Source organism: Triticum aestivum, chromosome 5B, assembly GCF_018294505.1.
Source record: "Triticum aestivum cultivar Chinese Spring chromosome 5B, IWGSC CS RefSeq v2.1, whole genome shotgun sequence".
NCBI classification, from domain to species: Eukaryota; Viridiplantae; Streptophyta; class Magnoliopsida; order Poales; family Poaceae; genus Triticum; species Triticum aestivum.
The window spans coordinates 62,389,936-62,462,024 of NC_057807.1; the positions used below are offsets into that span (position 1 = coordinate 62,389,936).

Consider the following 72,089-nt stretch of genomic DNA (forward strand, 5'->3'; position numbering starts at 1 on the left):
CTCATTCGTCCTCTCGCCATTCTATTATCCCGGAGTGTTGAAGACATCTCAGAAGATTTGTGTTTGCATTCAATTATTTCGAGGTTGTCACCTCATTCAAATCTTTCAATCGTTCTGGTGCATCATTTCTCTCTCAAACAATCCTTTCCAACGGTGTTTCTTTTCAGTGGGCCCTAACCCACGGGTCTTTTCCCAGGATCTTACCTGACTCTTCTAATTGCCCGGAGTTATTCTCAAATTATTTTCGAAATTTGACGTAAGTATGAATTTCATCAGTCAGATGTTTTTCCAAGATCGATTCCAAATCATCTTCATTGTTGGTTCAACTTTCCCTCTTTTCATTCTCCCGGAGTATCTCAACAAATTTTGTTGGTCTTTCTCGTCGTCATTCTCATCATGTGAAGATCGAAGAAGAGTTTTCCTCTAAATCTTGTCCGTTCTCCCGCAGATTCGTGGTGCTAGTTCGATGTTATCCAATCTAATTGTTTCCAGTCATGCAAATTCTTTTCTTCCATCCGGAGTATTTCAGGAGTTGCTTTCTCTCTCGTTCATCCGGAGGCCATCTTTTTGGAAGATTTCTTCGTTCTAAGTTTTCAGCTTCGTTCATCTCAATATTCTTCCGGTGCTTCGTTCAAGCATTCGTCGATCAGTTCGCGATCTCTTCGTTCTCTTGTCTCTATTTTCCCTCAAGTATCTTCGTGGTTTCTAAATTCTTTCCGGCGATTCGTTCTCTTCTCTTCGTTCATTTTCATTTCTTACGATGGCTCGTTCAAATTCTTCTTCTTCTTATCATATCAATTCATTCGTTTCTTTTCAATCCTACCGGTGGCTCATGAAGACTTTCCCAAATTTGGCGCTATATCTCCCCTTAATCTTTGCCCAACGTGAATAAGTCATATGCAAATCCATTGCTTCGCATCAATTTAATCCATGAAGGATAAGCATAACATAATTCTTATTCTCATTTCATCGTGGTCAAGTTGATTAATTCTTTTCTTCCGAGATCGTTCATGATGAATAATCTCTTGGCTCTAAGTTGTTCATTGTTTTCCCTCCCGGAGTTCCAAGCTTCTCGCTTGTTCCATCGCGAAGCTCCTTCTGAATCATCGGAAGACTTTTATCCTACTCCTTCCATCCTTCAATTTTATCTCGTCATTCTTTTGTTACCGGAGTTTTTCACGGTGGCTCGTCATGATTTAATTCATTCTTCAAATGTTCATCAAGATTATTTTGGAGGAGCTCAAGTATCTTCTTATTCTTGTTTCGCGAGGTGCAATTAATTCTTCGTATTCTTTTGAAGTGGAGTTTTGCATTTCTTCGTTCTTCTCAGCTATTCAATCTTTTCCGCTTGTGGTCGGTTATCACCTCATAATTTTTGGGATGCTATCCATAAGTCCACGACAAGCTTACTCTTTTCGTTGTTGATTTTCTCAATAACCCCGTTCAATCCTTTCTTCTGAGGTTGCTTTCTATTCCATTCGCGGCACAAGTTGTCATTTTCTTCTCCGTCCTTTTCATACAACTCTTTCAATTCTTTCCGGAGGTTTTGTGTCATGTCTTCATCAAGTATCGTTCCATCTTCTCAAGCTCATGCTCTATTCTTTTGTTGTTCAGCCTCTCTCTTTTGTCCTTATTTCACCTCATCTTTTTTAACTCCCGTCTCGGTTCTAAGATCTCGGGACGAGATCTCTTGTTAGTGGAGGAGAGTTGTAACGCCCCGGATCTGATGCGCCAGGTGTCCGCCAGTTATTCGTCAGCGTTGCCATGTCATGTGCTTGCGTGTCTCTCTTTGCCATGTCATCTTATGCATTTCATATCATGTCATCATGTGCATTTCATTTTGCATACGTGTTCGTCTCATGCATCCAAGCATTTTCCCCGTTGTCCGTTTTGCAATCCGTCACTCCTATGTCCTCCGGCGCCCTCTTTTGCTTCTTTTCGTGTGCGGGTGTTAAACGTTCTCGGAATGGACCGAGGCTTGCCAAGCAGCCTTGGTATACCACCGGTAGACCGCCTGTCAAGTTTTGTTGCATTCGGAGTCCGTTTGATAGCCCAACCGTTAAATGTATAGCGGTACCGTTGTCGGTACCTTCGTCGGATGTTTCGGTCTTCGAAACTGCCGCCGGGCCTCTCTTTCTCTTCTCTTCTCTCAGCCCAACCCCTCTTCTCAGCCCACCTGCAGCCCACCTAAATTCCCCCTCTGTCTGGAGCCGTCCGATCGTGATCGAAGGGTCCGAAACGGAGCAAAACCCCCCAAACCCTAGCCACTTACCCTATATATACACCCCTTCCTTCCAAAAATGGGCATCCCTAGCCCCTCACCTACCCCTAGTCGCCTCCCCACCGCAGCCATCTTCCTCCTCCTCGTTTTCAGTGCCGGCCGACCCTGCTCCGCCACTTGTCGCTGCCCCTACGGCCAGCCGCCGCCAGCCACCACCAGTGCCACCTCCCCCGACCAACCCAGCGGCGCCACGTCGCCACCTGACCGCGCCCGCATCCAATCCCCTCGCGCCACGCGTCTCAGGCCTCCTCCTCCACCGCGCGGCCAGCCTGAGCCCGCGCACGGCCCGCTGAGCCCATCGGGGCCCGCCCCGAGCTCGCGTGCGCCCGCTCATCAGCGCCTCCAGCCCCGCCGCCACGGGCGACCGCGCCGGCCGCCCCTCGCGCCACCGCCTCGATGCTACGCCGCCTCCGCGTCGCCGGCAACCTCCTTCGGTGCCCCAGGTCGCGCTGCCCGCTGCCGTCGCCTCTCTTCCTCTCCTTCTCTCTCCCTGACCCTCTCTTTTTCCCTCCCCAGCACCGCCATGGGAGCAGCAGCAGCTCACCGTCGGAGCTCCGCCCGTCGCCATGCCTCCGATCGCCGCTCGCCACGTCTTTTGCCGGATTCGGGATCTCCACCCCCGGATCTCCCCATTCCGGCCGGTCCCGGCCCTGGACGCCTCGCCGGAGTGCGTGCGCCGCCGCCTCGGTTCCCGTGCAAAAGTCAACCCCCAGATCCGAGGTCCATTTTTCTGCTAAGTCCCAAAGTTGCTACATAATGTGCTCATGTTTGTCATGCCATAACTCCCTGCATACTGCTCCGTTTTGCGTGCATGATATATCGAAATGTTCATCAGCAGATGCTCTTCCTTTTGTTCCATTGCATCATGTTCATTTGAGTCCATCTTGATGCCCTAATTATCATTGCAAAACTGCTATATGATGTTAACTGCTGTCTGTTATCAGAACATGATCATTTGTTATTTTTGTATCTTTATGTGTGATTTTCTTTTGAGCATGATGTCTACTTGTGTTATGAGCTATGCCATGCCATCTTTGCTGTGGTGCAACCCAATCTTCATGAAATGCCATGTATTGTTTGTTTCAAGCTTGCAAAGTAGCCTCCGTGATGTTGCTGATTTCAGAGACTTAGAATTTCACTAAGTCTTTGTCTGCTGTTATTTATATGCCATGTATTCATGTTGCTATAGTGAGACCAATGCCTCTTTTGAGGATGATCAGTAAGGATGTTTTGTAGATATGGTTATGATCTATCCATCCATGCCTCTGTTTGTATTTATGGAGCACCCTAGCTTGACTCAATCGAGCTCTACTTTTGCTATAAAATGTTCCTGGCAGATTGTTAACATGTTTAGCAATTTTGCCAAGGTTGTTATAGTTGATCCTTGCATGCTATGTTGTTGTTCTTGCCATGTATAGCTTCTATGCCATGTCTAGTTGCTGGTTGTATGCTTAGATTGTCATGCAATGCCTTGTAGTGAGTGCACATGCTTGCAATTATATTTTATGTTTTTGCTATGTTCACATGCTTGCAATTGTATTTTATGGTCCCTTTTGGCTTATGGTCAGTAAGGGACTTTTGTCATATGCTTTGAGTAGATTCATGCCATGCTCTAGTTTGACATGATAGCTTGCTGTAACATGTTGTTTCATAGCTCTGAACATGTTAACCTGATGTTAATTCTGCCATTTCCTGTGAAACTGCTAAGTCTGTGAACCTGATATTATTTGCAATCTTGCTATGTACGTTTGGGCATGTTCTAGTAGTTTCTGGAGATAGCTCAGTGTTCATGTTTTGTCATGCTTGACCTGTACATCATTTCCATGCCTTTTGTTATCATGTTTTGGTCCTGTAGCTTGTTGTTTTGGTGCTTGCTACATGCCTACTTGCTGTTTTGGACAGATTGTTGTTATGACTTGTATAGGGTGTATGTGTTGAACCGTTGCTCCGTTTTGAGCATGCTCTATATGAAACTTGCTTAGAATTGCATGTAGTTTCATATTATCATGTTGCTTCCTTGATTTGAGGTGTTTGCTTGATGTTTGTATGCATTTTGCATCAATGCCATGTTTATCTTGTTTTGCTCATATCTTCTAGACCGTAGCTCCGAATCTAATGAACTTTATATGTAACTTGACTACAATTTCGTGTATATCTTGTTGGTGCATCTTAACTTGCTGTTTAACAACTTGAACATAAGGTTTATTCAGATCTGGACCAATTTCGAAATTTGCATATGGGGACTTACCGGAATTGTCATATGTTGTTTCCGGCCTCATTTAAACTTGTTTGGTTGTGTTGCTCTTGTATGCATCATCTCTTGTCATGAGTAGCTTCATGTAGCCTTGTCATGCATCATACTTGGTTGTGCATCATGCCTTGTTCATGTGTGGTGTGTTTACCTTGTTGTGTGCTTCTTCTCGATAGTTCCCGTTTCGTTGCGATCGTGAGGATTCGTTCGTCTACGCTTGGTTCGTCTTCGTGGCTTCATCTTCTTCATGGATTCACTCTTCTTCCTAGCGGGATTTTAGGCAAGATGACCGTCACCTTGGATCTCATTACTATCATTGCTATGCTAGTTGCTTCGTTCTATCGCTATGCTGCGTTACCTACCACTTGCTGCTCAAGCCTCCCAAATTGCATGATAGCCCCTAACCTTTGTCACCCTTCCTAGCAAACCGTTGTTTGGCTATGTTACCGCTTTGCTCAGCCCCTCTTATAGCGTTGCTAGTTGCAGGTGAAGATGAAGATTGCTCCATGTTGGATTATGTTTATTGTTGGGATATCACAATATCTCTTATATTATTAATGCATCTATATACTTGGTAAAGGGTGGAAGGCTCGGCCTTATGCCTGGTGTTTTGTTCCACTCTTGCCGCCCTAGTTTCCGTCATATCGGTATTATGTTCCCGGATTTTGCGTCCCTAACGCGGTCGGGTGATTTATGGGACCCCCTTGACAGTTCGCTTTGAATAAGACTCCTCCAGCAAGGCCCAACTTTGCTTTTTCCATTTGCCTCACCGCCACCTACTTTTCCCTTGGGAGTAATTAACCCAAGGGTCATCTTTATTTAGCCCCCCGGGCCAATGCTTGTCTAAGTGTTGGTCCAAACTAGAGCACCGTGCGGGACCGTCCCTTGGCAACTTGGGTTATGTTGGTACCTGTACGCTTAGCTTATCCGGTCATGGCCTAAGACGAGATACGCGCGGCTACTATCAGGGTGTCGGCACGCCGGGAGGTCTTGCTGGACTTGTTTTATTACTGTTGAAATGTCTTGTAGCCGGGATTCCGAGACTGATCGGGTCTTCCCGGGGAGAAGGAATATCCTGAAGGAAATATGCCCTAGAGGCAATAATAAAGTTATTATTTATTTCCTTACATATCATGATAAATGTTTATTATTCATGCTAGAATTGTATTAACCGGAAACATAATACATGTGTGAATACATAGACAAACAGAGTGTCACTAGTATGCCTCTACTTGACTAGCTTGTTAATCAAAGATGGTTAAGTTTCCTAACCATAGACAAAGGAGTTGTCATTTGATTAACAAGGTCACATCATTTGTTGAATGATCTGATTGACATGACCCATTCCACTAGCTTAGCACCCGATCGTTTAGTATGTTGCTATTGCTTTTATCCATGACTTATACATGTTCCTATGACTATGAGATTATGCAACTCCCGTTTACCGTAGGAACACTTTGTGTGCTACCAAACGTCACAACGTAACTGGGTGATTATAAAGGTGCTCTACAGGTGTCTCCGAAAGTATTTGTTGGGTTGGCGTATTTCAAGATTAGGATTTGTCACTCCGAATGTCGGAGAGGTATCTCAGGGCCTTCTCGGTAATGCACATCACATAAGCCTTGCAAGCATTGCAACCAATGAGTTAGTTGCGAGATGATGTATTACGGAACGAGTAAAGAGACTTGCCGGTAACGAGATTGAACTAGGTATTGGATGCCGACGATCGAATCTCGGGCAAGTAACATACCGATGACAAAGGGAACAACGTATGTTGTTATGCGGTCTGACCGATAAAGATCTTCGTAGAATGTGTAGGAGCCAATATGGGCATCCAGGTCCCGCTATTGGTTATTGACCAGAGAATTGTCTCAGTCATGTCTACACTGTTCTCGAACCGTAGGGTCCGCACGCTTAAGGTTACGATGACAGTTATTATGAGTTTATGCATTTTGATGTACCGAAGTTAGTTCGGAGTCCCGGATGAGATCACAGACATGACAAGGAGTCTCGGAATGGTCGAGACGTAAAGATTGATATATTGGACGACTATGTTCGGACATCGGAATGGTTCCGAGTGGTTTCGGATAAAACCGGAGTGCCGGAGGGGTTACCGGAACCCCCGGGGAAGTAATGGGCCTTATTGGGCCAGAGGGGAGAGAGAGGGCTGCGCCAGGAGGAGGCGCCCCCCCCCCCCATGAGGAGTCCGAATTGGACAAGGAGGGGGGGCGCGGCCCCCCTTTCCCTCTCCCTCTCCCTCTCTTTCCTTCCCCCTTCTCTCTTCCTAGTTGGACTAGGAAAGGGGAGTCCTACTCCCACTAGGAGGAGGACTCCCCCTCCCTTTGGCGCGCCCCTACACGGCCGGCCGGCCTCCCCCTTGCTCCTTTATATACGGGGGCAGGGGGGCACCCCAAGACACAGAAGTTGATCCTTGAGATCGTTCCTCAGCCGTGTGCGGTGCCCCCCTCCACCATATTCCACCTCGGTCATATTGTCGCGGTGCTTAGGCGAAGCCCTGCGTCGGTAGTTCATCAAGATCGTCACCACGCCGTCGTGCTGACGAAACTCTTCTCCGAGAGCTTTGCTGGATCGGAGCCCCGGAGAACGTCATCGAACCGTATGTGTGTCAAGAACTCGGAGGCGCCGGAGTAACGGCGCTTGGATCAGTCGAATCGGGAGGAGGACGTACGACTACTTCCTCTACGTTGTGTCAACGCTTCCGCTTCGGTCTACGAGGGTACGTAGACAACACTCTCCCCTCTCGTTGCTATGCATCACCATGATCTTGCGTGTGCGTAGGAAATTTTTTGAAATTACTACGTTCCCCAACAGTGGCATCAGAGCCTGGTTTTTATGGTTTGATTTTTTGCACGAGTAGAACACAAGTGAGTTGTGGATGATACAAGTCATACTGCCTACCAGCATGTCATACTTTGGTTCGGCGGTATTGTTGGATGAAGCGGCCCGGACCGACATTACGTGTACGCTCACGCGAGACTGGTTCTACCGCCGTCACTACTAGAAAAAGGGCTATAGATAGGATTGATTCTAATGGCGCACCATGGAAGCAGTGTGCCACTACTATATACTAATGGCGCACCTGTTGGCGATACGCCATTAGTGTGGAAGACACTAATGGCGCACCAGAAACGGGGTGCGCCACTAGTGTAAAATATATTATTTTTCCATTTTTCCATACATACTAATGGCGCATCAGACAGGTAGTGCGCCATTACTAGTTCTAACTAGTAATCGCACACCACACAGAGAGTGCGCCATTACTGTAAATTCCCCCCTCCATCTCGATCTCGATCCCCCTCCATATCTCGATCGCTATCCCCCTTCATCTCGATCTCGTTCCCACCCGCACGCTCTCCCGCTAGCTCCGCCACCGCCGACGACCCACCGCACCCTCCCCCGCTCCACCGCCGCCGACGAGCACCCCCCCCCCCGCCCCCCCGCACCCTCCCCCGCTCCACCGCCGCTGACGAGCACCCCCCCGCACCCTCTCCCGCTAGCTCCACCGCCGCCGACGACCCACACCGCACCCTCCCCCGCTCCACCGCCCCCGACGACCCAACCGCACCCTCCCCGGCTCCACCGCCGCCGCCGATGATATTTTCAAATAACAAATTTGATGATATTTTTTAAAAAATTATTTATTGTTTTTATAAAAAATTATTACCGTTTCATATTCATATTCATTTTCTAAAAAATAATAATAATAAAGTGTAGACTACAATTGTTGTTAAAAAACACTTATTACTGTTTTTATAAAAAAATATTACTGTTTTATATTCATATTCATATTCATTTTTTTAAAAAAAATTCTTACTTATGGCGCACGGGTGGCTGGTGCGCCATTGCTATGAAAAAAAACATTCTAATGGCGCACCGCCTGGGGGTGCGCCATTAGTAATCTAACCCCATCCACACCGCGCCGCACCTTCCCCCTCCCTCTCGCCAGATTGATTCGTCCCTCTCCCTCCACCGCGCCGCTCCACCGCGTCGCCGCCGCCCACGCGCCCCCGCCGCCTCCCTCTCCCCTTCCTCCCCCTCGAGCGCCGCCTCCCCCCGAGCCCCGCCCCCCCCCCTCGAAACCCTAGAAACCCCGCGCCCCCCACGTCGGCCCCTGCCCTGCGCCGCCTCTACCACAGTCCGGGCACGGGGTGCAAGACGACGACCACGGCCGCCGGCCTTCCCACGACCAACCGAGGCGCCCAGGAGGACCGCTGCCGCCGCCGACCCCGACCCCTCCGGCGACCGGCCGCGCCCGCCCAGGTACCTCTCCTCCTTCCTCCTTCCTCCCTCTCCACCCTTCCTCCCCATTCCCTCCCTCCCTCCCCTCGACCGTGGTACAGGTCGTCGGCATACTGCGCCGGTGTGTAGCCACCGAGTGAATACCCACCTCCTCTGCACTCAAAAAAAGGTGAATCAGTCGGGGAGGTTGGCGACAGGTTGGCGCCATCGGGGGAGGCGGACCAGTGGAAGAAGTCGAGCGCGGCGCGCCAGTCGTTGGTGTAGAGCGAGAGCGTCTCCAGCACCGCTGCTGCGTCGAGAGGGGCGGGCGGCGCAGGGGCGGGGGTGGGGAGCGTGGAGAAGGGGAGGGCGAGGAGGCGGCGGTGCACCAGGGAGAGCATCCCGCGAGCAGAGATGAGGGTGGTGATGCGTCGATGCTCTGAATCCTGATGCCTAAACCTCTTCTCCCCTGACCTGCGACTTTTATTTAATACAAATCGTCTAATTAGTCACATTTCTAAGAATTCTTTATGAGAAACATTTCTAAGCATTTGCATCAGCACCCAACCAGAAGATATCAACCCATTAATTCATTTGTAAGCTACAAAACCATAAATTGCAGTAACATTTTGCCAAATTCAGGCTAAGTACTGTGAGAGTGGGACAGGTTTAGGAAGATTTCAGATGACAGAGAAGTAACAAAACCGAGACATTATACATTTGCATCTTCTATAGTGAACTTTTACAAGCATAATCTTTGTGAAGCAGTCTTTGAATTTTGTACACAATCTACAGGTCAACAACGTAAGTACAGGCGATTTTACGTGTAAGTTTCTTGTTAGTCAGCATCATCGACACCGAAATCTGGTTCCGGAGGCTTTGGCAGTCTCACGATGGTGGGCACTGCCTTGTTCCTAAGCCGATGAACTCCCCGGAGGGCATTGGCCGCGAACCGAGACGCGTAGATGGTACTAGGAGTGCTGGTACTAGGAGTGACAAAATGCTGATTTTCGGAGTGACAAAATTTCAGGCGTCTGTTGTTTTGACAGAGATATTCGGTGTTTATTCAGCCACACTGGGTGTCCTGTGATCTCTTTGCATTGCAGCAACAGCACGACACCCTGAATCACCCATATCCTGGGAGTAGAATTCCTTATTCTGTTTATTATGGATGAGAACCTTAATTGTACTCCACGTCGAGTATATGGCTTTTTAGTTACTCCTGTATGACAGATTGGTAGTTGCCTTGCAAGACATTCAGTTATCATGACTGAGCAATACGCTAACTGATGCTGAGCAACTCAGTTTCTTGCGTGTTTTCCTCTGTTTCTTTTGTTTCGATAGAAAAAAAGATTGTTCTATTTCCTCCTGATGATCCAATTGGTATCACACTTGTTTTAGTAAGTGTATAAAAAAGATATCATCAAACAAATCCTATAGTTATTGTCTCTGTTCATGCTTATCTCATTTGGATTACTTAGTTATTTAGTTTATTATTACTTGGGAAAAGTACTATGAGAAAAAAATGATTATCTGCATTGCATTGTTAAATGTTGTACTTGGGCACAATACCTTTTCATCCATCATTTACCTAGTGGCACAAAGCTCCATCAGAAACAGAATCAAAGCAGTGTAGTGGCATGGCCATTGACCTGTGGCTGGCATCTAGACACCACACACATACATACAGAGGCACATTGACTATTACTATGGCAAGTACTGTGTCAAGTACTCCATGTGTTTTTGTTTGCAGTTTATCATGAAATTGCAGGTACCCCGAGAGGCCCTTGAGATTGCCGGAATGTCGATTAACTTCCGTTCCGGCAAAATCGGGTACTCCATATGTCCTATTTTTAGCAAAGGTCATGCTGAAATTCCTGTGTGTGTGTGGTTGCTTGTTTTTACTGTAGTTGTGGCTGCCTTCTTCTTGTATCATAAGAATATCTCTTTTGCTGCTTATCAGAGATGGCGGGAAGCAGCCACCGCCGCTCTACGACACCGCAGTACGAGTTGGATGCTTCTGAGTTCTTCACTATCATACTTGGGACTTCAGTATCATCCATGACGCAGGTATATAAAATGAGAGATCTCCCCTAGCTTCACCCATCTTATTATGATATCTGTTGTTTGCCTACATCACTCATTGTCCCAAACTGCAGAGGCTGCCTGACAGTTTTAAGAAAATGCTGATGGGTGAAGATCCGCCAAATAATGTGAAGGTGCGACAGGCCGGCAGCGGGTTTCGCAGGCTGTGGGATGTGGAGTTGATGATCAAGGAGGGCCACATGTACTTGTCTCGTGGGTGGGAGAAGTTCTATCGTGCCTATGACCTGCGGCTGGGGTACTTCCTTCTCTTCAGGTACGACGACGACGCCACCACGCTCATCGTGAAGGTGTTCAACACGACTATGTGTCGCATGCGCTACGCTGAAGATTATGATGCCGGTACGTTCTGCCTCTTCTTATTCCTCTACATTTGGCTTTGTCTCACATTGATTGTTAACGGTCATTGTTGCATTTGGACAGGTAATGGGAGCAGCAGCAGCGACAATGGCTACAGCCAAAGCAGCAGCGACCATGGCGGTAGCGAAAGCAGCAGCGACCATGGCTGTAGCGAAAGCAGCAGCGATTCTGGCAGCAGCATAGACAACAAGAAGGATGATCCGGACTGGAGTGCGGGAGAAGAGGAGCAGAGTGGGGATGAGGAGCTGCAGGATGACCTAGCGCTGGTGGTGGCTGACCAAGGGCAAGAGGTGGAGGTGGCTGAGGATGACCTAGTGATGGTCGTGCCTGAAGGTGGCCTCGCGATGGTGGTGGTGCCTGACAATGACCACGCACTGGTGGTGGCGCCGGCGATCCCACAGCTGGGCGACATGACCGCGCCAATTCAGGTAGAAGACTACATCCCACTGCCTCCACCGCCTCCACCGCCTCGCCGCTCTTGCCGCATCAGGCTGAGGAAGGAGAAGGAGAAGAACAATGCATGAGAACTGAACGGTGTTGGATGAACAATGTGAAACTTTTGTAATATGTAACGATGGAACTATGTGTTGGCTATGTATGTATATATGATGGAACTTGTGTGTTGGCTATCTATGCATATATGATGGAACTTGTATGTTCGCTATGATTGTTATATGGATGCTTGTTGTATATATATGTGTTGGATATCTCATAGGTGAAATAGTGACCTGAGATTAAGAAAAAAAAATTTAAAAAATTGTTACTAATGGCGCATTACAGTACGGTGCGCCATTAGTATAGCAGACACTAGTGGCGCACCGAGGGAAAAACTAATGGCGCACTGCCTGGTGCGCCATTAGTATACCAGATACTAATGGCGCACCAGTGATGCGCCATTAGTAAAAAATTCTAGTGGCGTGCTAGTAATGGCACACCAGTGATGCGCCATTAGTAGGCAAAACTGGTGCGCCATTAGTAGTCCTTTTCCTAGTAGTGCGTGCTTTGCACACAGGTGGCTGGCGGGTGTCAGTTTCTCCAACTTTAGTTGAACCAAGTATGGCTACGCCCGGTCCTTGAGAAGGTTAAAACGGAGTCTATTTGACAAACTATCATTGTGGTTTTGATGCGTAGGTGAGATTGGTTCTTGCTTCAGCCCGTAGCAGCCACGTAAAATTTGCAACAAAGAAAGTAGAGGACGTCTAACTTGTTTTTGCAGGGCATGTTGTGATGTGATATGGTCAAGACATGATGCTAAATTTTATTGTATGAGATGATCATGTTTTGTAACCGAGTTATTGGCAACCGGCAGGAGCCGTATGGTTGTCGCTTTATTGTATGCAATGCAATCGCCCTGTAATGCTTTACTTTATCACTAAGCGGTAGCGATAGTCGTAGAAGCATAAGATTGGCGAGACGACAACGATGCTACGATGGAGATCAAGGTGTCGCGCCGGTGACGATGGTGATCATGATGGTGCTACGGAGATGGAGATCACAAGCACAAGATGATGATGACCATATCATATCACTTATATTGATTGCATGTGATGTTTATATTTTTATGCATCTTATCTTGCTTTGATTGACGGTAGCATTATAAGATGATCTCTCACTAAATTATCAAGAAGTGTTCTCCCCGAGTATGCACCGTTGCCAAAGTTCGTCATGCCCAGACACCACGTGATGATCGGGTGTGATAAGCTCTACGTCCATCTACAACGGGTGCAAGCCAGTTTTTGCACACGCAGAATACTCGGGTTATACTTGACGAGCCTAGCATATGCAGATATGGCCTCGGAACACGGAGACCGAAAGGTCAAGCGTGAATCATATAGTAGATATGATCAACATAATGATGTTCACCATTGAGAACTAATCCATTTCACGTGATGATCGGTTATGGTTTAGTTTGATTTGGATCACGTGATCACTTAGAAGATTAGAGGGATGTCTATCTAAGTGGGAGTTCTTAAGTAATATGATTAATTGAACTTAAATTTATCATGAACTTAGTCCCTGATAGTATCTTGCTTGTTTATGTTGATTGTAGATAGATGGCTCGTGCTGTTGTTCCGTTGAATTTTAATGCGTTCCTTGAGAAAGCAAAGTTGAAAGATGATGGTAGGAATTACACGGACTGGGTCCGTAACTTGAGGATTATCCTCATTGCTGCTCAGAAAAATTACGTCCTGGAAGCACCGCTGGGTGCCAGGCCTGCTGCTGGAGCAACGCCAGATGTTATGAACGTCTGGCAGAGCAAAGCTGATGACTACTCGATAGTTCAGTGTGCCATGCTTTACGGCTTAGAACCGGGACTTCAACGACGTTTTGAAAACCATGGAGCATATGAGATGTTCCAGGAGTTGAAGTTGATATTCCAACAGAATGCCCGGATTGAGAGATATGAAGTCTCCAATAAGTTCTATAGTCACAACATAACTGGGTGATTATAAAGGTGCTCTACAGGTGTCTCCGGAAGTATTTGTTGGGTTGGCGTATTTCAAGATTAGGATTTGTCACTCCGAATGTCGGAGAGGTATCTCAGGGCCTTCTCGGTAATGCACATCACATAAGCCTTGCAAGCATTGCAACCAATGAGTTAGTTGCGAGACGATGTATTACGGAACGAGTAAAGAGACTTGCCGGTAACGAGATTGAACTAGGTATTGGATGCCGACGATCGAATCTCGGGCAAGTAACATACTGATGACAAAGGGAACAACGTATGTTGTTATGCGGTCTGACCGATAAAGATCTTCGTAGAATGTGTAGGAGCCAATATGGGCATCCAGGTCCCGCTATTGGTTATTGACCAGAGAATTGTCTCAGTCATGTCTACACTGTTCTCGAACCGTAGGGTCCGCACGCTTAAGGTTACGATGACAGTTATTATGAGTTTATGCATTTTGATGTACCGAAGTTAGTTCGGAGTCCCAGATGAGATCACGGACATGACGAGGAGTCTCAGAATGGTCGAGACGTAAAGATTGATATATTGGACGACTATGTTCAGACATCAGAATGGTTCCGAGTGGTTTCGGATAAAACCGGAGTGCCGGAGGGGTTACCGGAACCCCCGGGGAAGTAATGGGCCTTATTGGGCCAGAGGGGAGAGAGAGGGCTGCGCCAGGAGGAGGCGCCCCCCCCCCCCATGAGGAGTCCGAATTGGACAAGGAGGGGGGGCGCGGCCCCCCTTTCCCTCTCCCTCTCCCTCTCTTTCCTTCCCCCTTCTCTCTTCCTAGTTGGACTAGGAAAGGGGAGTCCTACTCCCACTAGGAGGAGGACTCCCCCTCCCTTTGGCGCGCCCCTACACGGCCGGCCGGCCTCCCCCTTGCTCCTTTATATACGGGGGCAGGGGGGCACCCCAAGACACACAAGTTGATCCTTGAGATCGTTCCTCAGCCGTGTGCGGTGCCCCCCTCCACCATATTCCACCTCGGTCATATTGTCGCGGTGCTTAGGCGAAGCCCTGCGTCGGTAGTTCATCAAGATCGTCACCACGCCGTCGTGCTGACGAAACTCTTCTCCGAGAGCTTTGCTGGATCGGAGCCCCGGAGAACGTCATCGAACCGTACGTGTGTCAAGAACTCGGAGGCGCCGGAGTAACGGCGCTTGGATCAGTCGAATCGGGAGGAGGACGTACGACTACTTCCTCTACGTTGTGTCAACGCTTCCGCTTCGGTCTACGAGGGTACGTAGACAACACTCTCCCCTCTCGTTGCTATGCATCACCATGATCTTGCGTGTGCGTAGGAATTTTTTTGAAATTACTACGTTCCCCAACATATCCTTCGTTGAACGCGAGAGCTTATCATGGGCTAAGTTGGGACACCCCTGCAGGGTTTGAACTTTCGAAAGCCGTGCCCGCGGTTATGTGGCAGATGGGAATTTGTTAATGTCCGGTTGTAGTAAACTTGAAGTAAACTCTTCTAAAATACACCAACCGTGTGCGTAACCGTGAGTGTCTCTTTTCGGGGTTGATCGAGAGGAGAACACGGTTTCTGGGTTATGTCTGACGTAGGTAGGAGTTCAGGACCACTTCTTGATCATTACTAGTTGACGACCGTTCCTTTGATTCTCTTCTCGCTCTCATTTGCGTATGTTAGCCACCATACATGCTTAGTCGCTGCTGCAACCTCACCACTTTACCCCTTCCTTACCCATTAAGCTTTGCTAGTCTTGATACCCATGGTAATGGGATTGCTGAGTCCTCGTGGCTCACAGATTACTACACCACCAGTTGTAGGTACAGGTTATGCTATGCTCATGACGCGAGAGCGGTGTTACTTGTGTTGGAGTTTTTCTTCTTCTTCGATCAGGGGATAGGTTCCAGTCGGCAGCCTGGGCTAGCAGGGTGGATGTCGTTGAGTTGTTGTTTATGTTTCATCCGTAGTCGGATGTTGTTCTTGTGTATGTTGTATTGATGTTGTATTCATGTGGCATTGTATGTATTGGATGTATCCCCTCTATTTATGTAATGTTGATGTAATGATATCCACCTTGCAAAAATGTTTCAATATGCGGTTCTATCCTTGGTGGGGCCTTCGAGTCTCTTTAGGATAGTATCGTATATTGGGCGTGACACAGAACCTCAAGTGTCCTCCTCGGATGAAGAATAAGAGGCCGTGACAGAGGTAATATAATGGACCACAACTTCCTTCATGATACATTGTTGTTTACATAACCAAAACCTTACTAATTTACATGGTTTATGTAATCAGGAGCAGAACATGCAAACTGAGGGTTTATTACAGCAACAACCACCTACTTATGAGGCTGAGGTCATCATCACAACATTAATGCAAGAGGTATATGATTATTTTCATAATTTTCATTATTTCCATCTAATTCATTATTATCATCTAATTACTTTTCCTAAATTGTTATAGACAAATGTTGCAAGCCAGATCATTGATTCAGGCCCTTTACCTCCATCTTCATTTATTGAGCAAAATGTCCCAAGCCAACCCCCTGTTCAGCCAACAACTGCAACTGCATGGGAAAATGTTCATAGAAAAAGAGAAGTGCTTGCACTGGCTAAACTTAGACTTGCAGCTGAAAAGAGAGAGATTGCAGATCAAGCAAAGTTTGATGCAGCTTTAAACAAGCTCAGAGAGGAATAGCAAAAGATTTTGCAAGCTCCAGAGAGAAGGAAACAAGAGGCTGCAGCAAAAAAATTAGAGATGAAGAGAAAAAGAAAGATGTGCTGAGAGAAAAACAGTTGGCAGTGGAAGAAAAAAGAAAAGAAATTGAAGAAAGGAAGAGAAAAAAGTTGGCTCAGCAGCAGGAGAAGAAGGCACTTGCACATGCCAAAAGGAGTGCACTTCAAGCCAAAAAGATGCAAGCAGAGGAAGAAAAAAAGATGAAGGCAGCAGAAAAGAAAAGAATTGCAGATGAAAAGAGAAAGCAAGCTGAAATGGTACAAACAGCAGAATAAATGGAATTTCTTATGTGGCAAGTGGATGAGCAAAATAGAATTACAGGCTGCAAAGATTATCTTGCTCAAGGGGAGAATTCAAGGCAATAGGCCTGGGAGAATCCAAATGTACAGCAAGATACTTTTAGGACACAACTTTGGGAAGAGAGAAAGAAGCAAGCCGAAGAATGGAATAGGGCACAAGTTGAGCAAGCAGAAAAACAAACCATGGATGAAAATGTCATGCTGGCAAGTGAAAGCAAATTCAGGATCAATTTCAACCTAATCAGAGCCATTTGGAGCAGCCACATCAGCCAAAGAGACCTTACTTCACTCAGGCCAGGGCAGGTTTTAAGAAACCAAGAAAAAGTAGCATGTTTGATGTATTTAGGGAGGAGAGGAGATAAGCATATGAGCAATTAAGTGGTGTATGTTTTCTTTTGAACTGTAGCAACTCCTTTATTTACTTTCATGAACATGTTAAATGTTAGTCATGAACAGCGACCGATCAGGCCAAGGGACGGACCATGTTATGTTCAAGATTATGCACTGAACCTTGACAACCTAAATGCTTTTGTGACAATACTCCTTTATGTTCAACTGATGCTAGCAATGCACCTGATATGTCCAACTTTTTTTCATTCCTCCTCTTTGTAGTGCACCTGTTATGTATGAAATTAACTGAAGTAGATGCACAAGATGATGCACCACAGTGCACTCATACTATCGTACTGGAATAAGTTCACATATTTTGGACAGCATTTAGGAGCTCACAACTGGCGACATAATAACATAGGTAATTAAGTTCAACTTCATTAGCAGATCATAACTCACCATGGTAGCAGTGCACACAACTTCTCAGCTAAAGCATAGATAAAAACCCAGTTATAGCTAACAAAACAACACAACACAAGCGTACATTCTGGTTTGGCAAATGAACATACACTTGCCACTGGTTATTCAGATAACATCACAACATAAGCATACAACTAGGCCAATGTACAAACAACAGACCACTAGCATAGCTAACAGCACAGCATCCGCTTCATCATCTTGTCCGAGCGCTGCAGCATCATCCCCAGCATGCGATGGAGGACCGCCGAGGACCAAACGTCAGGTGACACAGGTCTCCGGCCGGAGGCACGACTCAGCGCGCATGCAACCACACCTCCTACTGCCGATTGGGCTAATTTTTTTAAAATAATACGTTTCTTTTATTAAATGTCAGAAATATTACGCCGTAATTATATTTTTTAAAAATATTACCCAGTCGGCCTACTGCTGACCAACTAGATCCAGTCGGCCCACTGCCGGCCGATTGGATCCAGTCGGCCCACTGTCGGCCGATTGTCACCCAGTCTGCTTCCTCTAGGCCGACAGGTGCATGCACCAATTTATCTGTTAAATAGGTATTTGGTAATTTTGAAGAAGTATTTGAAAAAATGTTGATCATGCGTATAAAAATGTTAATCAAGCATTTGGAAAAAAAGTTGAACAAGTATTTGAAAAATGTTAAACAAATATTTGAAAACTGTTGAATAGGTATTTGAAAAATGTAGAAGAAGTATTTAAAAAAATATTGATCATGTATATAAAAATGTTGAACAATTATTTGAATAATGTTGAACAAATATTTGAAAACTGTTGAATAGGTATTTGAAAAATGTTGAAGAAGTATTTTAAAAAAATATTGATCATGTATATAAAAATGTTATTCAAGCATTTGGAAAAAAATGTTGAACAAGTATTTAAAAAATGTTGAACAAATATTTGAAAACTGTTGAATTGTATTTAAAAAATGTTGAAGAAGTATTTAAAAAATATTGATCATGTATAAAAATGTTAATCAAGCATTTGCAAAACAAATTGAACAAGTATTTGAAAAAAATGTTAAACAAGTATTTAAAAAAAATAGTGATCATGTATATGAAAATGTTGAACAAGTATTTGTAAAAATGTTGATCGTATTTTCAAATACTTGTTCAAATTTGTTTAAATACTTGTTTAACATTTTTTAAATACTTGTTCAACATATTTTCAAATACTTGTTAAACATTTTTATATACATGATCAACATTTTTACAAATACTTGTTTTACATTTTTATATACGTGATTAATATTTTTTCAAATACTTGTTGAACATTTTTTCAAATACTTGTTCCACATTTTTTTCAAATGCTTGATTAACATTTTTATATACACGATCACATTTTTAAAAATACTTCTTCAACATTTTTCAAATACCTATTCAATAATTTCAAATATTTGTTCAACATTTTTCAAATACTTGTTCAATATTTTTTTAAATGTTTGATTAACATTTTTTAATTCATGGTTAACATTTTTTCAAATACTTCTTCAACATTTTTTAAATACCTATTCAACAGATAAATGGGTGCATGCACCTGTCGGGCTACAGGAAGCAGACTGGGTGCCAATAGGCCAGCAGTGGGCGGACTGGGGCCAATCGGCCAGCAGTGGGCCGACTGGATCCAATCAGCCAGCAGTGGGCCGACTGGGGGCCAATCAGCCAGCAGTGGGCCGACTGGGGGCCAATCGCCAGCAGTAGGCCGACTGGATCCAATCGGCCAACAGCAGGCCGACTGGGTAATATTTTTTTAAAATATAATTACGGCATAATATTTATGAAATTTAATAAAAGAAATGTATTATATAAAAAAAATTAGCGCCGATTGGAGCGTCGGCGCCGCGTGTGCGACTCCCAACCTCGTCGTGGCTAACAGGGGGCCGGACGCTTCCACCGATTGGAGCGCCGACGCCGGGGGTGCCACCGAGCCACACCTCCGGTTGCTGCCAATCGGAGCGCCGGCGACGACGCGGCTGCGACGCCTAACCTCGCCGCGGGCATTCTCCACTACCACCGAGCTTCTGCCTGCGCCGGCAATGGAGCTCTCTGTCATGCTACGGTTGGTCATTGAGAGGAGAGGATTTGGGACTGGGGAGCTCGCCGCCCGTCGTGGGTTAGGGTCTTAGGGATTCAAGGGGAGGGAATGGGGAATTTTATTGGTCGTTCCTCCCGCAGGGGGCCGAAATCACATATTTGACCTGTGGGCCAAATCAAATCACAAATTGACCTTGTTCCGAAAAATTTTCACTCTGCTGACCCTTTAGTGTGGCGCCCGACACCTAGGCGCCGCACACAACTATGCAGCGCCCTTCCTTTAGGCGTCACACATCCTGCCAGCGTGGTGGCCCTGGTCCAGTTGCGGCCCCACAGACAACAGTGCAGCGCCCAAGGGATAGGCGCCACACTATGAAAGTGCAGCGCCTATCACTTGGGCGCTGCACTGTGACTTATAGCGCATCTGCCCAGCGACCAGGCAGTTGTTCCTCCTCTCCCCTCTCTGGACAGAGAGCAGCGGCGGCGCCCCCATCGAATCCCCCCCCACATTCCTCTCAGATCTGAGGATTTGATCCGTGGATTCGATCTCCAATCCATCCTACTAGGTAAACTCCTCCGTTCCCTTTCTTTTCGTCCGTAAATTTGTTGCAATTTTAGAGATTTGTTCAAGATTTGATGGAACCCTTGATTTGGTTGATTTGCTTGATTTAGGATGTGTAGTCATAGTGATAGTCATAGTGATGGTACCTTAGTGTTGTTGTTTAGTTCACAGTATATGGTTCTTGTTAGTGAAACCTAGAGTGTTTAGTTTTTTTAGATATACATGAGATGCCTATTTATATAGATAATATGAGATGTTGTTTTTTGTAGACATATAAGAGATGTTTGTTTAGATATATATATTAGATGTTGAGTTTATTTGAAATATTAGATGTTGAGTTTATTAGAAGACATATGACATATTCATTGTGTGAGAAGGAGATGTTGAAATTCTTGTAATTGAACACATATTAGATGTTTAGTGTAAACCGATATTTGAGATGAAGATGAACTCATATATGTTTATTGTTTTAACTTACTAAGGATGGTTTGGCTTCTCGACGATGTCTACGACACGAAACATCGGGCCTACATGATGCGCGAGAAGGAGATGGTAATAACGAGTAATCTAAATATTTTGCAAATTTGCCTTAAGTTGAAATTTACATGCCCTAAGATTTTTCATTACTTGTTTTTTGCAGAAGCTTGAACCTTTGAAGATTCGGTATCACGGGGTCTCTGGTCCTGCCATGCCTTACGATGAGCGGTACACACCGTACATCAAGCAGGCAGGACTATTCCCGTGGATTCAGTTGGTCAGGCGGTCCACGCCGAATCTGAACGCTCCACTGGTGTCCGCTCTTGCTGATCGGTGGAGGACGGAGACGCATAGTTTCCATCTTCGGACTGGGGAGATGACCGTGACGCTCGAGGATGTCTCGTTGATCACCGGTCTTGCTATCGATGGGAGGCCTCTCTGTATGAGCACCGATTCTGATGGGTGGCGCGAGCAGATGATTGCTCTTATCGGTATTGCTCCTACCGAGGCTGAGGCTGATGTAGAGGAGGGAGAAGAGAAGAAGAAGAGGGAAAGGAAAGCTGCCGGAGTTGCTTTTATGTGGATTCAAAATCACTTTGCGACGTGCCCTCCGGATGCCACTGATGATGTGATCCAGACACATGCTCGTGTCTACATGTGGTATGTTGTGTCGAGGACTTTGTTTCCTGACTCCACTGGCAAGAACGCTCCATGGATGTGGCTGAAGGCGTTGACCGTCTTCGATAGCAAATGGAGCTGGGGTACAGCTACTCTTGCCTATTTGTACAGACAGGTAGTTGGTTTGTTTTGTGATCAACTCATTCTTCATTAGCAATGCAAGCTTGCTGTTAAGTTAACATTATTTTTCTTTCATATGCAGCTGGACTATGCGTGTCTGCGGATCACAGATAGTGCAGGCATTGGTGGTAATATGCTTCTACTTTCTGTATGGAGCTGGGAGCGTCTGCCTGTTGGACGCCCGAAGAGCGTCAGGTTTAATCCTTGGTATCAAGATGAAGATGACGAATTACAGCTCCCCACTTGGGCTTACAAGTGGGATGTGGTTTCCGAGATGACGAACGATGTCAATCTCATGTACCAGAAGTACGTTGCCGAGTTGGACACGATTACGCCTGAGCAGGTAACGAGGTCATTACTTCAGTCATTTCTCATGTTTGCCTGCAAACAAGTCACCAATTTTGCATTGTTGCCCTATTTCATAGGTGGAATGGCAGCCATATGGCGCCGATGATAGACTTGGGTACACCCCGGAGTTTACCATCAACCCGATGTGCTTGCGGGATAGGGATCTCTGGCTTATGCGGTGCCCACTGATATGCAACTGGGCTGTTGAGTTTCATTTTCCACATCGCGTGTTTCGTCAGTTCGGTCTGTTCCAGCCTCACCCGCCAGAATGGGTGGATACGGACAAGGCACTTCATAGGTAAGAGAGGGTATTGACTAAGCATCTTCACTCCTCCTTGATTTTGCTAATGTTTGGTATTGTACCATGCAGGTTGGATAGGAGAAAGCAGCGCAAGATAAAGGACTGGGACAAGCATCATGCTTCGTATGTCACCCGCTTTCAGCTTTGCGTGGAGCAAGCTCGTAGCACTGCACGTGCCCAGCTTCATGAGCATAACCCAGTTGCGTTTGATAACTACATACGATGGCTTCTTGAAAATACTCGAGTTGAGATATGCCCGCCGGCATATAATGAGGATATTCTTGAAGAACCCATAAACTTTGAGGATCTATCAAAGGGGAAGTACAACATAGATGTCAAGTTAGGGCAAGGAGTCCCTACTGTTCCGGTGATTAACTATGTGGTAAAGTGTTCCTTCTTTATTTTCCCGTTGGCCGTATTACACATGTTTGAATGGCTAACGTGTTCATTATTTCTCATCCGCAGCGCACCGAGATCAAGAAAGCTGCTGATGAGAGCCAGAATATTTTGGAGAACACACCGGTTGCAAAAGGCAATGATGATGGTTCACTACGAGCATTCCTCAAGGTACAAATCGCATTCACTATGAGAGGTAGTCTATGTTGCGGTTTTTGATATCTTCCACACTTGTTCATGTTACAGCGTCAGGCCAGGAAGTTAAGGCGGTTATCGAATCTTCTCGGTTGCCGTGATCCCGAATATGATGAACCATCTGCCTCTAGGTCTGGTACACCATCAGACCCCTCATCTCACCATCAGGGGGACGATGTCAGTTCCTCATATGCTTATATGGATGATGAGGGTGCGGTCACCCAAGAGGTATGACTAATCCTTTAGATGTGATTCTCACTTGATTACGAAGTCGGTCTTCACCATATTGTTTGATTGTGATAGGGTGATGACCTTGATGATGACATGACTTTGGCGGGTGCTCAACTTCGGTCCCCATATGTGTTCAAGCCTAGGCAGCCCAGACGCCGGTACACGCCCAACGACTTTGACAACAGAGGCAACCCAAAGGTGGTCGTAGGGCCCTCGCGGATGGCTAGCTTGGATCATGAGGCGGAGGCGGAGGCGGAGGCGGAGGCGGAGGCGGAGGCGGAAGTGCAGGAAGAGGAGGCTCGTCCACCCAGGAGGAAGAAGATTGCCTGCAAGCGTGGCACCAGGAACACGCGCGGAAGGCATTAGTGTTTGCTACTATGGAAGTGCTCTCTTTGTAGCCGTTTCGTTAGGTTGATGAACTCTTACTATTGTGGTACTTGTGTTTGCGACCTAGTAGTAACGTTGAATTGTCCTAAATGATGTGATGTTCAAGTTATTACTTGTGTTTACTTGTCTTTGTTCAGTATTTGTCCTGAATGATGTTGTCTTTGTTCAGTTGAATTGTGTAGTATTTGTATTTGCCAAAATGGAATCTGTTTCTGCAGTTTGGCAGTTAACAACACTGCAGCGCCTGACAGTCAGACGCTGCACTGTACCGTGCAGCGCCCCACGCCTAGGCGCTGCACATCACAGTGCAGCGCCCTACCCATGGGCGCTGCTTAAGTGGCCATGGCTACCCATAGGACCCCAGAAGGCTTTGACACTGACGATCCACGAAAATTACAAGTCACAGTGCAGCACCCCAGAACAAGGCGCTGCACATTACAGTGTGACTCCCATCCTTTAGGCGCTGCATAGAACAGTGTAGCGCCTCTTCTCTGGGCGCTGCACTGCTGTTTACTATAAAAACAGAATTGAGAGCACATTCATTTCACCGGAACATCATAATACGTACAATGACTTCATCATCACAGAAATTTGAACAAACAAAAATTTTATGCCGATGAGTTCATCACTTACGACAATTGAACAAGTTACTACGACATGGTTCAACAAGTGGAACACAGCCTGTGCAGCGCCCAAGCGATAGGCGCTGCACTTTCACAGTGTGGCGCCTATCCCTTGGGCGCTGCACTGCTGTCTGTGGGGCCGCAACTGGACCAGGGCCGCCACGCTGGCAGGATGTGCGACGCCTAAAGGAAGGGCGCTGCATAATTGTGTGCGGCGCCTAGGTGTCGGGCGCCACACTAAAGGGTCAGCAGAGTGAAATTTTTTCGGAACAAGGTCAATTTGTGATTTGATTTGGTCCACAGGTCAAATATGTGATTTCTGCCCCCGCAGGGGGCCCCGCATGGTGAGAACAATTCTTTATTTTCTTGTTGGTTCCTTCTTTATTATTTATTTCAAGTTTGGTGCGGCTCGACCAGCCAACGTGGCGCCCTTCCCGGCCAGGTCCATAGCGTTATCTGTACATAGGACCATTTTGAAGCGTATCTACGTATTGGAGGAGCGTAACGGAGCAGTCGACGAGTATCAGTACCTTGCTGTTACGTGCCGGATAGTATAGGTACCTGTGTGCGCAACGGGCATGTAACGTGTCTGTAACCGAGAGCTGGATCTCTGAAACTTCAAGTTTTCTGGTCAGTAGCCTCATGGCTGATTGCCCAGCAAACACTTTTGTTTGAATAAAGCTCGAAGTTCTCTGAAAAAAAATAGTATAGGTACCGTAGTTGTAATTATCTCAAAACAGAATGCCAAAAAAGCACCGTGACCGAATTTTCCATTGCCTCGATTTAATCGCGATTCCTGCCGGCACACCCCCTGTCACATCCCCACCGCCGAGGAGTTCGAAGGCGATGCCTCGGAAATCGTCCAAGGCCGCCGCCAACGCACTCCAACGCCTCAACCTCGACGCCGAGGATGCTCCCGTAGAGACGCTGCCGGCGAAAGCTTCTTCGTCCGGGACCGCCGCGGTGGGTGGGGGCCAGGAGGAAGAGTGCTTGAGAAGGCTGCACGAGCTGGTGGGGTTTGGTCGGGAGAGAGTGGAGTTGACTGAGGAGGAGGTGCGCGCCAACGATCAGAGGCAGGAGGACGAGGTGATCTGCCGCGTTGTTGCGATTCGTGTTTTCTTTTTTGCAGTAGATCTGGGAATTAAGCTTGAAGGAGGGGATCAGGGTAGGACGGAGGAGGGAGGGAGAGGGAGAGAGTTAATTACAGAGAAGGTTCAAAGCACCGCACCCGCAGTAGATCTGGATATTGCGAGTAGCTTCGTTGCCTCTGTCATGCATATGAGGATAAAGTTGTGAACTTTATGATTCTTTTTTTGTCCCGCTGCTAATTCTTGAGGGCCAAGTGTTATTATCACTTATCTTAGTTTGATAGCCCAGATATGTTTTTACTTGGGCATGTGTTTCACTCATCTTAGTTTGATAGCCCAGATGTGTTATCACACTGAGAGCTCTTAATTCTTAATTTGCCGTTATCTTGGTCAGATATGTGCCCTGGAAGCGATTTTTGGTGACAATCTAGTCATGTTCAGTAGAAAGGAGGGCCAGCGATCTTTCCAGGTATATCTCTCTCTCACCATCAATCTTCAGGTCACATTCTTTCTTATCCGTAAGGGCATCTGTTGCTGTCATTACAGGTTCATGTGCATATTGAGATCCCAGATGGTACAAATGTATCGGCCAGGCTCAGTTCTGGTGCTGGGACACCAAATTACAAGCAAGCACATGATCATGATGGTGATGCCAGTGATGAGCTGTTTTACAAGTTTAGGGTTGATCATTTACCTCCGATCCTGTTATCATGCCTCCTGCCTTTGTCGTACCCTAGCCATCAACCACCTTTTTTCACTATATCCACCGAATGGCTGGACAGAGTGATGATTTCGTCATTATGTGAGATGCTGGATATGACCTGGGAAGAGCAACAGGGCATGGAAGTAATATATCAGTGGGTGCAACGGCTCCAAAGCTCTTCCCTTTCTTACTTAGGGTTTGGCGATGAGATAGTTTTAAGCAAGCATGATCAAACATATGCTGAAGATGGTGGGGATAAGCGTGCTTTAACACACAATGCTCCACCTGATGTTACAATTCCAAGGATTATTAGATACAATGATGATAAGCATCATGAAGCCTTTTTGTATGCTATCCATTACTGCATGATTTGTTTTAGCGAGTTTCCAGGTAACACCTTCTTCCATTTTCATAGAACTGTTTGCACAAGTGTTGTACTAGAAGTCTTCTGCTATGTTATACTTACCACATTTGATGTGTGTTGTCCTTATTGTTCTACGGTTCAGGTTTCAAAAAGAAAGTGTGTTGTCCTTGCTCCCAGTGGAACTATCTTTATGAAGTGCAGTTTAGTTCCCAAATATTCCCTATTTTTTAACAGAAATAACAACAACGTAGTTATATAGATGCCATGCTATAGGTTCTCATTTTGAGATAGCAATTCATTAGTCCTTGTGAGTCCTTCTGAGTGAGATTGTTTTATTTGTAAACATTTATACTTCAGAAACATGGTACCGAGGAGTCCAACCTTTATGTTTTCCATTTACATTTCTTAATCCTTGTTATTTCAATTTCACTTATATTTCCGAGTCTAAAGTCTAAATTATTGCTTCATCAGGTGTCGATTTCATCAAACTTCCATGCCATCATTTCTTTTGCCAGAAATGCATGCAAACATATTGCAAAATGCATGTGAAGGAAGGAACTGTAGTGAAGTTGTTGTGTCCTGATACAAAATGTGGAGTCGTTGTTCCTCCTAATATATTGAAAAGGCTGCTAGGGGAGGACGAGTTTGAACGTTGGGAAACATTGCTCTTCAGAGAACTCTTGACGCAATGGTTGATGTAGTTTATTGTCCGAGATGTCAAACTGCTTGCTTGGAAGATGCAGGTGATGAAGCCTTGTGTCCAAGTTGTTTATTCAGCTTTTGCGCACTTTGTAGAGAGCGGCGTCATGTTGGGGTGCAATGTTTATCTCCAGAAGAAAAACTTCATATTTTGGAGGTAGGTCTATCCCACTCTTTTGCAATAATATGTTTATGATATGTCTTTTACTTCAGAGGTTGTACGGGTCGTTCACCGGAGGTCGGTGGAGATGGCAAGGCGCCGTGGTCGGCGTTGGTTGGTAGCAGTGGTTGCATAATCAGAGAACTAGATTAGGTGTGGATAGCGTATAGAGAAACTGACGTTATGGCTATGGTGGCTTATAAAGCCAAACAACGGATAGGTGTCCTAGGGGGACACGGACTCATAACAGACCAGACTTGACCTAATCTTCTATTGACGTCTAGACCGACTCAGACCTGGACCTCTTTTTCTCATGGTTTCCTTACTGCAGGGGTCAAGCTAGACCCTTTTGTGGTCTGCGCTGATAGGGTATCCCCAAATGCAGGCCCGGAACACTTCTCCCCTCCTCATGAAGCGGCTCGTCCTCGAGCTGGAACTCAGGGAAGCTACTCCTTGAATTTGCCATGTCGTCTCATTTAACTTCACTTGGAGGCAACACTTGCCAAGTGACCAACACCTCCTATTTGTCACGACGTAGGCGCGCTTTGTCTACCTTTGTTGGAGTGGGCACTACTTTGTGGTGCTCTATACTACCTCCTTTGGCGGGTTTCCATGGAAATACCTGAGAAGTCCAACATGAAATACATCATGGATATGATTAGTCGAAGGTAGCTAAAGGCTATGAAATTCACGATGCCAATTCTTTCTGGTATTTGAAATGGGCCATAGTATCATGGTGTGAGCTTGGCATGTGCGTGAACAACAAGGTTAGCTACTTGGCCATGTTATTGTTGGAGCAAAACCCAATCACCCACTTGAAATTCGAGTTCTTTACGGCCATGGCACACGGAGAACAAGCCGAAGTGAGTCTCCCGTTGGCACACGGTCCACTTGTGGGATGGCACGAACAATGTGTATCATTGACCACGTTTTCCTAATTTGTAACTCAAATTAAAGGATTTGAATGTAATGAAAAAAAGTTGTGGAACTTTTAGCGGAACAAGTAGTGTGTTCTTTAACTTATTGTCCCCATCTAACACAATCAAGTTTCAGAGCTAACGGCTAACATCGGATACCAGGATGATGTGTGGAAGTGCAATCATGCCCTTACATCATATTTTGATGTTGATGACAATATACATGTAGGGGACTAACTATGTTTATCAAGTAAATCTCAGGTGTTAAGTCCTCAGATAACAAATGTGTGTGGATCATGGACGTATGGAATTGATACGACTCAAGGAAGAAGAAACATTAGATCAACAACTCTTATCTTTGTTTATTCTTGAGTATAGGATCCCACACTATTAAGAGGGGATCGATAGGGTTAGCGAAAGACATGCTCAAGTCATTGCAATTCCCTCCGTTTTTTCTACCTTGCCACATCTCCTAAAAATAACCATCTCATTTAGAACAATGGTGGGGTCAATAAGTTTCACATACTCTTTCCCTCTATCTTAAAAAGTGTGTTATGTTGGGGGGCGCCAGATGTCCGGGGCTCTGCCGGAAATCCGGCTCACACAACACAGAGGAGGTTTCTCTCTTGGTCCAAGGCAGCCGGATGTCCGGGCCCTTTCGTAGTGCCGAATGTCTGGGGGTATCCCAGATTTTTGGCTGGTTCTATCTAGAGAGCTTCACCTTCTATGGCCGGATGTCCGGCACTTCGTCGGATGTCCGGGTGCACCCCGGAAATCTGACCTACTACTTCCAGGAACTTAACCCCTCTGGTATCTGCGCACGCCGGATGTCTGGCCCACTGCCGGCTATCCGGGGCCTTTCTGTTGCGCCGGATGTCCGGGTCTTGCCCTAGATGTCCGACTCCTCTGTTTCTCCTCTATACTCCGTTTTTTCACAGGTCCGTCTCACTGTGTTGGATGTCCGACCTAACATAGGCACTTACACCACAACGGCCATATTTGCTCCACCACTATATATAGCCTTCTTCCTCCACGGGAAAAGGTTGACCATTCCCCTTGAGCACCCCCAAGAACACATTTCACTCTCTCTCTCAATCTCATACACCAAATCCTAGATCCCAAAGGGATTTGAGAGCGTTTGTGAGAAGTTGCCCAATCAAGTGATAGATCCACTCTTTCCCCTTTCTTCTCACCAAAGGAATTCGTGATTTGAGCAAGTCTTAAGCTTTTCCCCATCATTCTTATTACTCTTGGAGGTTGGAGACTCCTAGGCGGTAGGAGTTTTTCGGAGAGGAATCGATCATTGTGATTACCCCTGGAAAGTTTGTGAGGGTTTGGAGACCACCCCAAGGTCTACCACTAGTGGTTGACAATCGCCTTCGTGGTGATATCTCAAAGAGAGAATAGGGTGAGCCTTCGTGGCGTTGGTGTGCAGTCGTGGTAACATCCACCTCTCTAAACGGTGACGTAACTTCCCTCCAAGGAAGTGAATATCGGCATACATCCTCGTCTCTCGGAGTTGCGGTTATTCCTAACCCTAGCTCCCTATGTGTGGTTACTTGTCTCTTAGTCTTTACTTGAATTATATTGTGCTTGTTTATTCACGTACTTGTTCACCTTGCTTAACTCTTGTATCACCTTTGTAATTGTTAGGCTCACTTTCATATTCAACATTATAGCCTAAAATTGCTAAGTAAGAATTAAAATTTGTAATTGTACCTATTCACCCCCCCCCCCCGCGCGCCGATCCATCTCGATCCTTTCAATGTGCCTTTACTTTGGAGGTTGTATGGGTAGTTCACCATGTTGAAGTGTATATGTGGATTGCCTAGCCCTTTCCATCAGTTTGGACTTTTTGATTGCGTTGGCTAGTGCATGAAACTTAACATGGTATTAGGGCCTTATGTCTTGAGTTCAAGTCTTGGCTTTCGCAATTTGTCGGAAAAATGGTGTTGCCCCCTCTGTCCATCTATAGGCCTCTTGAGCCATACCTTGGAGGCTATTCATGTGTTGATTTCCCGTGTCACACGTAAGAGGGGGTGTTGAAGTGTACATCTGGATTGCCTAGCCTTCCTATCAGTTTAGACTTCTGGTTGTGTTGACCAGTGCATGAAGCTTAACACACCAGAGGCCGAAGTCGATGGAGACAGGAAGGCACTGGTTTGCAGCATTGGTTGGGGAATCAGAGAATTAGATTAGGTCGTGATAACATATAGAGAAGATAAGTTCTATTATTGCATGCTCTTACATTACTCCTCTGGGGGCTTATAAACCCAAACAAGGAGTCTTGGCAAGACACAAACTCGACATAATCTTCTGTTAACTTCTAAACTGATTCCAACCTGGACTTCTTTGTATCGTGGTTTCCTTGTGCTGCAGGGGTCAAGCCAGACCCTTCCTTACATGGTCTACGCTGATAGGGTGCCCCCAGTGTGGGTCCATAGTACATTAATTATGTCCAAACATTACTGAAAATCCATCTCTATTAGAGCATCTCCAATAGGTGCCCTAAAATAGGGCAGGACCACTTTTTACCTCATCGAGGGGGCAAAAACAGTGCTCCAATAGGTGTCCTATATGCAAAACAAACTCTAAATTTTCAACACCTGCAAAATACAACACCAAGTGTTGTGAATTTGCAACACTTGGGGCGGCTGGAACAAAACAATTTTGCAGTGGTGTGAAGCCCAACTGTCGCTTGGAAACTTCGTTTCCTCTCGATCCCCTCTCTGGTGGCTCGGCAACCGGCGATTTTGACAGCTAGTGCCTGCCCATGCTGCTGCTCAATAGTGCCCTCCACCGCTAGCCATCCCTGCCGCTCGTCAAGCTCCTCCTACGCGCGGCGGGACTCAATCCCGTAGGCTCCAGCCGTCACCAGCCATGGGAGCATGCGGAAACAAGATGTAGGACCCCAACCCAGTAGGATTGAGACCACCGATTGTACATGCAACAACGATCCCATGATCGTTGCATCCCTGTGTACAACAAACTGATATCACAAGTACACTTTCATTACAACACGTTAAAGTCTTACAGAGATAGGACCATTATGGTCAAGTCTCATGTAAAAGCCACTTGGGTGGATACACCAAATAAACACTGGAGCGGAAACTCGAAAGATAACTTGAGACCATGTCAGAAGCCTTGACCCTATTGGCATTCTGATTGGGAAACATCCTATATCTTAGGATGTACTCGCAAGCAACTTATGATGCAGTTGTGTAATAAACATGCATGACTTAACAAGTGGAAGTTTCCGCACTCCGGTTTATTAAAGGATCAAGAACTAATTACTAGCATATGTATGACCTATATCTTAGGAAACTGTATGCATCTTATCCTATGATGTCTTTTGGTTACAAACATCAGCATAAATAGAGTTATGAACATATCCCAGCTAAATCATTTCCAAATCTTGCTCTCCAACTTACCTGAACCCAAACTAAGGTATATAAGTCGAGTTTTATGGGCATAGTCTAAGCATGGTCATCCAACTGACCTTGACAATGGACACGACTATTCAAATAATACTTTGCAGAGGTTGTGCACTGGACTCACAAGATTCGGACACTTATGGAGCCACCACTCGTCATACATCAAGGTGCCCGAGCTATAAGCATCTGAACAACCCCCCCCCCCCCCTCATACGACACTAACATGAATAACATGCACCACTTAAATCTAATTCTTTTTGAAAACAACCTAGTAGTTCATTAATCTCTATTACCATCTCTTGTCCATCATAACAAGAGTTTTCCCAGGTCTACCATGGGCATTAGTGGCGACCAGTGGGGTTTTATAAACATTTGTGTTTATCAGGATCATCACCCCAAACCCTTGCTAATATGATATGTAGTGCATGCTATGGTTAATCATGGCTAACAAATTAATACTTCATATTTAAGTAGAGTGACCAGGGGGAGTTGGTTATGTGAATGCCAATATAGGGTTCCTAACAAGTGCATATAGGGCACCAAGATCATCTATATAAGCATAACTATCAACCAAGCAACATGGCATGATCATCACTAGCATGGATATGAACTCATGCATCATTTTTGGTTCATCATGAGCAAGTGGGTGTTGCTTGCCTGGCTCAACAAACTCTCCGAAGTCTTGTGGTCCTTCATCGGTTCCCCTAAATCTAACACGAAATCTACACGTTGTATCCATAGGGGCTAATAAGCAGTTTTTATTCAAGGCAGAACATAGAAGTGCTCATAAAAATATGGAACCACTCCTGTTAAATAGGTTGGGACCAGAGAAGAATATCAGACATTTATTCTGGATTTAGTGCCATGGAAAATATTTTAAGGATTTCTAAAGATGGGTTTAATATGAAGAAAATGAAGTTGTTAAATGACGGTAGATGAAAGTCTCCTCGAGAAAAGAGTAGATTATCCCATTAAATAGGTTATGAATTTAGACGCATGTAGAAATTTGAATCACTAAATTTGGAGTTCAAATGAATTGCCTAGAATTATTTGAAATTCACCGGTTAAATGAAACTGATGGCACTGGGGATCGACATGAGGGTCGAGGGTGATCCACTGGCGGCAAGGGCAAGGAAACAAGGGCTTTGCACAGTGGATATTAAGCACATGAGAAGAACAATGCTCCATGATCAGTGTTTCTTGGCTGGTGGTGGATGAACATGATTTCCAAATATTGGTTTTCCATGAAAATAGTGGTCTTATATATAGTAGATCCTAGGTATATTTTAATCAGCGTGTCGAAAAGCGGAGGCGGAGCTGCGACAGTGCGGTCGCCCCAAATCCCTCTCGTGCACATGTTGCTCAGAGTGCTCCGGGATGGAGGCCGGCCGCGTCCTGGCCGCCGCACGCCTGGTCCGGCGCCCATGCTCATGCCTGGTCCAGCGCGCTGCCTGCATCACATGCTCACATCCTCACCGCTTGCACATGCTCACGCCTGGTCCGGCGCGTTGCCTGCATCACAGCTGCTCACCGCGTGCTTGAGGCCGGCGCCGACGTCCGTCGACGCGGAGCCCTAGCTGATAGAGGCACTGTACTTGTACTTGTGCCTTGTAGGTGTTTGATGATATCTGTAGAAGAAAGATTTGGTGTGGCCTTGGAGGTGTGGTGCCTTATTTTAGGGCATCTATTGGAGTTGGTGTTTTTTTACTGTTGTAAAAAGCACTTTGTGCTGTTGCAAAATTTGCTCCAACCACTTTTTGGTGCCCTATTATAGGGCACCCATTGGAGATGTTCTTAGGTCACTTACCTCAAGTCCTTAGTGGGCCAAGGTTGGCAATGTTAGGAATATACAACTTGTATTCCCATGAAGCCATAGGCCAGTATAGATGTAGGATATGCAGAAAACCCCTTATATAACGGGGTAAATACACAAGGCTACATGGCTATATAAATAGTACTCAACAACCCCCCCCCCTCAAACTCATGGTGGATAAACAACACTAAGTTTGAAGAAATAGAAGCCATGCTGCGCTCTAGTCTGGGCCTTCGTAAAGAAATCCGCCAACTGTAACTCGGAAGGCACATACTGAAGAGCAATAACCTGATCCTGCACACCAGCGTGCACATAGAAAGCATCAACACCAATATGCTTGGTGAGCTCATGCTTCACAGGATCACGCGCAATGCTAACAGCACCTGTATTGCTAGACAATAGCAGGGTAGGTGTAGTGACAGAAACACCAAAATCCTCAAGTAACTGCCGTAACCAAGTCACCTTCACCGTCAAAAGAGCCATAGCTCGCAACTCAGCCTCTGCACTCGAACGGGAAATTGCAGTCTGTTTCTTCGTCTTCCAGGCAATGAGAGAACCACCAAGAACACAGTAAGCAGAAAGTGGACGGCGATCTAAGGGATCACTAGCCCATGTAGCATCCGAATAGGCTTGAAGCTATAAGGAACTGGAGCGAGGAAAGAACAGATGGTGAGAGATCGTGCCCCGAAGATATTGGAGAACACGAAGAAGGTGACTATAGTGAACCGAAGTGGGATCAGAGCATTGTTGAGGAAATCGTTAACTGGTAGCTGCTCGGTTGGCTGGCGAGTAGGGGATTAATAGGCTAATCGGCAAGTTAATCGGCCATTTAATCAATTACTCGGGTGATTAATCGGTTAATCGGCTACTCGATGACCCTACGAGTAGGGATTAATCGGCAAGTTAACTGGTTAATCGGATGAATTCTTGAACAGGGGATCAGAGACAAACTGACCCAGAATATGGACCGGATAAGAGATATCCGGAGAGTGACATCTAGATAGACAAGACACCCAACAAGATGATGATAACACGTCGAATCGGACAAGGGGTCACCATCAGTATCACGGAGGTGAACATTGAGCTCCATGGGAGTTTCAACAATGAGCTCATCAGTAAGGGCAGCACGAGCAAGAAGGTTCTGGATATACTTTTTCTGGGAAATAAAAAAGCCATCAGAGGTAGAAGAGACTTTGATCCCAAGAAAGTAGCGAAGAGGGCCAAGATCAGATATAAGAAACTGCTCACTAAGATGGGCCTTCACAAAGGCAATATACTCGGGGTAGTCGCCAGTGATGATCATGTCATCGACATAGAGAAGAAGAGTCCGACCATGAGCTGAAAGGTGGAGAAACATCACTGGATTATGAGCACTCGCTGAAAAACCAGCGACAATCACCACAGAGGAAAAACGCTCAAACCAGGCGTGAGGGGCTTGCTTAAGGCCATAGAGAGAGCGACAAAGATGGCAGACCATGCCATCAGGAACATAATACCCATGTGTGGCCTGCATGTAAACCCCCTCACGCAGCTCACCATTAAGAAAGGCATTCTTAACATCAAGTTGAGACAGACCAGTGACGAATAGAGGCCACAACAAGAAATGTGCGAATAGTTGTCATATGGGCACAGGAGCAAAAGTCTCATTGTAATCACGACCATGCTCCTGCTAAAAGCCGCGAGCCACAAGACGAGCTTTGTAGCACTCAAGAGAACCATCGGAGCGAGTCTTAACCTTGTAGACCCACTTACAAGTGATTGGACGAACACCGGGAGGATGAGAAACAAGGTCCCACGCATCAGTGCGCTCAAGAGCAACAAGCTCCTCTACCATCGCAAACTGCCATTCGGGATGAACAACAACTTGACGATAAGAAGTCGGCTCAAGAACAGAAGCACCAACGCTTGGAAAACCAAGGCGATAAACATGCGAAAGCGGATGAGGACGCAAGCCATAAGTAGGCAGAGAGGAGGAAGATGTCACATCAGAAGTAGATGGCTCATCAGTAGATGCATCCACAACACGTGACGACGGGTATAAAAGTGAGATTATGACGGAAGAATGCCAGGAGGAATCACCGGGATAGACTCAGGTGATGGAGACGGAGAAGTTACCGGGGATGAAGGTGCAGAATCATGTGACAAGCGAGGTGAGGAAACCACCGGAGATGGCGATGTCGGATGTGCAATAGTCGGAGAAGCAAGGACAGTAGGACGAACGGAAAGGGGTCAACGGGAGTGATAGGCGTGTCAGGAAAAGTGAGGAAAGAGATCCTCCAATGAAAAGGTCGAGGAAGATGGACGCGGGTAGAAGGGATGAGACTCATCAAAAGACACATCCTGAGAAATACGCATCCGACGACCGACAGGATCCCAACAACGATAGCCCTTATGCTCATCACTATAGCCTAAGAAGACACTTGACAGACTGAGCGAACAGTTTGGTGCGTTGACGAGGGGCAAGAAGAACATAGCAAACACAACCAAACAAATGAAGCGTTGAGTAATCGTGAGAGCGGTCAAAGAGACACTCGAAAGGAGCGCCACCTTGCAGAGCAGTGCACGGCTGAAGGTTGATGAGATAGGTGGAAGCGGAGACAGCCTCACCCAAAAGTGAGGCGCAAGTGAGGCAACGATCTCAAGGTGACGATGCTTGCGCTCAGCCATGCCATTTTGAGCATGAGCACCAGGACAAGAAAACTGAGCAAGAGTGCTAGAGTGCCTTGCTCAGCAAGAACTCCACGCAACATCTTGGAGATATACTCTCCAGTAGAGTCAGTCAGCACGAAACACACGAATAGGCGTAGAGAACTGAGCGTGGACCATGGTAGCAAAATGCTTATAGATAGATAAGACCTCACTACGAGAAGACATGAAATATATTCAGGTGTGGCGAGAGAAATCATCTATAAAGATAATATAGTAGCGATGACCCCGTTTCGAGGCAAATGGAGCTGGACCCCAGACATCAGAGTGAACAAGGTCGAAAGGACGATGAGATACAGTGTCATGTCGCTATGAGGATAAGGTAACTGGACCTGTTTACCAAGCCGACAACCCTGGCAGTCTAAAGACACACCGCCGGAGACGGATCCAAGAAGACCACGTCGAACTAAGAATGAGAGACGAGAGCCACACAAGTGACCAAGGCGATGATGCCATTGTTGAAAAGAACTAGTAGACAAGGCAACTGAGGGGGAGAGACTCGCGGCAGTGGCAGCGGAGGGAAGGTGAGGCCAGTCATGCTTCGAGAGGCCCTGAGAGTCACGGTGCCGGGGGCCAGCACCAAGGAGAGCACCAGTATGACGGTCTAGAACAGACACCGAGTCAAAGTCGACCAGAGTCAACAATCTAACCACCGGACATGAGCTGCATGGTAAGTCGAGGAACATGAGCAACATCAGGAACATGAAAGGACGAAGTGTTAAGAATGCCTCGACCATTAACTGGGAGAGAGGTACCGCCAGTAGTAAAAACATGAACAGGAGAATTAAGAGGTTGAATAGAGGACAAAGTTGATGAATTATGAGTCATATGAAAAGATGCTCCAGTATCAAGAATCCACGGAGATGTACCTGCCTGTGTAGATGGTGGTCTCACAATGCCAAAAGAATCAACAGCAGAACCTGTCGACGGAGCTCGCAGGCATCGAAGTCGCACAATCTCCTGCTCGGTCAGGGGCTCAACTGAAGAGGTCGGTGTAGATGCACCCAACAATAGAGTCAAAGGCCACCAGCAGGGCGCGAAGTCGCGCAATCTCCTCCTCAATGAAGTACATAGCTGAAGTAGTCGAGGCAGTAGCACCGGCAGAGGAGTGACCACCACCACCTCTGGAAGCCGCTAAATGTGGCGGTGTAGCATGACCAGTATTGTCCGCAAAGGCTGGTGGAGGAGACGAGGCCGTATGCAGACAAGCATCAAGCGCCAAGGGAAGACGCGTTTGTGAGGCGCAGTCGATGGAGCCATATGCACCGGCTGTTGTCGGGGAAGAGTGACATTCACCCGTGAAAGTCACGAGAGGAGTCGGTGTAGAGCAACAATCACCATGTGCAGCATAGGAGGAGCCGCATAAAAGCGACCAGCACAACTTGCGAAAGACGCCGAAGGGGATGGTGTCACAGACGAATGAGCATCAAGCATCGAGGAACGACGCATATGCGAGACGGGAGTAGTGAAGAAAACACCGTCAGTAGTCAGCGGGTAGCAAGGGACATGCGGACCCAATGAAAACATCTCTCTCTTTCTCTCTCTCTCTCTCTCTCTCTCTCTCTCTCTCTCTCTCTTTACCAGACTATTCAGCTGACCAACCGACTCAGACGACGGCAGATCAATTCGCAGCTGGAAACCAGGCCGACTCGATCTGCGGCGGCTCAACTTGGAGTGCGAGACAGCGGCCGGCTCAACTGAACAGGTGAAGACCATGCGGTCCAGCGGACCCAAGCTGGACGGGAGGCGGGGAATCCCAATCTAATCACGCAGCACTGGAGAAGCCGCACCAGGGGGCGACTTGGACGGGATCAGCAGCAGGGGCATTGGCCTAAACAGCAGCAGGTACATGGACGGGATCCTGCAGCAGCACACCAACGTGGGATGTCACGGGAGGCAGCAGCCTTCACGAGAACCGCGGGGAGTTGACCAGCGGGGCTGGATCCAACAGGCAGCGGGGAGTGGATATCTGCGAATCTGGGAGGCCGGCTGATGGCTGCGTCCCTGCACGGATGGAAGAGACCAGCGGGAGGAGCAGGATTCTTGCAAACGTGCGCGAGCAGAGCAGTAGCAGCAGTTGGAGCACCGACACTGGATTGGAAGCGGCAATCGGCCGGAGAAAGTAGCACCGGTGGCCGACACAAGAATCGGATCGGAATAGCAGAAAACCCCCTTATACAACGGGGTAAATACACAAGGCTACATGGCTATATAAATAGTACTCTAACAGGCAAATCATGTCTTGCAGTCCGTGAGCGTGAACTGATAGAGAATGTTTGGAAACACTAGCAGGAAGGTTTTCAAATGTAACTGTGCAGTAATCCACCATACTTACACATACTATAAAGCCTTGGAATCAATACCTCCTGGACGGAGGGGATGGTTTACCTTGTCCCAATCAATCCTTGACTTGAAACTTTAATTCTGTCCCTCCTGCCCTTACATCACTGGTTTCCATTCTAGGGCAGTAAAAATACCGTAAAATATACTCCCTCCATTTCTAGATATAGGGTGTATTAGTTTTTTTAGAAGTCAAACCTGAGTATCTTTGACCAAGATTTCTGAAAAATTATCAACATCTGATATACTAAATATATAAAATGTAAAAATGTATTTCAAGCTTAATCTAGCAATAATGATTTAGTATTGTAAATGCTGATAACATTTTCTAGAAACTTAGTCAAAGATAGTCATGTTTGACTTTTTAAAAACTAATACACCTTATAAGAAGGAACGGCGGGAGTATTAGTTTAACCCATTCCAACAAATGGTGAGATACAAGTTCGTGCGAAGAAATTGCTGATTTACTTGATCCTGTCCAATGGCCAGACCTGGTGCATGTTGATTGGATCATTTGTTTCCATTAGGGCAGTAAAGAGTACCTGAATTTTTATTACTCCCTCCGATCCAAATTAATTGACGCTAGTTTAGTACAAAGTTGTACCAAATTAATTGACGCTAGTTTAGTACAAAGTTAGTACAACTTTGTACTAGAATAGCGTCAATTAATATGGATCGGAGGGAAATTGCTGAGTTACTAGATCCTGGCCAATGGTGATTGGAGGCTGTGGTAAGACATGGATGATGTCTACAGGAAGAAGATAGGCCTCAGATGCATTGAGAGGATCTGAGGATGGAGAGTTACTAGAGCGATTTGCTTTCTGATATGGATCTGAATATCAGTCTCCTGAATCTAAGAGGTTACCTGATGTTCTTGTAGGCTTTTAATTTGATAGATAACTATGCCTTCTAAGGTGTCGACGTATTTTACTGTGATAATACTGAATGCCCTTGGATCATAGAAGTTTTGTTTTTTAATAGTTACTGCACTTCATAGCTAGGTGTTTGCAAGCATGATATGCATGTGTTTTTTGATTATTAATCCGCTGTATGGTTGCACTAAAGATAATTCATATTATGGTCAACTTTGGTAACACTGACTATGACAGATTGTTTTCTTAGATGATTGTTGGAATGCAAATTTTCTTTTGTTCGACACAGGAACGTCAAAAGTCCGCACGAACAAAGGGAGATATTCAGAAGCTTATGGATGAAGTATGCACCATCAAGGAAATTTTGAAAGATGCAAAGCAATGCCCGCGTTGCAAGATGGCTATATCTAAGATTGATGGATGCAATAAGATGACCTGTTGGAACTGCGGCGAGTTTTTCTGCTACCAATGTAACGCTGCAATTAGTGGATATGATCATTTCAAGTAAGTCCTCTTTTAGTAGGTAGTACCCACGTACTTTTGTTCATTGACATAGCTGTGACTTGACTAATAATTATGCTGTTGCCTCCAGGGGTGATTGTGTGGTATTTGATCAGGTTGAAATCGATAGATTGCAGACACATATGAATCAAAGGCTACACCGCCTGGTTATTGGACGAGTGCAGGCTGCCTTGTTTGCACGAGGACATGCTTACCCGTGTCCTACTTGCGGCCAAGCAATTCGGAAGGTAAATATCGAAAAACCTTGTTTGTAAACCTATCTGAGGACCAGCTAGCGTCTCTAATAAAAATGAGAACGATGCATTTGTCTATCTTTTGCGTCAAGAAACTACTCACGTGCTATTTCATGTACAGCTGCTACTTGTGGTCACCATTTTTCCCTTAAAAAGTTTATTTTTTTTTCATTTTGAAAAAAGGGGAAGACCCTCGGCCTCTCTATTGGATGATGCACATAGTCATATATTATTAGTTATAGATAATGCCAAATAAATTGGCTTACAAAGAGGAAAAAGAAAAAAATTACTCACGTTTTCACCTCAAGTCATGATTGCCTAGTATAACTGTTTATTACAACACAACTTGAGTAACTTGCACGAGTCATGACTAGCAAGGTGTATTTTTAGTTACTGCTATGTGATGCAGCAACTTATCTTTAGGTCAGTTTACTTTTTGATTGAGCCTCCCAGCATGCTCCTAATGAACTCATATATCTTAACCATATATAGCTTCATTTCGATTGATTCTGTATTATTTGTGTTGGTAACTTGGGCAGATTGGAAACAACAATCATCTGTACTGTTGGTCATGCAACCAACACTGCTGCGCATTGTGCCGCACGTCTTTCCAGAAGATGTCACAGCATTTTGGTCCCGCGGGATGTAAGCAACATACTGCAAATCCCTGATGCTATGCGCGCAGCCTCAAAGTAATTGCAATGCCCAAAGGTTCTCTTGCCTTGTACTCCCTCCGTTCCAAAATAGATGACCCAACTTTTTACTAACTTTAGTACAAAGTTAGTATAAAGTTGGGTATCTATTTTAGAACGGAGGGAGTACTACTGTAACAGCATTTCCTTTCCATCGTATGGTTCTTTGTTAGGCCTTGTTCGTTTAAATCTCCTCTGAAGGGGATTGGAGAGGATTTGGAGGGATTTTGGATTTAATCCCCATCAACCCCTCTCAACCCCCTTCAAATACAGCTGGAACCGAACAAGGCCTTGTCTGCCCACAACCCCCTTCAAATCCATCTGCATGTTGAGGGTGCTGGTTGTCTGTCCCGTTGTATGATGAACAAAATTGTTGTCGTGATGCATTTGCAAAAAATCTTTTAAACCCATGAGGCTGGGATGTGCGTGTGACGAATTAAATTGAATGTTGTGTCTCTGGAAATCAGTATGTGCTTGGTAGAGCAATTTTTTTTGCAAATATACCTACCTTATTGGTCAGAGTGACAAATCAACAAAAGTTGCAACGTACACAATCAACTTTTGGATCAGAGTCAGCGCAAACTTTCATATATGGCAAACCACACATGAACCTTTTATGCATGTTTTGCCTTAAAAACCTATCAGGGAAGGGGTAAAAATACATCGAAGATCAGCCGCGCAGGCCCATGCATGGGTTTCCCGGACTCCAGCGACATAGTTTTTTTTTTGATGGTACTCCAGCGACATAGTATGAAGAAGAGCGGTTCAATACAAGACCAAAACATCTCCGAAAGGAGGATACATATGTTAAAGCTACATGAACAGATATCTCGGGTCCAATTACAGATAAGGACAACAAAAATGTATATTCCATACGCTAGGATAATATTCCATTATTGCATTACCCAAATATCATGTCAGGGTTTTAAGGTACCTTGTACTCCATCTGGTTTATTGGGCCTCTCTTATTTTGGCCATCGATTCAGCTACTAAATGGAAACGTTGCTAAAAGAAAAGGCTAATAAATTGAAACTTTATGTCACAAAATTGTACCATTGGAAATCTCTTTCAAATACAAATCCAGCTATATACTTTTTGTAGCATATACTTTATATATTTTGAGTCAAATAGATGGTCAAAATTTGACCGAAAATACGAGAGGGCCAAATAAACCCAGACGCGGCAGTGCAATGCAGGACAAGCGCATTTGGCTCTCGGGTGTATATGTACTTATTATGAAAAAGTAATTTAGTAATTGTAAAAAATTCTAAAACTTTTATGGAAACAATTTCCCCTTCTATTTACTTGTATAAATTGTTTTGCCAAGGAACGACTTCTATTGTATTCTCGGTGGAAAAACAAACAAAATCAACACTGTATAGAAGTTACTATTTACACATTTTGTCCTCTAGTTTTCTTTGCCCTGAAGTCGATGGGAGTTTTTCCTTCTCGAAACTTTTCATATGAGTGCTACAGAAGGTCAGGTTTTCTCAAAAAGTACAAGATTTTTCTGACCTTTTGCAACTACTAATTAGTTTCTCATATCAGGTGCATATACATCCGAGAGGCTAAATTAACGATTTGTGGATAAAGTAGGATCTCTAGATATGTAACTAGATGAGCATAATATATATGGCAAGCAAGCTCAAAGCAAAGTAAGCTAGATAACAAACTAATTAGCAAACTCACAAGCATACAAAGTAAAGTAAATTGTCAGAACGGATTAAAGTGAGGTGATGACAGCAGATTTTGTCTCGATGTTCACACTTTCTTGGGGAAGTGCTAATCTCCGCTAGAGCAGTGCCAGTGATAAGGCTCCAGAACACCACTAAGTGGCTCGTCATATTCTCCTCGAGTATGTTAGAATAAATCTAGGATGCTAGTTGATATATTAAGGACCAATTAATTATACAAGGCACGACATTGAGAATTATCAACGAGGTTCATCGAACGTGCACTCCTTCCCATGACACCATCAAAATACCGCACATCGGTCACCCGGGCATCGGCACACATCACCGGCCCCCTTGCTTGCCTATGTTATTATGCTGGTAGAGGTTACATCGTGTGTCTATCTCACATTATGTAAGAGGCTGATGATACAAGCGTCCTGTTAAGACATAACTCCTAGCTTATCTAGACACAGTCCAACTACAAAGTCTAACTGTATCCTACCTTGTATAGTATATTTGAAAACAATTCCAGCAAACTTCACCTTGGCGAATATTCTCCATCACCCTGGATTCGTCCATGCATCAAAATTCCATGTACATTGGACTTGACTTTATCCCATGAGTACCGCTGCTACTCCAAAGACTTCATGTGACTCCACCTGCAACTTGCACTCCTTCCTTTTTTTGATCATAGTCAACAGTCGAGCAAAACTAAGTTCCTCTTTACTCTAGTTTGTGCTCTCAACTTCCCGAGTATTCGTTCAACGTCATCACACACCGATCATTGATCTGCGTGAAAGTGAACAACTCACATACTGAACACTATACATAAAAGTTACCTAAACTCAACATCACCGGATGAGGATTTGTGGCACCGAGGTGCTCCACCCACTGAAATCGCAGCCTCACGTTACTATAGCTGGATCAGAGCATTAAATAACGAAACGATTTCCAAACCATAGATACGTCTGGGATAGATCAGCTCAATACCATCCCAAGTGGGTCCACCTTTAAATGATTCGTGTACGTTCGAACAGGAACCTGCAGTTAAGTGCAGCTGTAAAGGCAGCGGTACCTGCAGTTAAGTGCAGCTGTAAAGGCAGCGGTACCTGCAGTTAAGTATGCCTGTGGGGGGATTGGAAGCAAGCCCTGTTATGAAGCGTGTTGTTTTTTCAGCAATAGGTATCAGTGAGTGACATAGGAATTCGGCCAGTAAAATTCTGAAACAAAAATGTCTATTTACTCGATCAACACTGCCTATTAATCATCACATAGCAAAACGGCGAGAGATTTTCAGAGAACAATTTTGTTACTGAATTGTTGGTCACACTGCGAATTGAGACTGTGTGTCTCTTAAAATTCAGAAAATCAGTACTGGTTCTGGGCATTTCTCTAGGCATTGCTGACAGTGTCACAAAGAGAGTGTCAAATTGCTAAACTATAGATGCCTGGTACTTTGTATCGCAACACCAAGATAGCTGATTACATTGCCAAATTACTAATACTGACTATTGGATCTAACACGCATACAAGATGGTAAACACATGCCAGTGCAGGTTGGATACATAGGGTCCCCCTCTCATGCTACTGGATAAGATCTAAACATGATCTTGCACTATGATTACTTAACTAATAATTAAAACATAGCTTCAGCATAACTCGACCGGGCCAGCAGTAGTTCTTCAGGCAGAGATGGAGAACCGCTGCTAGATTGAGGACGCCGATGAGGAGGGTCGACATGAGAGGGGCACGGCTGTTTCTAGCCTCACTCCGTGCGGGGATGAACAACCTGGGCCACCACGCACGAAGGACCTCGAGGTTGACGGGCTCCCACTTTCAGAAACCATATTTTTCAGAAGAGGATTTGTGATCTATGGGGACATATACATCCTATTTGAGATTTTTTTAGTAATTCAATAAAAAGTAAAAAAATTCTGAAAATATTTTTGAAATAGACTTGACCTTCTGCTGTACCCGTGAGAAAAAAATCCACAATTAGAAAATATCCCTTTGACTTCTTTTCAAAAAAGACAAATTTTTGGTTAAAATAGTGTGAATAGTGACCTATAATAGCAAATAAATTGTCTTTTTTGCTGTGAGGTCAACTTTTGTTTTTTTCTTTTCGTGAAAATTTATATACTAGTGCAAAGGTAAGTCAAGTGTTTTGTCAAAATAGTTCTTACCTATTTTGACTTTTTATAAAAATATTTTAAAAAAATCCCCATATAGGATGCATATACAACCAGGAATCATTAGGTATTTCCCCATATTTTCCGGTCTATTTTAAGGATTGAACATGAACAAACAGCTTTGTCACAGAACAGAGTTGGATCCGAATCTGAATAGGTGGATTACATCATATTAGTAAAAGGGGGAAAGAGATTAACTAACCGAGTGGTGCTTGCACTTGTAGAAGTGCTTCCCGGGGTTCTTGGGTGTCTAGAAGACCCACCACTGCACTTCTCCGTTGTTGCACCAAGGACAGCGGGTCGAACATATAAATCACACTACCCTACCCGCATAACTGGAGCCATCGCGCGTGCACATCGTTTTTGACCGCACGATCCAGTTAGAGCATGGTTAATAATACATCCAACTGTTCGCTATCATACCATCTATAGTCAACACATATAGTCACTCATACAATAAGGTTAGCTATAAGGTTGGCTATAAGATTAATACTTTTTCTCATCTTCTCTTTATCTTTTTTCTCACATTTATTGCATTTGCCTTGGATCATGCATATAGTTAGGCTCTTGCATGAGAGCCCATTCCCCTTACTTTTTCATGTCTCTCTTCTCCATATAGGCAAAATTGCCATGTAAGCAGGCTATAAGCCCACTATTGTACTTGCTCTTACTCGGGCTGCAACAGTGTAATTTTTAGCTACTGGCGTATGGTCAATCGTCAGTTTTTCTTACCTTCATGGCTGCTTCAAAAGTCGATGGCAGGTGGACCTCTTTACCTGTTTCGTCGAAAGAACGAGGTGGGTTTCGCCTGGTTTCAGTGCGATTGAATTAGCGACGAAGACAAATTGGGATGGAAATATCTTCCTGGTCGCTAATTCAATCGCAATACCGCACACCGGCCACCCGGGCATTGGCACACACCACCGGCTCCCTTGCGTGCCTGTGTTATTATGCTGGCAGAGGTTATATCGTGTGTCTACCTCACATTATGTAAGACGCCTATGATACAAGCGTCCTGTTAGGACATAACTCCTAGCTTATCTAGTCACAGTCTAACTACAAGTCTAACTGTAACCTACCTTGTACTGTATATTTGAAACAATTCCAGCAAACTCCGCCTTGGCGAATATTCTCCATCACCCTGGATTCGTCCATGCATCAAATTTCCATGTACATTGGACTTGACTTTATTCCCTGAGTACCGTTGCTACTCCAAAGACTCCACGTGACTCCACCTGCAATTTCTAGTCCTTCCTTTTCTTGATCATAGTCAATAGTCGAGCAAAACTAAGTTCCTCTTTACTCTAGCCGGCGTCCCAGTGGCCTCCGGCCCGCGGCGCCCCTCTCATGTTTCCCGTCTCCGCCTCCGGCTGGTGTTGGCAAGGTTGGGCGCGACTTGGTGGTTGGTGGTGGCAACAACGACATTGAACTCGACCACTGTGAGATGCTCAAACCGTATGTGTGGGTCGCCCTGCTCCGTCGTCTACTTTTCCCCTTTTGGTGGCCCCTCCCTACATGAGCTCCTTCCTCCAATCTCTTGTGTTGCTTCTCTTCCTGCCCCTCCCCCTTCTTCTCATGCTATGTATTTTCAATTTGTTTGTGCCTTAATCCAAAAGTATTAATTTCTTGATGCTTCATACATGTGTCAATTCCTTATTTATAAGTCCCAGTTTATGCAATTTCTAGAAGGAAGACCATGACGGGGAGGAGGGACTGCCTTTTCCTCAAAGAGGAGGTCGAGCGTCCGAGGTGACGAACCCTAACTGAACTTCTTACTAAAGCTTGATTTGTCTGTGTTACTCCTTAATCTCTGCGTGAAATTCAGAGTTCTAATCACCATCTTGGTGCTTGCTGGTTTCAGGTTTTGTGAGGGAATGAAGCAAAACAACATGAAGGAAATAGAGCGGGTTGTGTGTCATCGTGCACACAGTCTGCCTTCCATTGGTGTGTGAGTACTTGCACTTGGATTGCCCAATTGTATGTGCACTGTAGGTGACTATGCATTGGAACATCGAATTGTGTTACATTGTGCTTTGGATGTGTTGCTTATGTGGATTTAGTTGCAGCTTGCAGCAGATGGTTGCCTTGACTGGGACGCGCTTGCACATGCCGTCAGACCGGAGACCGGGTGCACGCTCATACAGAGGTCCTATGGTTACTCGTGGCGCAAGAGCCTGAGCATAGATGATATCTGTAGAGCCATCGATTTGATCAAGGCAAGATTAATGTATACTATGTATCTGTGGTCAGGAGGCAGAGTATTCCACATCTACTTAACTCATGTATGTAGTATGTGCTGACATTGTTAGTAATTTGGGTCTCACTTCAGATGCAAAATAAAAACTGCAAGGTCATGGTTGACAACTGCTACGGTGAATTTGTTGAGACATCAGAGCCTCCAATGGTGGTATGTTCACGATGGTCATCATCATATGAATAACAGAGCACATCAGTCCTACCTAATTCTAATTGGGCATTTGCATAACAGGGATCAGATCTTATTGCCGGTAGCTTGATAAAGAACCCCGGTGGTACCATCATGCCTTGTGGTGGCCACGTTGCTGGGAAGAAAGATTTGGTTGCCGCAGCTGCAGCTCGCCTATCCGCACCGGGCCTTGGGGTGGAGTTTGGGTCCGTACCTAGACATGTTATGCGAGCAATGTTTCAGGGCTTGTTTCTTGCTCCCCAAATGGTTGGAGAGGTAGTAAAAGTAGGTTGCTTCTCAGTTCCACCTCTTCGATCGAGGAAATTATGCATACAATTGCAAGTAACAGTCTTATACTATCCACAGACCACAGGGTGGTTTGCTAATTGCAGAAGTCATGTCAGCCAAGGGCTATAGAGTTCAACCACTTCCAAGGGAGCCACGCCATGATATTGTGCAGGTTGCTTTTAAGTTCAACTTTGATTAGTCTGAAAAGGCTTCAACATTAATTCACTAGCTAGCACATGAGTCTCGCACAACGACACAAGCAAATATGACAGTATCCATGCATCATACAACATTACAACTTATTTTTGGATATATCAGCATAGCAGCTGTGATGTGTCACAAACTCAGAAAGCTGATGTGGTTGAAAACAGATTGCAGAAACATAAACATCAATGGAGTAGAGTAAGATGACTGATGAATGAATGGTACTCTTCCAATGTTTAAATTTCGTGGAGAACACATGGCTGCAGAAACCATGTAAATTCAAAGTTTGATCCTGACAGGACATCAAGCGGTCTCTTTAAAACATTACACTGTCTGCCTATCTGCGTTAACATGTCATGACTTTTTAAGACCAAGGAAATAATAAAATTGTTTGTTTTACTCACAGGCAGTAGAGCTTGGCAACAGGGAGAGACTCATAGCATTCTGTGAAGCCGTTCAACAAACTTGCCCAGTAGGATCATTTATTAAGCCAACCGCTGGGGAAACTCCTGGTTATGCTTCAGAGGTATGTTTGTATAACCCCCTTCTATAATCATGTGCTTATTGTTTTAGCTATTTTCTAGTAATATATTTCATGGCAGTTTATTCCATGTATTTACTATTTTGCTCTAAATGATGATATGTTATTGCTATCTGCATAGTTCCTTTTTTCTTTGATACAACAGTGATTAGTTCACTTGAATCACATGTCAATTTTGCTGATGGGACACTCATGGATGGAAGCACAAGTGAGCTATCATGTGACAGGCCCTTAAGAGATCCATACGCTGTCTTCTGTTAGGTCAGTATGAGAATTGACATCCTTGCATCCTGATCATTTGTGCTAATGCACGACAGACTCTAATGGTCACTAAGACTAAGGTTGAGAGCATGAGCCATCAAGTACGCCTTCTCCATCCCTGCACTGATGGCTCTTTTTCCTTGAAATGTATCGATGCAGAGAGGAGCGCATTGGACACAGTGGGCTCTTGTCCTGGGCGAAGTTCTGAATGTCATGTAGCTGTTTGTTAGCAGAAGAAAAATAAATATTCAAGTCATTTCTGATCGAAGGTCTGGGTATCAAGTATTTGTGTTTGTGTCTACAAGCCTTTGACTTTTTTGTCCAGTCTATTGTTTATTTGCAATGTTGGATACTCATGCCATTTCTTGTGAATATTTTTTTTGTTTGTAGTAGTGTTAATATACTGTATGTTAACTCTATATTGAAGAATTTGTGAACAATCAGTACTGCACCAGTGGTAATTTATAGAGGAAGGCAAGGATAACTATATTAAACATTCCACAAGATCCTCCCAATTATATCACAAACTTCGTTTCAAGATATTAGAGTGTGGTTGACTACCGGATATTATCAGATGGAAAGAAGGTATATCCTTTGTCTTTATCTAGATGTTTAATTAGATGCACAAGCGTACATGATTCTGTGAGAAAACTATTTATCTTTATCTAGCCTGACCATTGCCGAACAATGCAACAAAGCATTGCTAAACTTGATAAAAGCAAACATGGAAGCCCTCCCTAATTCATCAATTTACAGAGATCACAGGTGATTCTCTTGCAGACTAGTTAATTAGATTATGAGTTTTTTATGTTATTGCTGATCTCACATGCTTAGTTTCTAAGTTTATCTCAAAACTACATGCTTCCTCCTTGCTTATTGGAGAAGATGTTTGTATGCTTTCTCTCGTATGCATGCTTGTGTAGTGTCATCATTTTTAGTGCACTGCACTACCTATTTGGGTTAGTCTTTGGGTGTTCTGTGTGCACATGTGGTACTTGCTGCTTCCTGGCTAGGGGGTCTAACAGTGATTGTGTAGACTGCCAAAAAATGGTTGCTGCTTACAGATTGTAGGCAGTGGCGGAGCTTGAAAGAAAATGCTGCACGGGTCAGACTAAATAATAACATCGTTATTTTTTAAATTCCGAATGTGAAACCTATGTTGAAATTTGTGAAATGTAGAGAACAATTGGGAAGTCAATTGAATGAAAAAATCACGCTATCTAATGAAGCAATTGTAAGCAAATATATTCTTCTCTGAGTGTGAGTGGCCTTGCTCGTGGCTACAACGTTGCAATTTGTACAAGATGTAAGGAACAACTGAGTGGAAACACAATCTGGCTATTAATTATCAAATGGCAAACTACGGAATTTAGGGGGGAAAATGAGCTTAGTTGTGTGTTCCCAGCCTGATGCTTGCACAGGAGAGCAGATGTAAGAGGGAGCGCAGGGGCAGTGGACTGACACGGTGGCACCACAGTGTGGCTGGGAGGATGTCGCGATTTCTAGCTAAGACGGCAGCGACGCCAACGCTACCTCCTTGCCAGCCCCTGGGTTGTGCGATGCGAGACAGCGAGAGGACACGCTGCTACACAGCTACAACTTTGGATAACTGGATCAATCTATGCCCTGGTTAGTGGAATGCAAGCTGACTCGGCTCCATAGGTAAAAGGAAAATTCCAAAAATCCTGGGCGAGCCACGGCCCAGGTCGGCCCCCAAAAAGCTCCGCCCCTGATTGTAGGCATGGTCACTGTAGCCATAGAAACGATATTCCTTTTGGGTTGGTCGAGCATAAACATGTTCATACAGATTTTGAATCTGGATTTATTGAACTCTCTACATGGTTGCTGCATTTGAATTTGAGATAAACGCACCATTCGTCACTGAACTCTCGCGAGATGAGCACATTGGTCACACACGTCTCAAAACGTGGAAAACGGGTCAGTTTGGTTTGCTATATGAGAAAATGGGTCACTCTCTTCTTTTGAGTCGTTGGCGCTGCCCACGTGGCGTTGTGAGTCAGCGGTGGCTCGGTGTACACTTGCAAGAATACCCCTAGAAAGAAAAACATATTCAGTACCGACCCCCGACAGACTGCACTCCACCCCCAAACCCCGACCAGGCGACCTTGATGGCGGCTGGGTGCCCGTCAGCGGCAAGGTCAAGTCCATTGGCTGTCTCCGTAGGTTGCGGTGGCGGAGAGGATGGCGAGGTAGCCGCCTCCCTACAGTAGCCGCGCCGGCTGACGACGGCGACGAATCTGCAGACACTGATGGCGGCGGTGCTTGTGGTGAAGCCGTTGTCGGTGTGGTTGATGCCGGCGGTCGCGCAGGTGCTGAACTTCTTCCTCGGCAGCGATTTCCCTGGGATGATGCACCCGAGTATGGTAAGATCTTCTCACTGATTCTCTTCCCCTTCCTTTGTGCCTCTCGACAGTGTTTGCTAGGGTTTCAAAATTGGGCATTTTTTGTTAGAGAAGTGGATGAATTTGGGTTCAAATAAGTGTTTCGAATTAGTTGCCAGTGTTTGCTAGGGTTTCAAAATTGGGGATTTTTGTCAGTAAATAGATTAATTTGTAGTTTTTCTTGCAATGCAGGGGATTGCAGTGATTTATTTAGCTTAGTAATACATCACATTGGATGGTTCTGTGGTGTTGGATCGAACCGTGTTTACATGCAGGAATGAGTAGATGTTTTTGATGGCTGTGACAAGGGTACATTATGTTGTGCTTTGGTGGATTGGATGATCAAGCAACTAGGATATGCTTTGCCATCCATGGGATTTCAAGTGTACTGGTTGGATCCTAGCAAAACAATAGTAGATGGTTTGAAGCAGATGAACTTTCAAATGCATGCATTATCTGTGACAGATTCAGCTTGTGCAAGAGGTGGCCACAAAGTGCATGTTTATGTTGATCATGATAATGTTCTGGAGAAACAACTTTGGGATGATGTTCTTGTGCAACCAGTTGAGCTACCTACATTGATAAGTCCTTGCAAGAAAGAATTTCAGTCAGAGGACATACCAGCTAGCAATTGTATGCCTACATTCAGTGAGAAAATATTCAACATGATGTCAGGTGGATATGAAGATTTGTGCAACAACAACAGATCCATACCTGCTAGGAGGAACTTGAGTACTGATTTTGTGAAAGAAGAATTTTACATGGAAAAGAAAGGGAAGGACAATATGTTCCTTGAGGTTTTACAGCAAGAAGAAGAATTTGCTGCTGTTAGAGAAGAAGAATTAGCTGGTGTGCAAGAAGAAGAATTTGATGCTAATGCAAGAAGAAGATTTTGCTGCTATGCAAGAAGAAGATTTTGCTGATATGGAAGAAGAAGATTATGCTCACTACAAAAAAATACACTTCGGTGATGATACGTGTTTGTCACAGTAGGTCACGTTTTTTGTCATGCATGTACATCCATGACAATTTTATGACAGAATCAAGATAGTCATACCTATACTGTCGTAGAAGTGTTCCATGAAATTACCAAAATTATCATCATGGAAGTGTTCACTTCCATGACGATAAATGCCGCGTCATGGAAGTGCTTTCGTCAAGGGTGACCGACACGTGGCATCCATCGTAACGGGTTGCCGTTAAGCTATCGGGTCTGGTTTTGGATCCGATAACCCGCTAACAACCACGACCAATGACGATTTTCCACGTGTAAAATTCTCATTGGCCAACGAAACCACGTGTCAGCTCCGCGTCGGCACAGGTGTCACTCATCCAATGGGCGAGATGCACATATGATGTGTTGACACGTGGACCGGCCCAAAAGTGGCCCATAAAGATTAAATGGGCCGGCCCAACTAAAGGCCCACGAGATTTCTTTGGCCATAATGGGCCGGCCTAGCTAAAGGCCCACGAGATTTTGCCTACCATAATGGCCGGCCCAGCTAAAGGCCCATGAGATTTCACCGACCATAATGGGTCGGCCCAGCTAAAGGCCCACAAGATTTTGAGAACACTAATGGGTCGACCCGTTAAAAGGCTGCCATGTTTTGGGCCAAATGCTGGCCCATAATTGATCCGGTCCATTAACAGCCTGCCAGGTTTCGGGCCCAATAAAGGCCCATATGAGATCCGGCCTGTTAAAAACCTATCACGTTCTGGGCCAAATTACGGCCCAGATCAGATCCGACCCTTTAAGAGGCTTTGGGCTAAATTATGGCCCATATCAGATTCGGCCCGTCAACTGGACGCTATGCTTTTGGGCCCACTTGCTAAAGGCCCATTTAGTAATTCGGCCTAATATTAGTTTCGGCCTGTTAAAGGCTTACTTAACATTTCGGCCCTATATTTATTTCGGCTTGTTAAAAACCAGTCATATAGTTCGGCCTAACTACGGCCCGGTTTGTATCTGGTCTGGTCACAACCGATAATTTGATTGGGCCAAACAAGGACCGAGACAATTTTGGCCTGTTAACGGTCCGTGATGTCATTGGCACAATAATGGGCCGGGGTCTATTTCGGCCTGCTGCCGGCCCGTGAGCTGTTCGGCACGTTTCAGGCCCAACCTACTTTTCAGCCTCCTAAAAGCCCATTGAGTTTTCTTGCGAAAATAGGGCCGGCGGTTCACTCGGCCTATTAGAGGCCCAAATCTACTAGTGGGTCAGTTTACATTTAGGTCTGTTAACGGACTGATTATGTAGTGATTTGCATGACGACCCGATTATCATAGTAGCTACACCCGGTAGTAGGATGCATTTTCCCTATATCTAAGATACTCCAAAGCGAGTTATGTGAAAAAATTGCATGTGAGCCCATGTTTTATCATATTTGTGAAAATACGTACATATTTGTACGTAAAAAAATATGCTAAAAATATACTACATACTACCTAAAAATAGTATATATACTACCTAAACATTCTTACATACCACATACTATGCATACATACACTGCGGTATGGCAGATACTACCTAAAACGTACAAAATAAAAATGGGTGTAACTACACCTGGTAGTAGGAAAAATTTGTCATATATATAGTAAAATAACTACAGCATCGTGAATGAGAAAAAAATCTAAACTGTACAATAAAGAAATTAGAACATATTACATCCACTGGGCATCAAAGTTCGCCACTATGATAATAAAGCACAAGTAGACATCATATTACATACACTGGACATCAAAGATCGCCACCAGTGCAAATAAACAAGCCGACAAAATAATATACAAAACCGACAGCACTTCAATAGAGTTCAAGAAAGGTTAGCCCTGCTCGGGAGCTGCAGCGCAAGCAGCTGAGCAAGCTGGTGAGACTGTGCTTGTTTGACACTTATATCCTACTCACTCTGAAAGATAAACAAGTAGACAGATGACATGTTTTGCACATATAAGTATCAGTGCTGACAATTCATCACATTTCTTACTGACGAATAAAGTGACATAGTTTAAAATAGCATTAACACAATATGGTATTGTTCAGGTTAAGACATGGCAGGAAATGACATTGTGAAGGAGTTGGGAGCTTCACGACACCACTGGATTACAGATCAAGAACTCATAAGTATCAATGGTTAGTGTGCTGTCAATTTATCCCATTTCAGATTGGCAAATAAAGAGACGGTTTAAATAATAGTAGAATGATATGACATTGTTCATAGTTAAGACATTGCAGAATATGACATTGTGTTGTAGTGGGTAGGTTCACCATACCACTGGATTACATATCAAGAATAGTAGCATACATGAAGTGCAAAAGAAGTTCACTTGCTCTGTATAGTTTAATTTAAATTGTATGAAGAAGGAACTTGGTTGTACAACTGAAAACTTAAATTGAGAAGGACAAACTTTTGTTTATGAACTACATAATAAACTTTAAACATGCAATTTGATGCAAACACCAAAAATAAAAAGATATTGCAGTCATGCTTAACCAAATATACACAACAAAGTTTGAAGGCTTGAGAAGGACAAACTTACATTATTGGTGAAGACAAGCTCTGTAAAGCCCTTGTCCATGCTGATGGGGGAGGGGGGGGGGGCAATTCAAGAAGTTTACCACAGAATCTTCTTCATAAGCATTGCCTTTATTCTACATTCTGTTAAGAGTAAATATAGATGTGATAATATAAGAAAAAAATGGAGAATATTTAAGATAAGATGAAGATTGGTGCTACATAACCAAGTAGCTATAAATGTAAGTACAACGATACAGGCAAAAGGTACAACCAAGAGCAATGCAGAGCTAAACTTCTTCAGGACCATCGGTGTTATCCAACCCGATGGTAAGAGTAAATATAGATCTGATGTGTAGAAAATGGAGGGCAAAGGAAAATAAGCTGCAGAGTGATGGTACATGAACAACTACCTGTCAATATAAGTACACTGATAAAGGACATCAGATACTTACAAGAACAATGAGAGCTAAAAAATTTCATTGGCATTGGATATATTCTACACTAATGTAACCATTCATACAGATCAGATAATTGGAGCGAACAATTGATAAGCAAGCTATCATGCATACTTCTGTCACATAATGAACCAGGTATGAATGCAAGTACAATGATACAGCACAAAATGTACTAATAAGAGCAAAACGGCGGGCAGCATATTTGCGACATCCTGTCGTCCTTTTCAAACTGGAATTCTTCTTCGAGCTGATTTCCTGCAAAAAAGATCCGTAAGGCACATGCGGAAAAGTAGAAGTTCAAATTTTCATGTGATATCATAGATGGTACCTCATCCTGGGAACGAGACCAGTGCATAACAAGGTTTTTCCATTCAAGGTCTTCTAAATTTAGCACAGGAGACTTCACCGGAAATTCATTTATAGACTTGCCATCAAAGTGTGATTTCCTCAGGTAACACCGATACTGCTGCAATGCTTCCTTGAAAAGCACAAGCAAGCTTTGCTCATCATGACTATCCAGATTGACCCTCGCCTACTTACAACAATGTAATGTAAATCATTGATGTGTTCACTCAGCAGAAAACAGGAAAATAATCACGATGAATAATATCACTTACACGTAAGTGGGACAGAAAGATGTGAAAATGGTGTTTGTCTTCATTATAATCTTCCCATGATGGGAATATATGCACGCAGTCCCTAACAACATTGAAAGCATTGTCGTTAAAACTTGGAATAACTGGAATGGGGTTCCAATCTGCAGGAATTGGCCGTCTCTGCAGTTGGGATAGGTCTTCGGCCGGTGGACTTGCTGTACTTTTTGCTGGAGTGGGATTTTTCTGTGGTACGACTGGTGCTATGGCAACTGAAATCGGCATACCTTTTGCTGGAGTGCAGGTCCTGTGTGGTGGGGCTAGTGGTGTGGCCAATGAAGTATGGGTACAGTCTGCTGGAGTCGGTCCTACGTTTTGTGTCACTGGTTGTACAACCAACATAAGTGGGGTGCTGTCTGATTTCTTCGGCACCACCATGTTTTTCAAGGACTTTGCTGGTGTTCCTTCAGGTTCGGCAATCACCCTCTTCCTTTTTGATGTCTGATGCACAAGAACAACATTTGAGTGAAAAAACATGGTATGATGACAGATGGAATATGTATTGATAATGGATGTGCATGGCATCTTGACATATATGATGAGTAAACTAAGCAGATGGCGGTGCAACAAAGTAGAAGAAATGCAAGACAACATATGCAAGATACGCGCAATCAATAAAACCTTGCCAAATTAGATAAGGCACCTTGATGGGTGAACAGGATAGGCCATCTGCCTTTGACTCCTCGAGGTTAGAATAGTCATTAGGATCATATTCTGAACAAGAATCTACAGGTGAGGAGCGTATGAGTCTCATTGCATCTAGAATGGCACTCAATGCCTTGGTGCCAATTTTGTAAGTCGTTGCAGTGTTCCACAATATTCTTCTGATGCGCGGATTCTCATATTCACTGTAATTGGTATAATATCTGAGAACCATGAAAACGTAAATAGTAGTGAGATTATCTTTGTAATGTAGATGATATTCTAATATAGGGGCGCCCCTGTAAACCCTTGTGTGCTATCATTGGATTCTGATGAGGGAGCTCATGTGTGCTGTAATATGGTGCGTGCATTAATATAATCTGGCACAAGTACACAAAAAACAGGTTTCAGAAGTAAGGATAGTTGGCAGATGATAGGTTCATAATATACTGTATAGAGAGTTTATTACCAAACCATGATAACAAGAGCACACAACAACTAGGCAGATCATAGTGTACATAAAAGGGGTACACCATAACCACGATATAGAAATCGAGAAAGTGGAACTGGCTGGAAAATACAGTGTTGAATTGCCGCTACTAATTGAAAGCCTATCGATCACGTACAAGCAACTCTATTAGCTGTTGACTGCAGATGTCCCTGCGCCCCTTCGGGACAAGGAACATACTGTACGTACTAAATACAGAATAACAAAAGAGGAACATGTTAAAGAACAGAAGAGGAAGCATATTCTTGAGGTTCCGCTTCATTGCATACAATGTTGGTTGCCCACTCATGATGAATCACATCGCCCAAAGAAATGCAATTCCATGCTGTCTCTCTATATGTGGCCACATGCATTTGGAAAATCAAGTGGGAGCATTACCTGACCAATTAAATGTGTGTCTGTTAACTAATATCAGTATCATATCACAATTCGTATTTGAAGAAGTAAGCTTTGGACTTATGATTGGTGTGTTGTTTAGCTTCAAGAGTGGACTACTGCTAGTGCTGACACATAGCAGCTACACAGATCATAGTGTAGATATAACGGGAAAACCGTAAGCATCAGGAGTAAAATCAGCAAAGTGAAACTTGCTGGAATATATGTGCTAGTATTGCCGGTACGGCTAGAAAGGCTTCGGATACCAGCTCTCTTCAACTGAAGGTGCGGTACTGTTAGTATCAGTGTAACTCTCAAAGGCGACACACCTCCCCGCATTTCCTTGCAAATCTTATAGGATTCAAGTGGGCAGGCCACTACAAATCCTATTCCTATGTTTACAAAATCCTACGAATCAAAGAGGGCCGAAGAGTTCGAAGTGTCCATCACAACCGACCGTGTAGACCTCTACACTGCAAATGTCCCTGCTCATCTTCACTATAAGGAACATACTGTACTACTATCATACTCCCTCCGTTCCAAAATATAAGTCTTTGTAGAGATTTCCACTATGGATCACATACAGATGTTGATAAGTATATTTCACATATATAATTTTGGTACTCAAATATATCATCTATCGTGATATATTCGTCCATTCTCGCCATGATTGATTGAATATTGCTTGATAACCATAAAAAGGATCATTTACTAGTCTTTGGTCTATCTTGCAGAAATGTGCGCAAAGGCACTAATAATCGTCAAGATTTCGTCTATGTGGCTATCGAGAAGAGTGAAGAAGAGAAGAGAAGGAAGAAGAGACTTGTGTGATATGAAGAGAAGTAACCAGGGGGCTAGATAAAGAAGTGGGAGGACCTTCTTATGAAGAAAGAAGAGAAGAGGGTTAATTTGTAAACTTTGCAGATCAGATCGAGGGGTCAAAATCCCTAGCACAGCCACCGCTCCCGTTCGGGCCTGGCTACTCATCTCTCTCCGTCACCCCTCCTTCTCCAACTCCGGCCGCCGCCACGGCCAAGCCGGCGTGGTGGTGCGCCTCTACCACTCATCCATCCACCAGAACATCCATCTTCCCTTTACATCACCCATCTCCATCCACCACTCCACCGCCGCACCTCGCGTGCCCGATCAAACGGGCGTCTGGTCCTCCGCGTGAGCGCTCCTCTCTTCTCTCACTGCCCCTGCTTCTTTTCTCCACTCCTCCATCTCTCTGCAGCTTCCCCTTCCCCTGCCTCGCTGCTGACCCTCTTCTCAATCTCTGCTGCTCCTTTCCATCACAAAACTGCTGCCTCTCTCTTGCTGCGCCCGTTCTGCTTCTCCTCTTGCTGCTGCTGCTTGTGCGCTGCAGCTGCACCTTCTTCTCCTGCCTACTGCTGCTTCTTCTTCCCCACGTCACTTCTGCTGCTCCTACTCTTCTCTGCCTCGCTACCGTTCTTCTTACCTGAACCTCAAAACTGCTACTGCTTCTCTTCTGAACAACAAAACTCCTGCTGCTCTCTTTCTTCCTCTTTCTCTCACTCTTTCTATGTCTGTGTGTGTGTAGTTGCTGATAGTTATTAGTGGATGCTAGATCAATTACATTCAAATCAGTATTAGCTCTCTATGTGTCTGTATGTTAGTTAGTGTACTGTTCTGTTCTGAAAAGGTGAACCTTGTGTACTGTTCTGAACACCCAATTTGTGTTTTTATGTATTAGTTTATGCAATATATGTGAAACTGTGAGTTGTTGAGCTGATCATTTTCGATTAGACTTGTACTGTCATACATTGTGAGTCATATATATATAAATTCGGTCAATTCTAGTAACTCTGGTGTTCCATATTTGTGAATCTCCTGTACAAATGAGTTCCATTTCTATAGAACTCAATGTTGCTCTACATCATCTTAAATGTCTGCTTGTGAACCATGTACTATAATCTTTCTATCCCTTATCCTTTATGCTTGCCTGTGTTAGTATTTTAATTTCTCAAGCAAAACGAAACTACTAAAAAGACAGAGAGTATAATCTAAACCTTCCTTTGCTTCTTTTCATTTTTTCGATGATTTTTCCCGAATGATCTTAGTTAGTCTAGATTTAATATTCTGCTTTCATCACCCAATATTGTGTTACCTAGATTTAGCCGAGCGTAGTCGCTGGTCGACTAGTCCCCGAGGAGAACACGACACTCGCAGTTTGGGCATAAAACCCCACTGTACTATCAATTGATCATTTTGCTCCATATGCAGATGGTGTAGATTCACTCATTTTGCTCCATAAGTTCCCCCACATTTTGATCACATACAGATGTATACAGATACATTTTAGAGTGTAGATTCACTCATTTTGCTCCATATATTGTCCATGGTGGAATCTACACAAAGACTTGTATTTAGGAACGGGGAGAGTACTTAGTTAAGAAGAACGGAAGAGGAACATGCTAAAGAAGAGCAAACATATTTTGGATAATAAAATGTTCGTTGCGCAGTTCCCACACATCATGAACCAGAGCGCATTAAGAATGCAACTCCCTGTTGTCTCTCTATATGTGGTGCACATGCTTTTTGAAAGTAAAGTAGGAACATTAGCTGACCAATTAAACGTTATCTATTTTAGTAATATCAGCATCATATCAGATTCGTATTTGAGCAACAAGTTTGTAATTATGAGTGGCACGTTGTTTAGCTTGACGGATTGAGGAGCAGTGCTAAGCAGGTACGATGATGGTACTGAATACAAAGGCATGTCTGCATGCAAGTCGCGTGACTTTTGTCATTTGGGTCAGTCGACAATTTCAGGCGGTTGGATGAAGATCCTACGTCTCCTAACCCTTCTTCTTCCTCGTCTCTGATTCTTCCCATACAGAACACTTCACGGGCCGCCGGCCGAACCACCGGCCCCCATCGCCTGTGTTCCTTCGCCACCCCCACCCCGCCCCCACCCGCATCGAGTTTTCTTCGTTCGGTGAGGCCCCACCACCAGCCCACAACCAGAGTCCCCACCCGAGCCCCTTCCTTCGCATCGGCGAACTTCGTCGAGCTCTCAAAAATCGACTGACCCAATTTTGACTACATCACAGCAACACTAGTCAGTTGGGGATAGGACGGTAATCTCGCATACATCGAATATTTGCCGACGAGAGTTTGTTTTTGGCACCCACTGTGTATGAATCGGGGAGGGAGTCGATTTCGGCTAAGGAGACACTGTGTTTTGGTTCCCATCGTGTATGAATCCGGGTGAGAGGCGGTTATGTCACATTTGAGTGAAATTACAAATCTACCCCTATCGAAACCTATAGAAATCGAGCCGATAGGCTTTGCGTGTCAGGGATAGGCAGTAATTTCCATCTCGGAGATTTTGGTTTCGGGCGGTTACTGTGACTTTCCTCGCTTCGTTCAAATTTTTGCAGAGTAAGAGTGCACGTTTAGCGTGCCAACTCAATTCGAATCCAGTTTGTATTTTATTTTTGTTCAGGCAGGATCCATTTGCGATTGGAATAAAATTCTATATACATCATTTTTTATATATACTTTCAAAAGCACAACAAAGAATTCTGCTCCTTTATATGTATATAATATGATTTACAAATACAATGATCTCAAAATCATAAGGTTGAATTCAAAAAAATAAACCAAATTATGTTCTACTAAAATGTATAGATCAGTAATATCTACATATTAAATAACATAGATGCTCGTGAATTCATATGAGTATGCATGTTTGATCGATCAACTTTGGTTCGAGTATGAATTACATGTATCACCATCTCGAATTCAAATATTTGAATCCCTTTTATGTTGACTCCTTTCACGCCCATCTCTCTCGCATGCTGCTTCATGTAGCTATCATTCTCTTTTCTCCAGTTCACCCGCACGCTCACTTTATGTTTCTCCTATCTTCGCAAACATGGTCTCTCGACGTCTCCCTTGAGAAGTGTCACACTCTCCCTATCATTATACATTACACGGTTTTCATTATCTCTCACGTCTTTACCATTCTCTGGTATCACTAGGTACCTAAGCTTTCTTTTTCACCGCCACACACACAATCTCACTCGTCTTTCACTTTGTCTTTCTCTCTATGGGGTTCTCTCACACACCCTATATGTCTCTAGATATGACTCATACCACTAAAATTACTCTCTCCTGCAGACACAACATTTGTTGCGGTCTCCTTTCTGTCTCCATCCCAGTTATAAAAAACTGACATTATTCATTTGTTTATCGATCAGACAAACTCCCCCCCACTCTCTCTCTCACACACATAGCTCCTGCTTCCACTCCCCTTCCCGACTATCGTCTCTCTCTCACACGCACAAAACTCTCGCTTTCGCACCCCGACTCGTATTTCTCTCACATCATTGATCTACTAGCCTCCAGATAGGTTTATACACCCGCACGCTCGTGCTTCCACTATCGTGTACATGTCTCTCTCGCGCTCCTTGTATCTATGTAGATTTTTCGTCCCTTCTTGAGACACACCCTCTCGATCGTGCACACACACACACACACTACCGCCTCATTTTAAGCTGATGCCTCTCGCACACACACTCTTTGTGTCTTTGTCACACATGCACTCCGTCCTCCTCTCTCCCTCTCTCACACACACACAACACACACAAACATGGGCTTTTTGCAACAACTAGCAAGATGCCCATGCGTTGCACAGAACATCAAGATGCATTTGTATGAGTAGTTTATCTTGTGGGAGAAAAGGATGAACGAGGGAAGGCCTTATTTACAAATGTGGAGAGGGGTGTGGGTATCTTTTTGCAAAATTGCCCTAGTTTCCTTCCTATCCGTCAGATATAAATCGGACGGCCTATATTACAGGATGGCAGGCACACCATCATCACCAACTCTGTTTTTTTATCTCTACTCTTATAAAAAGCATAGTCGGTGATGATGGTGTGCCTGCCATCCTGCAATATAGGCCGTTCGATCTATATCTAACGGATAGGAAGGAAACTATGGCAATTTACCCACACTCCTCTCCACATTTGCAGATAAGGCCTTCCCTTGTTCATCCTTTTCTCCCACAAGATCTTGATGTTCCATGCAACGCATGGGCATCTTGCTAGTAAGAATAGAAATTAGAAATGTACCACTTCTCGAATCTTGAAACCAACAACATTCCTCCCTTATCTCATCAAAACCGCCAAAGGAATATATTTTGAGTGAAACATAAGATATTTTTAGTGATACATGTATTTCAAAACTAGACTCTTTTTTCTATGAAATCGGTGAATATATATTAATCTACTTTGGTCGTGTGGTAACGCATTGGCACATTGCTAGTAGTTATTACTACTGTATAATTTTTTGGACACCAGACAAACGGTGGAGTACATATATGAAGAGAAGAGGTGCACGCACGCAGTCGGTCTCTCGCTGTCTCGCACACATGAGAGTTACGTAAAGGCACCGTTAACAAATAAACCCTAAAACCCTAGGTGCACGATTGCTGCATGCGCGGGTACCGGGTACGTGGTGGAGCACACCTTTGTAGGTATAGTCAGCTCGTGTGATAATTTGATCCGTAGGAGTTGATGGTCCGGGACCACAGGTGAACGACCTCGGGGCGGTGGCTCGCCAGTTGCCACAGATTGAGTAGCCACGTTTAAAATATCATTTTTTAGCGGGGTAAGAGTTCCGATTTTCAAGGGCGTGTTATAAGTACTTAAGTAGTTTTTAGAACGATTGGTATGGAGCGAAAATGGAATTCATAACTACTACTACCTCCTTGGCGTATGGTTGTATGGGTGTATGTTGCGAGATGTTGAACCTGGTAGTTCTAGGGCAAATACTATGGTTTATATGTTGGTTTTCAGTAATGAATATTGGAAGGGGGAAACCCTTCTTTGATAAAAAAACTACTACCTCCGTCCTGGTTTACTAGTCCCCATCATATTTTGGGTCAAAGTTTGTCCACAAATTTTACTTGTCAAATGTGAATGGAAAACGAGATTTTGTTATACCCAAACAAAAAAGGACTGGAGGAGTGATTGCTCTGACATGGACGCGACCTCTCATAGCGCAGGCATTGAACCGACGCGCCGGCCAAGAGGGCCCGACTCGCTGCAGGCCGAGCTGAACAAGCCTCCTCGCCGCATGCAACCAGCTTCAGACTGCCCCGCCTGCCTCCATTGAATCCGCGCGTGTGCTGGCAACACGTCCTTCCGCGAGCCGTCCGGCATTTTAGAACACAAAAAATGATCAAAATATAATTAATTACGCATGGTCTTGACTTGTTGTGCTTGCACTGGTAGCAGGAACTAGAGGTTTTTCTTTATTTATAACTCTCCTCACATTTTTTTGGCTTTGAAGTGAATCATGGTTGTGGACATTATCTTTGAATGTGCAGATATCTGTGAACATGAGTTTGATGTGGAAGTTGAACTTGGAATGTTGGGCTTGCGCGTGAACTATACCATGTCCAATGCTTTGTCTGTTATTGTTTGGAAAGTAATTGCTATTATTACATGACCCTAAAAAAAGTTATTTTGTGCCACATCAGTAGATGCACGGACATCACAACAGGCATGCTAACTGGATAAACATTTGAATCTAGCTATTATGAAGGAAAATTTGTATTGACAGAGGCGCGAGCTCCTGCGCCCGCTCCAGCGTCGGCACGTTGGGGAAGTTCAATGTTCTATGAGGCCATCGGAGGCGCCACGCCGCCGCGCCGTACGCACGGGCGGCCTCGTTGGCGGTGTCGAAATTGCCGAGGCCGAGGCGCATCCCGTGGAACAGGATCTCGGCGGAGAAGCCGCCAGAGGGGCACGCGTGGATGCTGCGGTATCCCCAAGTTTCCCGGCGACATGGTGGCGCGGCGGCGGCGAGGCGAGAAAGAGCGGGGAGAGGGCGGCGGCGAGGCGCAGAGCGGGGAGAGAGCGGTGGCAAGGCACAGAGCGGTGGGATGGCGTTGGATTTTATAAAGAGCGCCAGACGCCACGCGCCAAAACTAGCGTGCCCCCGCCCGCTTTTTCCCACGCGCGCGAGATCCTTTCCCGATGTCCCTGCTATCTCTACTCTCTTCTCTACTGTTATATTTATTTATGTCTACTCTCTTCTCTACTATTATATTTATTTTATATTTAATATTTATCTCTACTTCTCTACTCTCTACTCTTTTTTTCTACTTTTTTCTCTACTCTTATAAAAAACAGAGTTGGTGATGATGGTGTTCCTGCCATCCTGCAATATAGGCCATCCGATTTATATATGACGGATAGGAAGGAAACTATGGCAATTTTGCAAAAAGATACCCACACCCCTCTTCACATTTGCAAATAAGGCATTCCCTCGTTCATCCTTTTCTCCGACAAGATAAACTACTCATACAAATGCATCTTGATGTTCCGTGCAACGCATGTGCATCTTGCTAGTTTCTTTTAAAAAACAGAGTTGGTGATGATGGTGTGCCTGCCATCCTACAATATAGGCTGTCCGATTTATATTCGACGGATAGGAAGGAAACTATGGCAATTTTGTAGAAAGATACCCACACCCCTCTCCAGATTTGCAAATAAGGCATTCCCTCGTTCATCCTTTTCTCCTACAAGATAAACTACTCATACAAATGCCTCTTGATGTTCCGTGCAATGCATGGGCATCTTGCTAGTTCTAAAAAACTTTCCATCATTTGCCACACTACTGGTTGCAGATGAAGAACCTACCCAAGCACAGCGCGATACACGAGCGACGCATAATTACAAGCTGATATTTTGTTGGACAATGGAGGCTATAACCAATTACTTCTACGGGAACAATTGCAACCAGGAAATTTGAAGGGTAGGTATGAACAAAATTGGAACTGCACATGTACTGCTAAGTGATTCAATACACACATTACCAATCGAGGAGGAGAACGATGGTCGCGGCGGTCTCTGTGCATCATGGTCGGCAACGAGGGCCAGTTCATTGTCCATGACGGCGGTTCTTCTGCGCTTGGCATCGGCTTCCGGGAAGCAGATCCGAGACCGTGGAAGACAATGCCGGGGAAGAGGCTCCGTGTACGACGACGACGGTGGACCGGCTCTAGTGTGGCGTACGAGGTCGTCGATGAGGCAGATGCACTGCGGTGGACGAGTGCGCCGATGGAGAAGGGGAGGAGCACGAAGGCTGCGGTGCCGTGGAGAAGTCTATTTTGGTGTGGGGATAGAAAATGGGGAGTATTCAGGTGTACTACTCTGGGTGCCGGGGTGGGGTTGGCTGGGTAGGGTGAACCTGAAGTTACGAAAATAGGCCCCTACCAAGTGTAATCCGTAAACCTGTTCTGAAGGTCATGATGGTAACTTCGCACTGCTCAAATCAGGGTCGCGGGAGATTTTCCCGCCGACCTCAAAATTTTGTGACACTGAACTACCCGTGTGGCGTGTTGGGTGATTGGGCTAAGCAACTAGCGAGTAGTACTAGTAACTACTAGTAGTCCCTCCAATTTTATTAACTCGGCATATTAGGTTTGACCGAAACCAAACTTCTTAAAGTTTGACCAAGTTTATAGAAAAATATAAACATTTACCATAACAAATATGTATGATGTGAAAGTACATTCAATAATGAATCTAATGCTATTTATTTGTTATTGTATATGTTAATATTTTTTGTAGTAAACTTTCTGAGAGTTTGCAAAACTTGACTTTGACCAATGCTAATACGCGGACTTAAATAAAAACGGAGGGAGTACACATTTGTTTTCGTAGTTTGTAGTGAATTAATCATTTGTTCTAATTGTGAAATAAATATATTAGGCTACTGACTTCGAATGTAATGGTCTATACAATTCAATAGTTACAATCATTGTTGAATTCCAATATGTATACGAGGTCTATAGTACTTCACAATATGCTCAAACTCACATAATCCCAACCAATGAGAATCTAAATGCATTTCATAGTTATTACTTTGTAGGATACAACAAAACCAACCATAACTCTACATCATCCATTATAAAAGCAACATTTTGAACACATCCCAATGTGTGAATGAAACGTGTAGAGAGAGCTTGCGAAGGTGGAGCAGATAGGGCGGTAAATATTGTGTGTATGTGGACAAGACAGTAGGAGACAAACCTAACGAGAGAGAGAGAGAGAGAGAGAGAGAGAGAGAGAGAGAGAAAGAGAGAAAGAGAGGAAGAAGTTAGGTCTGTGAGATAGATGGAGACATGTAATATACATGAGATGTGTGTGCATCCGGATTCTGTAGACGTGGAAGGAGAAGAGACAACATGTTTGATGAGAGAACTGGAAAAACATGGACGAGAGGGGAAGGATATCGTGGGTTGAGGTATTGATAATTTTGTGCAAGAGAGAGAGGGATTGGTAATTTTGTGTGGGAGAGAGGGGGGGGGGAGGAGTCAGTCAGACGTCGTCACATCATCCTGCTTCCAAATGGCCCCGCATTCTCTAGTGCAGTGTGGTCACCGTCTTCGATCTCCTCGGTGCCCTCTTTGAAGGTTGAGGTGTTGTGCATGCTGGGGTGTAGAGAAGCACAAGCGAGAGTGGTCGCCATATAGCCTTGGATGGGGATGAATTGTGTGCTCGAGGAAGGGGGAGTGTGTGCGCGATGTGTGTGTGTGTGTGTGCACTACAAAAAAAGACACATATGTGATGATACGTGTTTGTCACAGTAGGTCACCTTTTTTGTCATGCATGTACATCCATGACGATTTTATGACAGAATCAAGATAGTCATACCTGTGCTATCGTAGAAGTGTTCCATGACAGTAACAAAAATATCACCACGGAAGTGTTCACTTCCACGACAATAAATCATGCGTCATAGAAGTGCTTTCGTCAAGGGTGACCGACACGTGGCATCCACCATAATGGCTCGCCGTTACGCTATCGGGTCCGGTTTTGGATCCGATAACCCGTTAACAGCCCTGACCAATGGGGATTTTCCATGTGTAAAATCATCATTGGCTGGAGGAAACACGTGTCGGCTCACCGTTAGGACAGATGTCATCCACTCATTGGACCAAAGGCGCCTATGATACATCGACACGTGGCACGGCCCAACAGAGGCCCATTCCTTTGGAAAGGCCGGCCCGTTTGACTTGGTCAAAAGGTGGCGGCCCGGCCCACGGAAAGCCTGTTAACGGCCTATTCGCATACAACCCATTTATAGCCTGCTAACCCAGGGCCCGTTACGACCTATCCGAATTAGGCCCAGTAGCGTCATCTGGGCCATTTTAACTTCCGGCCCATGTATAGCCCATGAAGTCTTTCGGCCCATATGAGGCCCTTTGTAACTCTTGGCTCATTAACGGCCCGTGGTGAAACTGACCCGTAATGAACAATGTACCAATTTATACCCATTAACGGCCCATTATTCCATTGGGCCATTTCCAACCCATGTTATCTTTCGGCCTTCTCAAGGCCCATTTATTCTTGGGCTCATTTCCAGCATTCATTTACTTACGGCCCGTTACTGTCATTTTCTGCTTGTGGGCTAAATTCAGCCCGTGGTTACAGTCGGCCTGTTTGTGGCCCGTTAATAGGTTGGGCCGTTTTCATAACATCATCAAATACAACCGATTAACAATGGCCCATTATGGTCGACCCATGAACGGACGATTCCAACTCTAGCCCATTTACGACCATAATGCGGTCTGTTATTGGCCCATGTTTGGCCAATCGATCATACGGCTCGTAGAAGGCCCATTGATGACACGGCCCATAGACGGCCCATTGTGTCTACGGCCCGTAGAAGGCCCATTGTTTCTACGCCCCGTAGAAGGCCCATTTTTTCTACGCCCCGTAGAAGGCACATTGTTTCTACGGCCCATAGGAGGCCCACGGTAACTACAGTAAATATTTAGCCCATGGTTATTGTGGCCTAGTTTTAAAAAATAGGTTATTGCGGCCACTAGCAAACCGCGGAAAAAGAACTGCACTGACTACACGCAAACAAATAAACAAGACAATAAGGAAATAAATAAGCAAGCAACTTACGCTAGCCTATTACAGCTATTACATATATTACATCCACTAGGCATCAAAGTTCGCCACCAATGCAAATATAGGGAACAAAGGAGCATATTAGATACACTGGCCGTCAAAATTGGCCACCAGTGCAAATAAACACGGCAGCAAAACAAGTCGATAACTGAAACAACTTCAGAAGAGCTCAAGAAACGTTATCCTGGGTATCCACCATGCTAGCAATAAGCTTAGCAAGCTTATTAGCTTTGTCCTGTTTGGTGCTAAAATCCTCCAACGCTTGCTGTTGCACCAGAAAGTATGCGCCTGAATGCTCCAGGGACTTCCGCAGTCCTTCCACTTCTTGTCGTAGCATAACTGATCGATGTTTTTCAGCTTGTATTTGAGACTCAAGAAACCGAACTGATTCAGACAGTGAATTTGAATAGCTTGTGCGAGCGGTAGTGGCAAGTAACTCGAACACTAAACCAAGACAGGACTTTGGGGTTACCTCACTATCTTCAAGATAGTTTTCCTTAGCTGTTTTATCATCTTTGTTGGAGACCAACAAGGATGTCTCACGATCCTGAACCTTATCTGCATTACTTCCTTTATCATTGCTTAATAAGGCACTCTTCCCCAATATTCTGTCAGCATTCTAAAAGAAGAAACAAGTAGACACATAACAAGTTTAGCATGTACTAGTATATGAAACTCATTTCGGTGAACTAGTTCATTAGTAAGGCGGGCAAGATTAAACTACCAAGTCTTCTATTGCCAAGTAGTACATTATAAAAGAATCAAACAAACATATATCTATGTCCTATGGTCACTGCATTGTCTTGCCAAATCAAAATAGTGACACGGTTCAAATCATATCAGTTCAAGAGAAAGCAACACTGAAAGAATACAAAGCGTGGGAAACTACACGGCACAACAAGATTTTAGATGGGTACCACGGGTCTACATGTACAACAACACTATTGGCCCCGTTATGATGCTAGCAATGTGCATGATATGAGAAGTCAACTCTATACACAATTGAAATTGAAATCAACAGAGCTATTTATAAGAGGAAACCTGTTAAAGAAACATGCCTAAACATACTTGTTGTGCCATTGGAGTTTCCATTGGATTGTTCAATTTAAAAATAAGTTTGTATGAGTAAATACAATGATACAAGAGCAAAGCAGTTTGCACAATAGCAATGAAATCTTAAATGAGAACAGTTGTTCTTAAGGTTTAAGCACTTGTTCTACATGAACAGAGTACAGTAAGACGCAAGCATATAGTACTTAAAATAAAATGAGCTCATAGACCTTACCACATTCTTGGTTCGGGACCAGTAAAGAACAAGGCGTTCCCAGTCATCGTCCAGTAAATGTGTCTCAGGAGAACGTAAGGGAATTTGACGAGTTTCTTTGCCAGTGAAGTACGTTTTCTTCAGGTAATTCCGATACTACCACCAAGCATTCTTGAAGATAGCAGAGGTATTAGCAAAGGTTACCTCATCCTGAGTTTCCAAATTGGTCCTTCTCTATAGAGAAAAATGGGAAAATTTGCTATATTATAACCATCATGGAGGTAGAATGTATGGGACAAAGCAAAGTAATTGCCATGAATAGCATTACTTACACATAACTCCTGGACAAACACCTGCAACTGGCATTTTCCTTCATCTTCAGTATAATATTTCCATGATGGGAAGATACACACATAGGATTTAACAACATCAAATGCGATAGATGGTTGTGCTTCCTCCACAGGAATAGGTGTACTAACTAGTGGAGTTGGGGTTCGCCGTGGTTGTACTGGCGCTTTGGGCACTGGAGCTGCCTTACTAACTGCTCTTGTTTGGGAGCTCTGTGGTGGAGATGGTGTTGTGTCAACAGGAGCTGGGTTACTATCTGTTGGAGTTGGGGTTAGATTGGGTGAAGCGGGTTCTCGGTCCATCGTAGTAGGGGTAAAATCTGTGAGAGTCTGGGTTATGTGTGGTAGGGCTGGTTCTCGTTCATGTACAACCGGGGTGCTATCTCCACCAAGAGGTAGCACTGTTTTATTTGAAGACCGTGTTTTTACTCCGCTAGATACTTCCATCACCCGCTCCAATTCAAATGGCTGATAAACAGGAAACATAGTTGAATGTACAAACATTGTATGAGAGACAAATGCAATAGATAGTGTCGAAAAAAGAGGGCATTAAATAGTTGACATGTATATTGTTTAACTAAAACGGATAGCATGACATAATTTCACATATATGATGTCTATCTAAACTGGATAGCATAGCATAACACAATTCAAAGATATAATGACTAACTAAACATGATCACATGACATAATTCACATACATGTTATCTAAGTAACCAGGATCGCATGATATAATTCACATATGTGATTTATATGCTAAGAAGAGGGCATTCACATATATGATGTCTGAACTAAGAACATGGTGTTGAATATTGTGTATATGATGTCTAAACTATGCAATGCAAGACACCATATGCATGATATGAGCAGTAGAACCGTGCCAAGTTAGAGCATACACCTTAGTGGGGGAATAGGACTGGTCATCTGTCTCTGAATCCATCTCTGAGGAGCTATCAGGACCCAGCAAGAGATCTGCTTCGACAGGTAGCATTGTCTGCTCTGAAGGCCTTGTTTTCACTCCAGATTTTTCCATCACCCACTCAAATGGCTGATTCACAGGAAGAGTAGTTTAGTGTACAAACATTGTCGACAAATGGAAATTTAATGAAGAAAAGGATGGGCTAGATATCATTCAAATATATGGTGCCTCGTTAAACAGGATGGCATTGCACATTTCACATATATTATGGCTGGCTAAAAGACATGAGACTGCATAATTCCCATATATGATATTGAAACTAAACAGGTGGCATTACAGAACATGTCTAAACTAAGCAGATGACATATATGATGTCGAAATTAGGCACTGCAAAGTAACATATGCATGATATGACTAACATCATCATGCCAAGTTAGAGCAAACACCTTGGGGGGTAAATAGGAGTGGTCAGCTGCGTCTGAATCCGCCTCAGAACAGATATCTTCCTTTGGATTACAATCTGGAGGGGGGGGAAGGGTTTGCCATCGTTAATCTAAAGTGGGATTCTAATAGCATCTCCAATAGATCATGTAAAATGCATTACCAAAAAGTGACAGATGTAAAATTTACATCACCAAAAACCACCTAGCTACAACAGATGAGGTAAAAACTGTTGACTCTGAAATTAACTATCGAAGCTCAAATTTACTGTGGAATATGAATGTTACTGTCGAAACTGAAAGCAGTGGTAGCAGAGAGGCACTTCACATGGGATAGTTTAGGGAGGGCCTGCAGTTCATCTTCAACCTGCACCCCCTGAGCCGCCAGCCACCACCGGCCGAACCCCGCGCCGCCTCGCCGCCCCGAAACAACTCCCCACCGCCGGTCCGCTGCCTTCCCGGCTAGCCGTCTAGCCACCACCCCCCGCACCAAGTTTTTTCTCCAACGATCCCCACGCCACCGCCCCACCACCACGCCCCACCACCGCCGGCGAGCACCGCCCACCCAGAACCCTAAGATAGATAGTGGGGTACCTCTTCGGCGAGCCCCCTCCCCGCTACGAGTGGTTCTTCCTTAACTCCGACGAGCCCCCCACCCTCTGAAAATCGACTGACCCAGAAGTCGATTCAGTCGACTGTAGTGTAGCTAAATCAGAGCAGAGCAGCAGCACAAGCGAGGGGGAGATCAACAGCATCAGCGCGAGTGAGCGAGCGAGAGCCGGGGCAGCAACAGCAGATCCGACTGGTATGGACGCCGCCGCCAAAGGGGCCTCACACTGGGGGAGAGCCGCCGGGGAGATGTCGCCCGCGGCGCTGGCTTCGAGGTAGCCACTCCATGGGGGTGCGGGATGGAGCACCGTCGGCGCCGGGAGGTCGAGTTAAGGAGAAGGTGCGATGCAACTCTTTGGTGGCGCCGAGTAGGCCTCGGCTTCGTCCGAGGAGTCGGTGAGGATGCTGTGGTTCCGGTGGAGCAGGTTAAGGCGGCGCTGTGGGGATGGAGCAGCCACAATAGACGAGGCGATCGTCGGAGCAGCTCCTTGGAGGTGGAGGACGGGGCGGCTGAACCGGCGGGACGACAGGATGGACGATGGATCCTCATCCCGGGAGGCGAATGAGGGACGTCGAGCTGTTGTGGTGGACGACATCGTCGGGGAAGAGGCACCGGCTGGGCAGGAGTGAGGTGGCGGACGGAGGAGGGTGGGGTTTCGCGGCTGGAGCGGAGAGGTTATGGCGGCCAGATTTCGAATGGCGAAAAGGAGGCGATGGGAGGGGGGAACCATGACTTAGGGACGTGCTTGTACAAAATGTAGGGTGTGTTACAAAAGTACCCCCACCGATTTGAACTAGCGGCCCTTTAAGCTCAGGGTTAGAAGGGGGATTTCATGTGTCGGGATTTGGTAGCTGGAGGGAGTTTTCGCGCGCGTTATAATTTCGGGATAGCAAGGCGCGGTGTCAGGACCCCGACTCAATGCCACATCGATCTAGCATGTAACACCTCATATCACTTTGTGGCCTCACGCACGGTATTCCCACGGGTGTCGCCTTACCTTAGTCC

At 44.8% G+C, this 72,089-nt stretch overlaps 1 protein-coding gene and 1 pseudogene across 5 annotated transcripts; both read left to right on the plus strand.

Moving 5' to 3' along the window:
- The first annotated feature begins 24,540 nt into the window (after positions 1-24,540).
- LOC123110418 (E3 ubiquitin-protein ligase RNF14-like) lies at positions 24,541-40,855 on the plus strand (annotated as a pseudogene).
- Positions 40,856-45,531: 4,676 nt separating this feature from the next.
- On the plus strand, positions 45,532-51,443 carry LOC123110419 (uncharacterized protein YnbB). 5 transcript variants are annotated; one of them, XM_044530920.1, is made up of 7 exons: positions 45,532-45,731; positions 45,963-46,025; positions 46,138-46,264; positions 46,343-46,492; positions 46,606-46,683; positions 46,765-46,986; positions 47,068-47,590. In XM_044530920.1, the coding sequence occupies exons 3-7, from the start codon at positions 46,256-46,258 to the stop codon at positions 47,116-47,118; spliced, it is 510 nt and encodes a 169-aa protein (XP_044386855.1). In that variant the 5' UTR covers positions 45,532-45,731; positions 45,963-46,025; positions 46,138-46,255; the 3' UTR covers positions 47,119-47,590. The 5 variants fall into 5 exon arrangements, 2 of the variants coding, with proteins under 2 accessions (XP_044386855.1, XP_044386856.1); XM_044530921.1 differs by having other exon boundaries at positions 46,765-46,977; XR_006453376.1 differs by lacking the exons at positions 45,532-45,731; positions 45,963-46,025; positions 46,138-46,264; positions 46,343-46,492 and adding exons at positions 47,600-47,719; positions 47,880-47,995; positions 48,155-51,443 and having other exon boundaries at positions 47,068-47,161.
- The last annotated feature ends 20,646 nt before the right edge of the window (positions 51,444-72,089 follow it).

Coding starts and splice junctions, on each gene's coding strand:
- LOC123110419 (XM_044530920.1), top strand. Junction 46,493..46,605: donor GAGCCATCGATTTGATCAAG/GCAAGATTAATG, acceptor GTCTCACTTCAG/ATGCAAAATAAAAACTGCAA. Junction 46,987..47,067: donor TGGTTGGAGAGGTAGTAAAA/GTAGGTTGCTTC, acceptor TACTATCCACAG/ACCACAGGGTGGTTTGCTAA.